Genomic DNA, 72,089 nt, shown 5'->3' with positions numbered 1-72,089 from the left:
TGACAGGCCCAATCAAGCCTTGGGAGTCTGCTTGGAGCTTTCAGTTCTTAAAACAATCCTATGAGGTAAGTAAGCAGAAAACAGATCTAACAAGGCTCAAGAATAAAAGAAATTAATGCAAGTCAGGGCTAGATGGGTCTTCCAGAAATAAGTCCAGTCTTCTTTTCCATATAAAGTGTGGCTCCTCAGTTTTCCAGGTAATGAAATCTGCTGCCTTGAAGTTGCTGAGGAACTGAGCCCAAACAGGCTTTCCTTGACCTTCCCCTAATCAGAAATCTTCAATGAGAAGTTGAATGGGGAGCATGGACTTCACTATGTGAGAGGCCCATATGACACAAAGCTAACCTTTTGTGTTTGAAGTAGATTCTGGGACTGTTACACTCAATATGGAACACTGAGCTTCTTTGTCCATGTTTACCTAAGCTTCTTCATGAGCGACTAAGTGAGGACTGGGTAGTGAATAAATCAGTCTGACTTCAGTGAGCTGGACCCTCCCACTTGAAGATCTATAACTGTAGCATCTACAACCCAAGGGACACATTGAAATATGGGGCGTTGGTGACTGTTAATGCATTTCAAGCCATGGGAAATCTTGTTAATTGCTTATGTGATTAAATTTTTTTGCTCTTCAGTCTGACATCAGGGAGTACACATGCACACCCCCCCAACACACAAACACTGACTCACTCATACTTAATTAAAGACCAGCACGAACTCCAAAGCTTCTGATATAGAAATTAATCTAAAGACAGAAGACAGAACATAAATAAAGGAAATAAACAGATGCAGAGTTGTCACATTTGTTTTCCTTCTTCTTGTTTACTCACTGTTTATGGCAGTCCTGTAAAATCTCTCATAATAAATCCTCCTATCCAAAGGCTATAGAGACAAACCCTTTTCATAGTGATTGCATTTTAAAGTTTCCTTTGAACAAAGGCCCTAGAGGATCCAATGTATGAGGTTAGCCTCCAGTTTTCCTATATGCAAAATTAAGTAGTAAAAAAAATGAGACAATTTTGGGACTTAGATCTTCAAGCTCGCATGCTTATTCAACCGTCTATTCATTCCCTCATTTACTTATTCAATAAAAATATACATGCATCAGTCACTAGACTAGGGCAGAGGGAAGTACAAAAGATTGATCCCTAAGTTACCTAGTGGTTTCTGATCTAGTACAATCCATAATACAGTTCACAGATAATCAGAACAGTTCACAGATAATCAGAACAGAATAATTAGAGAAGTACTACGATAGAAGTATAAGAAACATACTCTGAGAAGACAGAAAAAAGAGTAATACATTATGCCTATTTGAAGGAAAAGAACAAAGACTTTATGGAGAAAATGTCTTTGAACTGGGCATTGATTAGAAATTTCTGGTAGGTCAAAATCTGGGAGAAAGAAGAACAGAGGAAAATGAAAAAGACTGCAGATTGGAGAAAATGAGTGAAGAAAGACAACGAGCAGAGAAAAGGCATAAAGTCACCACCCACCTAAGAGCACAGAGACTAGGTTACAGACAATGCTTTAGGGGGGTTGAGGTGATGCACACATGAATAACCTGGTCAATCCTCAGCATTCATTCACTTAAGGGACTTTGTACATTTATGTTATCCTGAACTGTAGTCTATTCTACAAATGGTAGTTGCTTAATATTAACTCATAGCTTGCCCACCACAGACTCTGATATTCTACTGACAGTTTCAGATATTAAAAGTGAAGACAGAAAAATCGTAATCAACTGGATTCAACCAAAACAACACTCATTCTGAAAGGCAAGAAAAAGAGAAAAGATTGGAATTGACACAGAATAGAAATGAATGAGAGGCACTTGGGCACTATAATACCAAAGGGAGGTGATAAGCTAAATTTCACATGTAGAGGAGGGGTAATAAGCATTCTCAAAATACTTAATATTTAGCTTTGAGATTGGCGAAATATTTCCATTGGAGACTCAGAAGAAGGCATTCTTATTTAGAGAAATCAAGAGGTACCAAAAGAATGGTCTCTTATAAATTCCTATATATTCCTCTATACTGCCTCCAAAGAAGTATTTTTGTCAATAAGTTAAAGGTCAATAATTTAAATACTTATAAATAATATTCAGATTACAAGATATGATATGATTTTTGTTTCTTAAAAACCCTATAAATACATAAAATAAATATATACATAAAAGGTAAATTCTACAAGGGTATTTATAAAAATATTAATAGCAGGTAGAAGAATGACTGGGAATGTTTTTCTTATTGTTTGCTTGACTTTCTAATTTTCTAACAGGTACAGAAACATTTGATACCTTCCTTACTGATACCTCAGTATAGCTTCTAGTTATCACTATGGGCTCTGGAGCTTGAGTCCTAGCTTCATTAGTCACACTTGCTGTGTGACATGCACCTCAGCTTCCTTATCTGTAAAATGGGAGATGTTAATAGTGTAGAGTTGTTGTGCAGATTATGAATTAATACATACAGAGAGTACTTAGAATAGGGCCTGGTACACAGCAGGTACTATCCCTACTATTCCCTCTGTCTCAAAATAACAGGAATATACAACCTATGGAAATTTGTTTATATGACGGGTTGACTACGAAATGATTTCATCTGTGGATGTCAGTGAGCGTATGCTGACAGGACCTCAGCTGCCTCCTATTCCCATATCGCCCAGCCTTGTTGTCAGGCCCCCAAGTCCAGTGATCTAGAATCTCTAGAATGCCAGGAATTGTTCATGTTATGGAATTTCATACATATTGACAAAGTAGAAGTGAACATTTTAGTTTATATTCAGAAAAGGAGAACATGTTAACCAGTAATTTGGGTTAGATATGCCTTGAGAAACAGATAAGCTGGGTAGCTGGTCTCTGAATAACAAAGTCCAGGGGGGATGTCTGTACTAGCCTTAGACAGGTGAATGTCCACACCTCACTGGGAGCCAGCATGTAGAGTAGGGTGGTCTATGCCAGATGCCTCCCATACCACTCAGTGTGTTTCCACCAGTGTGAGGTGGCACAGAGCTAGGGGATTTTTTAAGTTCCCTGGGCAAATCTTTGCAGCCAGGGAGGAGAATCAGAGGTGCTGTGAAAGAACACAGGCTTGTGTGAATCTGAATTCACGGATAATTCATCACTAATTATGTAGGCTTCAGCCACTCATCTTACTTCTATGAGACTTAATTTCTCATTTGAAAAAGAGAAAAAAATGTAGAGAGAAGACATTTATGCATAGATTCCTTTGAAAATTAAGTGAAATAATAACAGAAGATGCCTAGTAAACTTTTTGCATTTACCAAGTGCTCAATAAATGCTCAGTACGAATATCAATAATATATTTTTATTCTTAACATTAAAGTCAACGTGTTATAGGAAGAGGGTTCCAATTTATAATTTTTTCTTCTACTTAAAAAAAATAAACATCAATTGAACAGAATAGAACAAGCAAAGTACATCTCAGAATGAAGCAAATACCCTACCATATGCTAAGAAGAATTAAAATTACAAGAACACATTTCTATTTGATTTTAAGGAAAATATATATTAATTGAACTTTTCAAAGTTTAGATTATAGACATTGAGCATTGTGACCAAAATAGATTCTGAATGTTTTTAATTAATTTATTTATTTATTAATTTTGAGAGAGAGAGAGCAGAAAGGGTCAGAGAAAGAGGGGGACAAAGAGAGTCTCAAGCAGGCTCCAGACCATCAGCACAGAGCCTGATGTGGGTCTTGAACTCACAAACCGTGAGATCATGACCTGAGCCGAAACCAAGAGTCAGGCCTTTAACCAACTGAGCCACCCAGGTGCCCCATAGATTCTGTTTCTTAATCAAAGATAGCTTCATTGATAATAGCCTCATTGGGATAGGAGTTTAAAATCTGCTTTTTGGTCAAGTAGACAATAAAGCCACCTCTGAAATTTCAGTCCTTACTGTGACTAACAGCAGGAGCTGTGCGCTAAAAGATCATAAAACTGCAGTTAGGTAACCCTATGACTACCCACACCCCACCTCTAGCATGTTCACGCCTTAGTAACAAGGGAGTCCAGGGGAAAAGCCCACCCTGACTGGAGATTCTCTGGCTTTACTTTGTAGGCAAAAATCTAAAGGGTTCTTTATTTTTTGGTGAGCAGTTCCCACTGTTTCCACCTGTACATCCCAGAGCTAACCCCTAGCTTGTTTCAGTTATAGGCTCAAATAATATACATAAACACATGAAGGCTAATTTGCGTGATTTGCTTCTCTGGATTTCCCAAAAAAAAATCCACTCAAAATTCTTCCACATTTAGAATGGGAAAAATAAATCTGTTCTTTGGGTTACCATGAAAAGTATGCTATTTAAGAAATTCATGTTCTGTAAAACCATGGTGATTCATGTCTGTGTTTAGATCACACTACCATCCACACTTGTGAGAGAACACTTGGAATGTTCATTAGTAAGGACTACACTGACCTTTCATAGCTAGCAGTAATCCTTTATGTGAGTAATGTGTCTTCGACTTTATTAGAAATTTTTGCACCTGTCTGTAAATAGTATATGTGAATTTCTACAAAACATGTCCATTTTTCAGTCCATAGCTAATATAGGTTGTATACCAAGATTTATAGTCAAAGAATTATGTTTAGTAACATTAACTGTTACCTCAAAATGCTGAAACAGGAAAAGGTTAACTAATTTCTTAGCATTCTTCCTTATTGTACACATGAGTACATGATTTTAAGCTTTCATAACATATACATATTATTTACTATCACAAGTCTTTATATCTGGAAAGGAACTCAGAGATTATTTAATTAAAGCATATAGTATTCACTTTACAAATGAAGAAATGGAATTGGGGTTCAAACATCTTCAGTAATTTACCCAATATTACTTTGTGTTTTGTAGAGTAAATTAAACTAATTTTTACTATCATCCGTTATTTTACTGAATAACTATTTGTTACACAGTTTCTACGTGCTAAGTGTCATGCTGTGCTCCAGGAATACAATGTGTAAGGCCCTGCTTCTGCCTTCCAAGAGACTTTAGTTAGTCTAGTGGGTAAGAAAATAAGTTAACAGGCAATTACATTGTAGTGGGATAAATGGTAAGCCAGGGAGCCCAGCTGTGCTCTAGAATCCTCAAAGAAAGGAAATGATTCTGACATTGAGTGTTCAGGGAATGCCTTATCTGATTTTCAATTCTTCATTATTAAAATGGTGAGCACTGGAAACATGCCTTGACTCAGGGAAATCCAAAAAACTACATTTTAATTTAATTTTGCTACATACTTGCTCTATGGACCTTGGACAACTTACTTATCCTTTCTGAGTTCCCTCATATTTCAATGAAGATAATATTAACCCTGGTTATTTGAAAGACTCTATAATGAATACAAAATTCTAAGTATTCACTAAATAGACACTGCTATCCAAATAATAATTTATTTATTTTTAAAATTTTGTTTTTGTTTTTGTTTTCAGAAAGAGAGAGAGAGAACATGAGTGAGGTGGAGGCAGAAAGAAAGGGGGACAGAGGACCCAAAGTGGGCTCCCTGCTAACATCAGAAAGCCCAACACTGGGCTCAAACTCATGAACTGCGAGATTATGTATAACCTGAGCTAAAATCAAGAGTTTACACTTAACCAACTGAGCCCCCTAGGCACCCCACCAATATATTAATTTAAAATGTAGCCTTTTGGGGATGATACAATATAATTCAGAGTATGTATTTCAGAGTGGAGGAGAAAATGCCAGAGATACTCAAGTAAAAGGCTTATGAGCCTCCCAGTACAATGTTCTCTCCTACCTAAACACACTGGGTAAAGCTACTGCAGGGGCAGAAGCTTTGGGGAGAAAAGGACACAAAAATTCAGGTTCACGAGTGATCACAGAAGCTGTGGCAATCTGGAGGGGCATACAGTAGAATGGGAGTGGGTGATACATGTTATGAACAGCTGCCAGAGGAGATCCTGGGAAGGAGACCTATCTTCCTGATTCAAACAGCCCATATCCCAAATTTTTTAACCTGTAAAATTCACTAATGAACTTAAGTTCTCCATTGCATTAGGAATTTGGGTGTGACCTGATTAAAGTTCTTATCACACAAATAAAATTTCCTTCCTTCTTTCCTTCCTCCTTCCTCCTCCCTCCCTTTCTCTCTCTTTCTTTCTTACTTTCTTCTAATTTTATTTAAATACAAGTTAGTTAAATATAGTGTAATAATTATTTCAAGAGTAGAATTTAGTGATTCATCACTTATATATAACACCCAGTGCTCATCCCAACAAGGGCCCTTCTAATGCCCATCACCCATTTAGCCCATCCCCCCACCCAACTACCCTCCAGCAACCCATAGTTTGCTCTCTGTATTTAAAAGTCTTTTATGGCCAACAGGCACATGAAAAGATGCTCAATGTCGCTCCTCATCAGAGAAATACAAGTCAAAAGCACACTCAGAACCACACCTCACGCCAGTCAGAGTGGCTAAAATGAACAAATCAGGAGACTATAGATGCTGGTGAAAATGTGGAGAAATGGGTACCCTCTTGCACTGTTGGTGGGAATGCAAACTGGTGCAGCCACTCTGGAAAACAATGTGGAGATTCCTCAAAAAATTAAAAATAGATCTACCCTATGACCCAGCAGTAGCATTGCTAGGAATTTACCCAAGGGATACAGGAGTGCTGATGCATAGGGGCCCTTGTACCCCAATGTTTATAGCAGCACTCTCAACAGTAGCCAAATTATGGAAAGAGCCTAAATGTCCATCAACTGATGAATGGATAAAGAAATTGTGGTTTATATACACAATGGAGTACTACGTGGCAATGAGAAAGAATGAAATATGGCCTTTTGTAGCAACACAAGTGGAACTGGAGAGTGTTATGCTAAGTGAAATAAGTCATACAGAGAAAGAAAGATACCATATGTTTTCACTCTTATGTGGATCCTGAGAAACTTAACAGAAGACCATTGGGGAGGGGAAGAAAAAAAATAAAGAGGTTAGAGAGGGAGAGAGCCAAAGCATAAGAGACTGAAAAACTGAGAACAATCTGAGGGTTGATGGGAGATGGGAGGGAGGGGTGGGTGAGTGATGGGTATTGAGGAGGGTACCTTTTGGGATGAGCACTGGGTGTTGTATGGAAACCAATTTGACAATAAATTTCATTTTTAATAAAAAATTTTAAAAAGTCTCTTATGGTTTGCCTCCCTCTCCATTTTTATCTTATTTTTCCTTCCCTTCCCCTATATTCATCTGTTGTGTTTCTTACTTTCCACATGAGTGAAATCATATATTTATCTTTCTCTGACTGACATAGTATTTTGCTTAGCATAATACTTTCTAGCTCCATCCACGTTGTTGCAAGTGAAAAGACTTAATTCTTTTTGACCATCAAGTAATATTCCATTGCATGTATACCACTTCTTCTTTATCCATTCGTCAGCTGATGGACATTTGGGCTTTTTCCATAATTTGGTTATTTTTAATAGTGCTTCTATAAACATTGGGGTGCATGTGCCCCTTCAAATCAGCATTTATGTATCATTTGGATAAATACCTAGTAGTGCAATTGTTGGATCGTCAGATAGGTCTATTTCTAATTTTTTCAGGAACCTCCATACTGTTTTCCAGAGTAGCTGCTCCAGTTGGCATTTCCACCAACAGTGCAAAAGGGTTCTCCTTTCTCTGCATTCTTGCCAACATCTGTTGTTTCCTGAGTTCTTAATTTTGGCCATTCTGACAGGTGCAAGGTGATATCTCGTGGTTTTACTTTGTACTTCTCTGATTATGAGTAATGGTGAACATCTTTTCATGTGTCTGTTAGCATTCTGGAGATCTTCTTTGGAAAAGTGTCTATTCATGTCTTTTGCCCATTTTTTCACTGGATTCTTTGTTTTTTGGGTGTTTAGTTTGATAAGTTCCTTATAGATTTTGGATACTCATCCTTTATCTGATATGTCATTTGAAAATATCTTCTCCCATTCTGTCAGTTGCCTTTTAGTTTTGTTCATGATTTCCTTCACTGTGCAGGAGCTTTTTATCTTGATAAGATCCCAATAGTTCATTTTTGCTTTCATTTCCCTTGCCTCCAGAGACATGTCTAGTAAGAAGTTGCTGTGGTCGAGGTCAAAGAGGTTGTTACCTGAATTTTCCTCTAGAATTTTGATGGTTTCCTGTATTATATCTAGGTCTTTCATTCATTTTGAGTTTATTTTTGTGTGTGGTGTAAGAAAGTGGTCCAGACTTTTACATGTTGGTGTCCAGTTTTCCCAACACCATTTGCTGAAGAGTCCATCTTTTTTCCACTGGATATTCTTTCCTGCTTTGTCAAAGATTAGTTGGCCATACATTTGTAGATCCATTTCTGGGTTCTCTATTCTGTTCCATTGATCTATGTGTCTGTTTTTGTGGAATTACCATACTGTTTTGATGATTACAGCTTTGTAATACAGCTTGAAGTCTGGAATGCATCCAGCTTTGGTTTTCTTTTTCAGAATTGCTGTAACTATTTGGAGTCTTTTCTGGTTCCATACAAATTTTAGAATTGTTTCTTCTAGTTCTGTGAAGAATGCTGGTGTTATTTTGATAGGGATTGCATTGAATGCATAGATTGCTTTGGGTAGTATTGACATTTTAACAATATTTATTCTTCCAACACATGAGCATGGACTGTTTTTCCATTTTTGTGTGCTTCTTCAATTTCTTTCATAAGCTTTCTATAGTTTTCAGCTTACAGATCTTTTACCTTTTTGGTTAGACTTATTCCTAGGCATTTTCTGGTTTTGCTGCAATTGTAAATGGGATTGATTCCTTGATTTCTATTTATGATGCTTCATTATTGATGTATAGAAATACAACCAATTTGTGTCATTGATTTTATATCTTTCAACTTTGCTGAATCAATTCTAGCAGTGTTTTGGTGGTCTTTTGGGTTTTTCACGTAGATTTTCATGTTGTCTGTGAAGAGTGAAAGTTTAACTTCTTCCTTGCTGATTTGGATGCCTTTTTGTTTTGTTGTATGATTGCTGGGCTAGGACTTCCAACACTATGTTGAACAATGTTGGTGAGATTGGACATCACTGTCATGCTTCTGACCTTAGGGGGAAAGCTTTGTTTTTCCCCACTGAAGACTATATTAGTTGTGGGTCTTTCATATATGGCTTTTATGATTTTGAGGTATTTTCCTTCTATTCCTACTTTCTTGAGGATTTTTATCAAGAAAGGATGCCATATTTTGTCATATACTTTTTCTGCATCTATTGAGAGGATCATGTGGTTCTTATCCTTTCTTTTGTTTATGTGATCTATTATGTTGATTGATTTCTGGGTATTGAACCACCCCTGCAGCCCAGGAATAAAGCTCAGTTGATTGTGGTAAATAATTCTTTTAATGTATTGTTGGATTTGGTTTGTTAGTATCTTGTTGAGAATTTTTGCATCCATGTTCATCGGAGAAATTGGTCTGTAGGTATCCTTTTTGTGGGGTCTTTGTCTGATTTTGGAATCAAGGTAATGTTGACCTCATAGAATGAGTTTGGAGGTTTGAATAAAATATTCTTAATAGTACCTTGGATTCTGAAATTCTAAATCTATAAATTTGTGTATGAGACCAAAATACAGAGAGGTAAACTGACTTGGCCACAGCCATTTAAAGTTTACCAATATGAGGCTGGATGTGCAAGAATGTTATACATCCCCATGTGAGAGAGAATGGACAGGGAATGGAGGAAGGTTGCAAAAACTATCAGACTGAGAGGCAAATGTGTGCTGGAGTGATAGAGTGGAGGCAGTGTGGTGAGGTGGGGTGGAAGGAATCATCCTACACTGCTATTAAGCCAGTCTGAGAGTCAGTCTTTTTTTTTTTTTTTTAATTTTTAACATTTATTTATTTTTGAGAGACAGAACATGAGCAGGAGAGGGGCAGAGACAGAGGGACACAGAATCGAAAGCAGGCTCCAGGCTCTGAGCTGTGAACACAGAGCCTGATTACAGGGCTTGAACTCATGAACTCTGAGATCATGAGTTGAAGTTGGACACTTAACTGATTGAGCAACCCAAGTGCCCTCAGAGAGTCAGTCTTTAAGCAAAAGTCAGAGAAGCCCATTTCTTCCAGGGCTGGCTTTGGGATCTCTGTTGCTCTGTTATTAGCCAGGAAGAGGGATGGCCATGGCACAAATATGGTGATAGACTTCAGAAGGCAGGTGCTGGGCCCCTCATTCAATTATTTCTCTATGGTTAAAGATCATACATTTGGGAGCAGTGCCTCCCTGGCTCCTGTGGGGCTTTCTCCAAAGGGAAAATGCAGAATAGGGAGATGATTAGGATGAACTGTATCCTCCTTTGCCATTATGAAAGTTGACTTGGGGGCACAACCGGTACTTATCCTCCCCCTACTCCACTCTCAGTTCTAAACGTCCCTTATGCTGAGAGAGCGCCTAAGCAGATCATGTGCATTTATTTTATGGGATGACCCAAACCTTCATTCATGGAGAGTCCAAAACTTGATAAGCATATTCTTCTCAGTCCAGGGTTGCTCAGAATGTCCATTCTTGCTCACAAAGGAGAAAGTCCCATTTGGGCCCCTGGCTTCCACAGGTGTTCGTTTATGTTCCAACCATGTAAAAGCAACCCCAGCTCGTCCCTTGATCAGGGTCAATTTCCCTGCCAGTATGGTAACACCCCTTTCTGCCTGCTGGTTCTTGAACACAGCAGTCCAGCATGCCCTGTGATCATTATAACTTTTATTCAATAGGACTCTTTTTGTACCATCTACAAGGGTATACTGCCCTATAAGACCTGGAACCTCTAACTCCTCTGAGGTAGATGAAAAGCATAGCAGTCTGTGGAAGTAATTGGGAGTGATATTAAGTGGGGCCCTGCCTACTTATACCTCTTGATTTCCAGACCCAAGTATCTTTCCTACTGGGGACACAGCACCACTGTGGGGTGACTGATTTAATAAGTATGCTATATTTTCAAGGATGGTAGCCTATCCTTTCAGAGAGGTTTCTCTAATCTAGTACCTCAGTTCAGCCTTCAGAAGGCTATGCCAATGTTCTACAAGACCAACTGTTTCTTTAGGGCAAGGTCATGATATACCTAGTGTATTCCATGGTCATGGACCCACTCCTGCGCTGCCTTTGCTCTGAAGTGGGTGTCCTGGTTAAATGCTATACTGTATAAGGTTCCATACTTGTGGATCAGGAATTCTTCAAACACCTGGACTGTGGTGCTGGCTGAGACTATGCAAGTAGGAAAGACAACCCTTCTTCCTTTCCAATATGGATGCATTTTATTTCTTTTTCTGGCATAATTGCTCTGGCTGGGACTTCCGATACTATGTTGAATAGAAGTGGCAAAAGTGGGCATCCTCATCTTATTACTGATTTTAGAGGAAAATATTTCAGCCTTTCTCCACTGAGTATAATGTGAGCTGTGGGCTCGTCATATACCGTCTTTATTATGGTAAGGTAGGTTCCCTCTTTACCACCTTATTGAGTACTTATCATACATAAATGTTGAATTTTATCAAATGCTTTATCTTTATCTATTGAGGTGATCATATGATTTTTATTCTTTATTTTGTTAATGAAGGGTATCACATTGATTGATTTGCAGATGTTGAACCGTCCTTGTATCTCTGAAATCCCACTTGATCAGAGTGTATGATCCTTCTAATGTTTTGTTGAATTAAATTTGTTAATATTTTGTTTGGGAGTTTTGAATCTATGTTTATCAGGGATGTTGGCCTGTAATTTTCTTTTATTTTGATTTCCTGTCTGGTTTTGGTATTAGGGTAATTTTGGCCTCCTGACATGAGCTTTAAGTATTCCCTCCTCTTTTATTTTTTGGAGGGTCTTAAGAAGGATTGATATTAATTCTCTTTTGAATTTTTGGTAAAGTTCACTAATAATGTCTGTTTAGTTTTGGATTTTTGTTTGCAGGGAGTTGTTTTTTTGTTTGCTTTTGTGTTTTTTGTGGGTTTTTGTTTTTGTTTTTGTTTTTTGTTTTGTTTTTAGACAGCACAAGCAGGGAAGGGGCAGAGAGAGGGGGGGAAAGAGGATTCAAAGCAGGCTCTGCACTGACAGCAGTGAGTCCAATGTGGGCCTTGAACTCATGAACCTCGAGATCCAACCTGAGCCAAAGTCAGATGCTCAACCGAGCCACCCATGTGGTTGGGAGTTTTTAAATTACTGATTCAATCTTCTTATTTGCAATCACTGTGTTTTATTTTCTATTTCTATGGGGACCTATTCTTACTGCAACACATTAACTTTGATGTTAAGAATAAAAATATATTATTGATAATAGTACTCTGCATTTATCAAGCACTTGGTATATACAAAAAGTTTACTAGGCATCTTCATCATTATTTCACTTAATTTTCAAAGGAATCTATGGGTAAATATGGGTAATGAGAAATTAAATCTCAGAGAAGTAAAATGAGTTGCTCAAGGTTACGCAGTTAGTAAACAATAATCCTGAGATTCAGATTCACACAAGCCTGTGTTCTTTCACACTACCTCTGATTGTTCTTCCTGGATGCACAGATTTGTCCAGGGAAGTTGAAAACAAATACCCTAGCCCTGAGCCACCTCACACTGGTGGACATACATTTCTGAGTGGTGTGTCATTCTGGTTCCCGGTGGACATTCACCTGTCTAAGTCTAGTCAGACCTCCATGCCCCCACCCTGCCCTGGATTTTGTTATTCAGAGACCAACTATCAAACTGATCTGTTTCTCAGGCATCTCAAACCTAAATTACTGGTTAACATATTCATGATTCAGTCTTGGTAGATTATGTTTCTAGGAATTTATCCATTTCTTCTAGATTATCCAATTTGTTAGCATATAACTGTTCATAGTAGTTTCTTATGATCCTTTGTATTTCTGTGGTATTCATTTTAACATCTCCTCTTTCACTTCTGATTTTATTTATTTGAGTCCTCTTTTTTTCTTTGTGAGCCTAACTAAAAGTTTGTCAATTTTGTTTGTCTTTTCAAAGAACCAGCTCTTGGTTTCATTGATCTTTTATATTGTCTATTTAGTTTCTATTTTATTTATTTCTGGTCTGATCTTTGTTATTTCCTTCCTTCCACTAAGCTCGGGCTTTATTTGTTCTTTTTCCTAGTTCCTTGAGATGGAAAGTTAGGTTGCTAGTTTGAGGGTTTTTTTTTTTTTTTTTTTTTGAGGTAGGCTTTTATTATCCCTTTGAACTTTCCTCTTAAAACTGATTTTTCTGTATCCCATAGGTTTTGGTGTGTTGTATTTCCATTTTTGTTTGATTGAATGTACTTTTTGATTTTACTTTTGATTCCTTTGTTGACCCTTTGTTTGTTTAATAGTGTGTTGTTTAGTCTACATATCTTTGTAAAATTTCCATTTTTATTCTTATAATTTATTCTAGTTTTATGCAGTTTTGGTCAAAGAAGATGCTTTGATATAATTTCAGTTTTCTTAAATTTGTTGAGCCACTTGTTTTGTGGCTTAATACATTATCTATCCTGAAGAATGTTTCATGTGCATTTAGGAAGTATGTATATTCTGCTGGTTTTGGATGGAATGCTCTGCATTTATCCATTAGGTCCATCTGACCTAATGTATTTTTTAAAGCCAGTGTTTCCTTATTGATGATCTCTCTGGATGATTTATCTATCATTGTAAGTGGTGTATTAAAGTGCTCTACTATTATTGTTTGCTGTCTATTTCTCCAGTTAGGTTGATTAATATATATATATATATATATATATGTATATATATATATATACTTCTATGTTGGGTGCATAAGTATTTATAAATGTTATATGCTCTCTTTGAAATGATCTTTTTATCAATATATAATATCCATTGTTGTTTCTTATGGCAATCTTTGTTTTAAAGTCTATATGGTTTGATATAACTACCCCAAATATATATATTTCCATATATATATATATATATATATATATATATATAAAACTACTATATATACATACACACAAACATATATATGTATATATATATACATACACACAGACATGTGTGTGTGTATATATATATATATATATATATATTTGTATGTTTCCATTTGCATGGAGTGTCTTTCCTCATCTCTTCACTTTTAGTGTGTGTGCTTCCTAACATTTGAAGTGAATCTTTTGTAGGCAGCATAGAGATGAATGTAGATTTTTAAAATCCATTTAGTTACCCTAAGTCTTTTGATTGGAGAATTTAGTTCATTTACACTTAATGTAATTATTGATAGATATAACTTATTGCCATTTTGTTATCTCCTGGCTGTTTTGTAGTTCATCTCTTTGTTTCTCTTTCTTCTGTTCTCCTCTCTTGTAGTTTGATAATTTTTTGAGTAGTATGCTTAGATTTTTTTCATTATCTTTTGAGTTTTTATGAGGTTATTTTCTAAGTAGTTTACATATAACAAATTATATTTATTACAGTCTATTTTAAGTTGATAGCAAGTGAAGTTTGAACACATTCTAAAGCTCTATATTTTATGTTTTTGATGTCATGTTTTACTTTTTTATCTTGTGTATCCCTTAACTATTATAGTTACAGTTATTTTCACTTTTAAACTTTATATTAGCTTTATAATTGATTAATCTACTACCTTTATCACAAATTTACCTTTACAAGTGAGATTTAGATTTTTATGTTTCCCTTTACTAATTAGCACTCTTTCTTTTCAGTTTCTTGTAAAGCTTGTTTGGTGGTGATGAATTCTTTTAGCTCTTTTCTCTCCCCACCCCACCTTCTTTTTTTTTTTTTTTTCATTTAGCTTCTTAAGTTTTTATTTTATCCAGTTGGTTAATATATAACATTATATTAGTTTTAGGTGTACAATACAGAAATTCAACAATTCCATACATCACTTGGTGCTCATCACAAGTGCACTCCTTTATCCCCATCACCTGTTTAACCTATCTCTTCACACTCCTGCCCTGTAACCATGAATTTGTTCTCTGTGGTTTGTTTCTTGATTTGTCTATCTCTCTCTTTTTTCCCTTTGCTCATTTGTTTTGTTTCTTAAATTCCACACATAAGTGAAATCATATGGTATTTGTCTTTCTCTGAATGGCTTATTTCACTGAGCATTACACTCTCTAGCTCCATCTGTTTCATTGCAAATGGCAAAATGTCATTTTTTTTTTATGGAGGAATACTATTCCATTGTAGATATATATTTGTTCTTTTATTAACCATTTATAAACTGATTGACACTTGGGCTGTTTCCATATCTTGGTGATTCTAAATAATGCTGCAATAAACATTGCGTACATGTATTCCTCTGAATTAGTGTTTTTGTATTCTTTGTGTAAATAACTAGTAGTGCAATTGCTGGATCATAAAGCAGTTCTATTTAATCCTTTTGAGGAACCTCCATATTGTTTTCCACAGAGACTGTACCAGTTTACATTCCCACCAAGAGTGCAAAATGGTTCCCCTTTCTCCAAATCCTCACCAGCACCTGTTGTTCCTTATGTTTTTGATTTTAGACATTCTGACAGGTGTGAGGTGGTATCTCATTCTGGTTTTGATTTGTATTTCTCTGATGACAAGCAATGTTGAGCATCTTTTCATGTGTCTGTTTTCCATCTGTATGTCTTCTTTGGAGAAATTTCTGTTCATGTCTTGTGTCCATTTATTAACTAGATTATTGGATTTTTGGGTGTTGAGTTTGATAACTTCTTTATATATCTTGGATACTAACCCTTTATCAGATAGGTTGTTTGCAAATATATTCTTCTATTCCATAGGCTACCTTTTAGTTTTGTTGATTGTTTTCTTTATTGTGCAGAAGATTTTTATCTTGAAGTCCCAATAGTTCATTTTTGCTTTTGTTTCCCTTGCCTCCAGAGACATGTCTTGTAAGAAGTCGCTGCAGCCAAGGTCAAAGAGGTGGCTGCCTGGGTTTTTATTCAAGGTTTTGATGGTTTCCTATATTACAGTTAGGTCTTTCATCCCTTTTGAATTTATTTCTGTGTATGGTGTAAGAAAGTGGTCTGGTTTCATTCTTTGGCATGTTCCTGTCTAGTTTTCCCAGCACCATTTTTGTAAGTTTTATTGATTTTATTTTTGAGAGAGACAGACAGCACAAATCGGGGAGTGAAAGAGTGAGACCCAACTGTATCTGTTTTTATGCCAGCACCATACTATCTTGATGACTACTGGTTTATGGTATGCTTCAAGTTGGAAACATGATGCCTCCAGCTTTGCTTTTCTTTTTCAGGATGCTTTGGTTATTCAGGGTCTTTTGTGGTTCCATACAAATTTTAGGATTGTTTGTTCTCGCTCTGTGAAAAATGCTCATGGAATTTTGATAGGGATTGAATTAAATGTGTAGATTGTTTTGGGTAGTATAGACATTTTAACAATATTTTTTCCTCCAACCCATGAGTATGAGGAGTATGAGATGTTTTTCCATTTCTTTGTGTCCTCTTCAATTTCCTTCATAAGTGTTCTATAGTTTTCAGAGTACAGATCTTTTACTACTTTAGTTAGGTTTACTCCTAGGTATCTCATGGGGTTTGGTGTAATTGTAAATGGGATCAATTCCTTGATTTCTATTTCTGCTGCTTCATTATTTGTATGTCAAAATGCAACAGACTTCTGTACATTCTTTTATATCCTGAGACTTTGCTGAATTCATGTATTAGTTCTAGCAATTTTTTTGGTGAAGTCTCATGTTTTTCACATTAGAGTATCATGTTGTCAGCAAATGGTGAAAGTTTGACTTCTTCTTTGATGATTTGGTTGCCTTTTATTTCTTTTTGTTGTCTAATTGCTGAGGCTAAGACTTTCAGTACTATATTAATTAGTAGTGGTGAGAATGGACAACCCTGTCTTATTCTTGACCATTGAGGAAAAGTTCTCAGTTTTCTCCATTGAGGATAAAATTAGCTGTGGATCGTTCATATATTGCTTTTTTTAAGTTGAGGTATATTCCATCTATCCCTACTTTCTTGAGGGTTTTTATAAAGAATGGATGATGTATTTCGTCAAATGTTTTTCATCTATTGAGAGGATAATATGGTTGTTATCCTTTTGTTTATTAATGTGATGTACCACATTGATTGATTTGTGAATATTGAGCCACCCCTGAAGCCCAAGATTAAATCCCAGTTGATCATGGTGAATAATTCTTTTTATATGCTGTTGACTTTGATTTGCTAGTATCTTGTTGAGAATTTTTGTGTCATGTTCAACAGGAATATTGATCTTTAATTCTTCTTTTCAGTGGGGTCTTTGTCTGGATTTGGAATCAGGGTAATGCTGGCCCCATAGAAGAAATCTGAAAGTTTTCTTTCCATTTGTAGTTTTTGGAACAATTTGAGAAGAATAAGTATTAACTCTTTTTTAAATGTCTGGTAGAATTCCTCTGGGAAGCCATCTGTCTCTGGACTTCTGTTTGTTGGGAGATTTTTGATTACTGATTCAATTTCTTTGCTGATTATGGCTCTGTTCACATTTTCGATTTCATCCTGTTTCAGTTTTGGTAGTTTGTTTGTTTCTAGGAATTTGTCCATTCTTCCAGATTTCCCAGTTTGTTGACATATTTTTCACATTATTCTCTTATGATTATTTGTATTTCTGCAGTGTTGGTTGTGATCTCTCCTCTTTCATTCATGATTTTATCTACTTGGGCCTTTTGTCTTCTTTATAATAAGTCTGACTAGAAATTTATCAATTTTGTTAATTCTTTCAAAGAACCACTTCTTAGTTTCGTTGATATGTTCTACTGGGTTTTTGTTCGTTTTTGTATCATTTATTTCTGCTCTAATCTTTATTATTTCCCTTCTTCTGCTGCTTTGAGCTTTGCTGCTACTTTTTTTTTTTTTTTTTAGCTCCTTTAGGTGTAAGGCTAAGTTGTGTTTTTGTGACTTTTCTTGCTTCTTGATGTAAGCTTGTATTGCAAAATACTTCCCTCTTAGGATTTCCTTTGCTGCATCCTAAAGGTTTTGGACTATTGTGTTTTCATTTTCATTTGCTTCCATGTACTTTTTTATTTCTTTTATTTTCCTGGTTAACCAAATCATTCTTTAATAGGATGTTCTTTAACCTCCAAGTATTTGTGGTCTTTCCAGTTTTTTTTCTGGTTTTTAAGTTTCCTAGTATTGTGGTCTGAAAATATGCATGGTATGATCTTGGTTTTTTGTACTTTTGGAGGGCTGATCTGTGACCTGCTATGTGATCTACTCTGGAGAATGTTCCATGTGTACTGGAGAAGAGTGTGTATTCTGCTGCTTTAGGATAAATTGTTCTGAATATGTCTGTTAAATCCATCTGTTCCAGGGTGTTTTTCAAAGCCATTGTTTCCTTGTTGATTTTCTGTTTAGATGATCTGGGGTAAGTGGGGTTTAAAGTCCCCTACTATTATTATATTATTGTCAAAGTGTTCCTTTATGTTGGTCATTCATTTTTTTTTTTTTTTACATATTTGTGTGCTTGGATTTGGGAGGCATAAATGCTTACAATTGTTTTATCTTCTTGTTGGATGGTCTTCTTTATTATGATATAGTGACCTTCTTTGTCTCTTGTTAGTCTTTGTTTTAAAGTCCATGTTGTCTGATATATTTATTGCTACTCCAGCTTTCTTTTGACATTCATTTATATGATAGATGTTTCTCCATCCCCTCACTTTCAATTTGCAGGTCTAAAATGAATTTCTCATAGGCAACATATAGATGAGTCTCTTTTTTTTTTTTTCAGATGAGTCTTATTTCAATCCATTCAGTCACCCTATGTCTTTTGAATAGAGTGTTTAGTTTATTTGCATTGAAGTAATTGTTGATAGATATGTATATGGTCATTTTATTATTTGTTTTGTGATTGTTCTGAAGATTTTCTCTGATTCTTGTCTTTCTCTCTTTCATGGTTTGCTTAGTTTCTTTAGTGATCTATTTAGATTTATTTCTCTTTATTCTTTGCATATTTATTTGTGTTTTTTGATATATGGTACCATCAGTTTTGTATATAAGCTCTTCTGAGTATAACTGTCTATATTAAGTTGATGGCCCTTTAAGTTTGATCTTATTTTTTACTCTTCTCCACATTTTAAGAGTATGTGGTCATATTTCATATCCTTTCATTTTGTGAATTCTTTGAATTTTACAGAAATATTCATTTTTACTGCTTTTGTGTTGTCTACCTTTATACTATCACTTTTGGTCTTTCCTTTTCATTCAAAGGGCCCCTTAATATTTCTTTTAGGGTTGGTTTAGTGGTCATGAATTCCTTTAGCTTTTATTTGTCTCAGAAACTATCTCTCCTTCTATTCTGAATGTTAGCCTTGCTGGATAGAGTATTCTTTGCTGCAGATTTTCCCATTCAGCACTTGGAAAATATCATGCCACTACCTTCTGTCTTGAAAAATTTCTACTGAAAAATCCCCTGCTAGCCTTATGAGTTTTCCATTTTCATCTTAATATCTTCTTTTGTCTTGCTGCTTTAAAAGTTTTTTCCTTATTATTATATTTTACCAATTTTAATTACAATATGTCTTTGTGTGGATCTTCTTTTTGTTGATTTGATGAGAGCTCTGTTCCTCCTGAATTTAGATACCTATTTCCTTACTCAGATTAGGGAAGTTTTCAGCTAGTTTTTCTTCAAATACATTTTCTGTCCGCTTTTTTTTTCTCTTCCTCCTCCTCTTCCTCCTCTGCTTCTGCTTCTGCTTCTGGATTCCTATAATATAAATATTATTATGCTTGATGTAGTCACTGAGTTCCTTAAGTCTATTCTCATGTTGCATATTTATTTTTGCTCTCTTTTGCTCAACTTGATGACTTTCCCTTACTCTGTCTTCTAGGTCATTAGTTCATTCCTCTGTTTCTTCCAGCCTGCTGTCCATTCCATCACACATGTTTCTCATTTTATTTATTGAGCCTTTTATCTCTACTATGTTATTCCTTATCTTTGTATTAAGAGTATCACTCATGTTTTCCACTATGCATCGAGTCCAGTGACTATCCTTATGATATTACTTTAAATTCTCTATCAGACATGTTACTTATATCTATTTTGCTTAGGTCGCTGGCCATGGCCTTGTACTTTTCTTTGTTTGGGATAACTTTCATTATCTTCTCATGTTTTCTAAGTCGCTATGCCTGTTTCTGTGTGTGATGAAAGTCAACTATATCTCCCATTCTTATGGATAATGGCCTTATGAAAAAGAGGTTCTGCAGTGCCCTGCCATGTAGTGTCCCCTGTTGCCCACAGCCTGACTCTTTCAGGAGTGTCTCCAGTGTGTGTTATATGTTCTCTGGTATTTTGTCCTGGCTGCTTTATTTTTCAGGTTAGTCATCTTCAAAGGCTCTCTTTGCTCAATGTGGGCAGTGTTTGGTCCTTAGCCTGAATGTGGCTCATTTTAACTAGGTGTGCTCTGGTCTATTTGTGAGCTGAAACCTGTTGTTACCACCATGGACACAGAAGCTCTGCAAAACTCCTACATCAGGAGGTAAGGTGTGAGCAGGGGTTTGGGCTGGTCTTCTGGGGGAGGGTGCCTACTCTAATGGGAGTGAGACAAGGGTGACTGGAAGGGTTGTTCTTTTGTAATCCAGGGCTGGGGTTTAGTGTAAGCAAATTAGGTAGGAACTATTTGTCTGTGCTAGTTCCAACAAATGTCTCTCTGTTAATGTTGAGGGGTAGGGGAAGGAAATGCCACAGGCTATTTCTTTTCTTCCTGGAGGGGGTTTCTCTGTGATGCTGCCTCTCTGGGATGTTCTAGTGATGATGTTTTTTTGAAGTGATGGTAAGGTTTGTTGCTAATGGTCAAAAATAATTCTTAAAGATGTCTTTGGTGCAAAAAAAAGAGGTGATTTTATGAAAGCACGGGGACAGGACCCATGGGCAGGAAGAGCTGCCCTGTACCTTGAGGAGAGACTGATTATATACTTGGGAGTTTGGGGAGGTGAAGTCAAGAGGAAGTTTCCAAAGAGATTTTCATATGCTAAAGAAGACTCACAAGATACTGGAGGCCTCAGTATTGTCAAACTAAGGTTGTTTTTCCCTCTAGCAAAACATTAACATTAAGACAGTAGGGCATTCTTGGAGAAATGTTTACCTGCCTCAAGTATTTGTTAATGGGCTGCAGGTTAAAGGAAATTTAATTCTATATGTCCTTTCCTTCTGCCTTTTTATCCCATATCACTAGGAGATGAGTGAATAACCTCCCTACTGTGTGCGTCAGCTACTTTTTAGATCTCAGTTTCTTCACTGTCTGTCAGGGGTTGTTTGTATGCCTTGACTCCAAAAGCAATGCACTGCCCTCTGGGCTCTATCTCAGCCATGGCTTTTGACCTTTAAAACTCCAGACTTTATGCCCTACTGGGGGATTTACTATGAGGATTTGTTTTCCCAGTGTGCTCTCCTCTGTGTCAGTCTGTCTCACACCCTTCTCTGCAACCATGGCTCCCTCCCCACTGCAGTAGCCATGATCCACTTCTCTCCCAAACCACATCTCCACACTTCCTACCTTCTTCAACATGGCCTCTTCTCTACCTTTAGTTGTGGAGTTTGTTCTGCCAGTCTTCAAGTCAATTTCTTGGGGCATTTGGGATCATTTGATAGTTATCCAGTTGTGTTCATGGAATGAGGTGAGCCTTGGGTCTTCTTACTCCACAGCCATCTTTCAACTCCTGTTTGTTTTGTTTCTTTTAGCACTTTGAATATATCATGCCAGTCCATTCTATTGTGCAGGGTTGCTGCTGAAGAAAATCTGCTAATAGTCTTGCAGGGGTTTCCTTGTATCTAGAAAATTGTATTTCTTTTCCTGTCTTTAAGATTCTCTTCTTGTCTTGGGGCGCCTGGGTGGCGCAGTCGGTTGAGCGTCCGACTTCAGCCAGGTCACGATCTCGCGGTCCGTGAGTTCGAGCCCCGCGTCAGGCTGTGGCCTGATGGCTCGGAGCCTGGAGCCTGTTTCCGATTCTGTGTCTCCCTCTCTCTCTTGCCCCTCCCCCGTTCATGCTCTGTCTCTCTCTGTCCCAAAAATAAATAAAAACGTTGAGAAAAAAAAATTTTAAAAAAAGATTCTCTTCTTGTCTTTAACTTTTAACATTTTAATTATGATTTGTCTTGATGTGTGTCTCTTTGGGTTCCTCTTATTTGGAACTCTCTGGGCCTCCTTGACTTGGATGTCTGTTCCTTTTCCTAGGTTAAAAAAGTTTTCAACCATTATTTCTTCAGATAAAAATTTTCTATTCATTTATATCTCCCTTCTTCTGGGATCCTTAAAATGCAAATGTTAATCTGTTTGATGTTGTTCCATAAGCCCCTTAAGCTATCTTCATTTTTTAAAATTCTTTTTTCTTTTTGTTTCTCCCATTGGTTGAGTCCCTCTGTCCTGTTTTTTAGTTCATTGATCCTTCCTTCTGCTTCATCTAGTCTGCTATTAAACCCCTTTGGTGTACTTTTCATTTCAGTTATTCTATTCTTTTGTTCTGTGACTTCTGTTTGCAATTCCCTATATTTTCTATCTCTTCATTGAAGTTCTCACTGTATTCATCCATTCTTCAGTTTGGTGAACATCTTTATGACCATTACTTTGAACATTTTATCTGGTAAACTCCTTATATCAATGACATTAAGGTTTTATCTGGGATTATATCATATTCTTTCACTGAGAATGTATTCCCCTGGTTCTTCATTTCGGTTGACATTCATATTTATTTCTATACATTGGAACAAACAGCCACCTCTCTGTCTCAAAGCACTGACCTTGTATAGGAGATGAAATTTATCATTCAATCCTGCTCTCTTTGGTTTTCTCTCAAACTTTTGTGATTTCCAAGTGGCTTATGTTATTTTTAACAGCTCCTTATAGTTGAGGGTGTGCCAAGATCTATCAGTGTCCCAAAAAGAAGTATCTCAGATACTAAAAGAAGTATCTGCATTTAGATTTAGGGTGATTGGAAGTGAGACCCTCAGGCAATAGCTTTATAAAAATGCAAAATATACAGTCCTGTCACATGTTTTAGCCCTATTGCCCCCAAGACCTGGTAATCTGGAGTTGTTCCCTGGGTAGCAGTTACAAAAAGTGGGGCTCCAGACAAACTTATAAGCTATTTTCTGGAAGATACAAGGCAGACAGAGAGAATAAAGATGGCATTCCTCAGCCTATACTCACTGAAAGCACTTCTATAGCCTCTACATGTGTGCCTAGCATGAAGACTGCCACTAAGGCCAAATCTCCAGGACTAACCCATTGGCCTCTTTCCTGAAAGGCTGGGAGTGTGTATTACTATGCTGTTTGTACAGTGCCCTGGAGGTGGCAGCCTATCAAGGGATGTTTCTTTGATTGTTATAGTCCAGGGGACCCAAGAATGCTAGCCCCTCTACCAGTTCCAGGATATCAAAGAGTACCCCCTTTGTGGCAGCTGCAAAAAACAGATCACAAGACATAAACTAGAATACCAAGCATGTATAAGAACTCCTCTTTAATGGATGAGCACTCTGGCACTCTGGATCATGGCAGAGGGAAAGCATGAAGGTGTGCTCTCCTTCTGAGGTCTCAGGAAAGGTTTACAGTCAGCCCTTAGATCTGCCCCTCAAGCTGAAGCTGTGATGATAAACAAATGGATCTCTTTTCAGAAATATTGAGCTTCTGGGTCAGTGCCTTTCACTGTGCCCTGGTGGTGGTAACTATTTAAGAACTCTTTCTCCATTGGTTATAGTTTTGTGGGATCCATCCATAAGCATAATCATCACTGGTCACGAGAGCCAGATGATGTACAGGTGTCCTCTGGTAGCAGATGAAAAATTAGGGCATCAGAAAAGGATGTAAGCTCCTTTCTGTATGATACTGATGAGCTGTAGTGAAGCAGAAGAAAGCACAAAATTGAATTTATCAGCCTCCATTCCCTGGAAGCTCCTCTGTAGGCTACTCTAAGTGTCCCTGACAACTCTGTGGGCTGTTTTAAGTGTACCAAACCAGAAAGCTGCCCCTCAAGCTAAAGCTCCTGGATAAGCAAATAGACTTCTTTCTCAGAAAGACTGGAAGTGTGTTTCAATCTGCTTTCAGTGCAGTACCCTGGGAGTAATAGTCTGTCCCAAACTGTCTCTCTCATTGTTACAGCTTTACGAGACCCAGAAATGAAAGCCCCTTCCTTGACCTCCAGATCCAGGCAATCAAGGAATGCCCCTGGATGGCAGCTGCAAAATCCATATAACTAGACATAAAAATCAGGCAACAGACATGTGTAGAAACTCTCCTTGGGGAGATGGGAGCATTCTGGAATACAGCAGTTGCTCTTCTCCCAACTTTTTTTTAATCCTAAGAACATTTTGCTCTATTAACAATCTCTAAAACTCCCTGTAGGTCAGGTATCTATGGCTATCTCTCCATTGATCATGGTAATTATGGCTTCCTGGATTCTACTCTCTATTACTTTGGGGCCCTGTCATTCCTAGGATGTTATTGAATCCAGTTTGGTGACCCAGTGTGCAGAGAAGGATTATCACCAAACTTCCTAGTGTTCATGCCCTTCTCACCTGTGCCTTCCTATGCCCTTGGTGCATGTATATCCACTGGTCCCTCTCATGAAAGATAGTCATTTTGTAGCCCTTCGGTTTCTTACCATGTGCCTATTTCTACACGTTCCATTCTCTTAGCCTCTTTGTTCCTTCCTCTACATCTACCTACTTTGCTGATATTTAGCCACCAGTTTTCTCTAGTCTTCTCAAAGTCACCTCAGTAGTGAGTTAGCTCCATTCTAGGACTCCTGACTAAGATGTTAAATCCCATATCCTAAACACACACACACACACACACACACACACACACAAACCAAAAGAAAACAAAAAACAAAAAACAAACCAAAAAACCCCACAAAACTTTAATTATTGCTTATCTGACTTTATAGTCTGAGCCCTTTGATCACACACCCTCAAAATCCATCCCAAGTATACTCCCTTTGCTCCTGGTTGGGAGCCTTTCAATTCTTTAGATGAATAGTCTTTTCCCTCCCTTATCAGGCCCAGCATATCCCTAATTGGGTTCTGTTAATATTTAATCTTAGTTGTTGTCTTGGCAGCTAGAAGAGGAAAGTGCCTATTGGCTTGTGTATGGGGGTGGGACCTTCTGAGCTCTAACTGGGAAAGGGGAGGGCACCTCTGTAGTCCTGAAAGACAATGGGATCTGTAGAATCACCATCCAAAGGGATCTCCACCCAGATACTCCTGTCATAGTTTTCAGGTTTCCAAGTTTCTCCCCACCAAGGTTCTGACTTGCATATCTCAGACCTGCCTTCACTGGACATTCACACCACTATAGAGATCTAAAACTCTCACAAAGACCCTCTGCTATATTGCAGCTTCCTGCCAACCACAGATGATGAAAATCTCTTTGGAAGCCCTGGCTGAAGCTCTCTGGCTCCTATGCTTACTCATACATGTAAGTAAATCTCACTCTCTCCTTTTTTTGCTTCAGGACATCAGCTCAACATAGCAATAACTGACCAACTCCACTATCTTTGTCAGCACTGTTCCCTCATGTTTTTCAAATGCTTGTATCATTGCACTTAGCTCAGCAACATTCCACATAGGGTCATTTTCCAAGGCCAACTCCAGTGAAATCTTTAGTAATTGAGCTCCCGTCTTGCATCAGGGTCTATATGTGCCCTTTCCATCAAGGATTGTGTCTTCTTTGTCTCATAGCCAGTGTGAGATCCAATCCCAAGCCCTCATTTTGTGTCCTTTTTAAATTTTAATATAATTTAATATAATTTAATATAATTTACTGTCAAGTTAGCTAACACACAGTGTACACAGTGTGTTCTTGGCTTGGGGAGTAGATTCCCATAACTCATGGCTTACATACAACACCCAGTGCTCATCCCAACAGGTGCCCTCCTCCCTGCCCATCACCCACACACCCCCCATCAACCCTCAGTTTATCCTCAGTTTTTAAGAGTCTCTTATGGTTTGCCTCCTTCCCTCTCTGTAACTTTTCCCCCCTTCTCCTCCCCCATGGTCTTCTGTTAAGTTTCTCAGGATCCACATAAGAGTGAAAACATATGGTATCTGTCTTTCTATGCCTGACTTATTTCACTTAGCATAACTCTCCCAGTTCCATCCACGTTGCTACAAAAGGCCATATTTCATTCTTTCTCATTGCCAAGTGGTACTCCATTGTATATATAAACCACATCTTCTTTATCCATTCATCAGTTGATGGAGATTGAGGCTCTTTCCACAATTTGGCTCTTGTTGAAAGTGCTGCTACAAACATTGGGGTACATGTGCTGCTGTGAATCAGCACTCCTGTATCCTTTGGATTAATTCCTAGTAGTGCTATTGCTAGGCCATAGGGTAGTTCTATTTTTAAATTTTTGAGGAACATCTGCACTGTTTTCCCGAATGGCTGCACCAGTTTGCATTCCCACCAACAGTGCAAGAGGGTTCTTATTTCTCCACATCCTCACCAGCATCTGTTGTTTCCTGAAGTTGTTAATTTCAGCCACTCTGACTGGTGTAAGGTAACACCTCAGTGTGGTTTTGATTTGTATTTCCCTGATGATGAGTGATATTCAGCATCTTTTCATGTGTCTGTTGGCCATCTGGATGTCTTCTTTAGAGAAGTGTCTACTCATGTCTTCTGCCCATGTCTTCACTGGATTATTTGTTTTTCAGGTGTGGAGTTTGGTGAGTTCTTTATAGATTTTGGATACTAGCCCTTTATCCCATATGTCATTTGTAAATATCTTTTCCCATTCCATCGGTTGCCTTTTAGTTTTGTTGATTGTTTCCTTTGCAGTGCAGAATCTTTTTATCTTGATAAGGTCCCAATAGTTCATTTTTGCTTTTAATTCCCTTGCCTTTGGAGACATGTCAAGCAAGAAATTGCTGTGGCTGAGGTCAAAGAAGTTGTTGCCTGTCTTTTCCTCCAGGGTTTTGGTTTCCTGTCTCATGTTTAGGTCTTTCATCCATTTTGAGTTTATTTTTGTGAATGGTGTAAGAAAGTGGTCTTGTGTCATTCTTCTGCATGTTGCTGTCCAGTTCTCCCAGCACCATTTGTTAAAGAGACTGCCTTTTTTCCATTGGATATTCTTTCCTGCTTTCTCAAAGATTAGTTGGACATACATTTCTGGGTGCAATTCTGGGTTCTTTATTCTATTCCATTGGTCCATGGGTCTGCTTTTGTGCCAACACCATACTGCTTGATGATTACAGCTTTGTAGTAGAAGCTAATGTCTGGGATTATGATGCCTCCTGCTTTGGTTTTCTTTTTCAAAATTACTTTGGGTATTTGGGGTCTTTTTGGCTCCATACAAATTTTAAGATCATTGTTCTAGCTTTGAGAAGAATGCTGGTGCAATTTGACTGGGATTGCATTGGATGTGTAGATTGCTTGGGGTGGTATTGACATTTTAACAGTGTTTATTCTTCCAATCCACGAGCATGGAATGTTTTTCCATTTCTTGGTGTCTTCTTCAATTTTCTTCATAAGTTTTCTATCGTTTTCAGCATACAGATATTTTACATCTTTGGTTAGGCTTATTCCTATGTATTTGTGGGTTTTGGTGCAATGGTAAATGGGATCGATGTCTTGATTTCACTTTCCATTGCTTCATTATTGGTGTGTAGAAATGCCACCGATTTTTGTACATTGATTCTGTATCCTAAGACTTTGATGAATTCATGGCTCAGTTCTAGAAACTTTTTGGTGGAGTCTTTCAGGTTTTCCATGGAGTATCGTGTCATTTGCAAAACGTGAACGTTTGACTTCTTCTACCAATTTCTTTTTGTTGTCTGATTGCTGAGGTTAGGACTACTCAGATTTCACTTGTTGTTTAATAATAACTAAGACATTACCTGGAAACCTTTTTTTTTTTTAATATAACCTACCAATCAGTGGTTTGCTGGTGAACTGTCCCTTCAATCAAAAAAGTCCTAATTGGTAGCATTTACTGATTTCTGTAATATGAATGTCTCATGATGGCTGGTTCTCAGCTCCTAACGTGATGTGTGGATGTGGAATGGAAGGAAGTGAGCAGCATCTGTCTTGTGAGTGGGTATAGGCCTGCTCCAGGAGAACACTTTTGCCAAACGTATCTGTTTAATTTTTTTAAATGTTTTTTTAAGTTTATTTATTTTTGAGAGAGAGAAAGCAACAAAGTATGAGTGGGGAAGGGGCAGAGACAGAGGGAGACACAGAATCTGAAGCAAGCTCCAGGTTCTGAGCTGTCAGCACAGAGCCCAATGTGGGGCTCGAACCCATGAACCATGAGATCATGACCTGAGCTGAATTCGGATGCTTAACTGACTGAGCCATCCAGGGGCCCCTTGCCAAACCCATCTTTGATTGATTGTTTAGTATCCATGTACTGCATTGTCTACCTTTCAGCTGAACAAAAACACAAGCTCACTAGCACAGACACAATACAAATGCACTACACCCTTTAAGTGCTCAGATACTAACACTAATGTTTGGAAAGAGTTATTGTTACCAAGTATCTCCATATATATTTCCCTGTTCAGTCATTACAACTGTCCTGTAAAGTCAGTATTATTTTTTCCTTTTTAGGTTTGGAAGCTGATGCTCAGAAGGGTTCAGTGACTCACCCAGTCAGCCCTGATGCCAAATCGGGGTAAAGCAGTCTCATCTCACTCCATTCGATCCAGTCCTCTTCCCACTTGGCCTCTCTTGATTTTCCTAATGACATGTTGGAGATCATAGCCAGAGTGGGATTGGAAGAATTAGAACATTGACTTGGATCTTTTTTAGGGATAAATTGGTAAACTTCCTGGAATACATTGTTTTTAATCTCCATTTTGTGGATGATAAAGGGATGCAGTAGCTCTTTGTGAGAAGGAACAATCATTACACACACCTGAGGTAGGGAAGGCAGCCAGTGAAAAAGCACAATAAGGCTTCATGCCTGGATCTAAGCCCCTTCCATTTCTTCCCTACTGGGCCCAGCACCATCAGATGGGGCAAGGATAGGCTTCTTCCTCTTTAGAATACCTGAGTATGGACAAAACACCAAGTCTCTTTTCTCTGTTCCTCTTTGCACAGCTGAAAAAGCATGGGATTTTCAAAAGAAATTTTACTTAAACATTACAGAAAAACAAACAATGAGTGAACAAAGGCAAAAACCATAAAGGCAAAAAGAGCCTTCAAAGTTTTGACATGGAGACCCACAAAAGCTTACCCTTTCATCAAGCATAGATGCTTATTTAGCAACACACCTTGTCTGACAAGCAGAGCCCTTCCCTTGCAATCCCTGTACCTCTTTACCCTGCCAATTTGTCAAGGAGAGTCCTGCTACCTAAGGGAGAAAGGGTACAAAATGAACGGGGTAGTGCTGTAGCTGGCAAATGCAGCCCTTCTCTCCAGAGGTTATGAGATGCAAAGGGAGTAAGTGGTGGATCACTTTTGTGCAGCACAATGTGTGGGTACCTGGGCTTGGGAGCCAGGTGGACATAGTATAATGCCCAGGTAAAGTGAAAGACTTGGATGAGTCCGTCCATCTTTGGTCAGTAAGATGGAAATAATTATCTTTTTTAAATTGTTATTCAAAAAAAATTTTTTAACGTTTATTTTTGAGGGAGAGAGATAGAGAAAGGGAAAGAGTGCAAGCAGGGGAGGGGCAGAGAGAAAGGGAGACAGAATCTGAAGCAGGCTTCAGGCTCTGAGCTGTCAGCACAGAGCCAGATGTGGAGCTCAAACTCACGGACCGTGAGATCATGATTTGAGCCTAAGTCAGATGCTTAACCCACTGAGCCACCCAGGTGCTTCTGGAAATAACTATTTCTTAACTCTTGCTGGGGGTTGTGAGGACAGAAGGAAATGACACATGTGATGGACTGAGCATAACTCCGGACTCATAATAAGTCCTCAGGATGGGCCATTAATGAATGTCACTAACAACAGCTGATTTGAGCCTGACCTTTCCAGGGGCCCTACCCTAGTTCTTTACAGGGGCAAATGACAACAGCATATCCATGTATGTGAATAGGACTTGCATTGGCAAAGGTCTATGAATTCTATGCCTGTAGACTAAAGATACTGGCCCCAGATTCTGTTCTCACTAGGTAGGTTTTCATGACCACCAAGGGAAACATGAGGAAGGAAAATGGAGAGAAGATGGACAAAAGAGGCAAGAAAAAAGAAGAGCAAACCATTCAAGACAGCAATACTGAGTTCCTGGCTTTGGGAATATGTTGCATAATGCCAAAATCTTGAAGAAATAGAGAAATTGTGCAACTGGAGTTTGCTTTGGGAATATTAAGAATCAAAAATCAAGAAAGCCCAGATATATGCAGCATCTATTGGGGAAGGCCTATATCACCTAGGACTTCCTTTACTATTACTGAAACTTTCCATTTCTTCATTCTGCTTTGTTGCTTTGTTCTTTATGCCCTACCTATAAATAAGGAAAAGGGAGTGTTACATGGAATACAGCAATGGTTTTATACTTTTTTGAAAAAAAAGTATTTTCCCCCAAATTATGTCTTATACCATAGACTATAAATGTCAAGAAAGCAAGAGAAATGTCTGTCTTAATTATTGTTGAAATTTCTGTCTTAGTTAGAACAATGCCTAGCAGATACTCAAAATACATTGGTTTAATGAACAAAGAAGAATCCAAATCATAAAGCTGAAAAAATTGCTAATTTGGGACTTTGAATTAAAAATTAGAAATGAAGAGGTTTACTCTCTTCCCATCTCTGGAAGTCATAAAAATGAACAACAACAAACAACAACAAAAAGAAAATGAAGTAGAAAACTTCATCTCTAACTAAATTAGGAAGGAGTTCAAGAATATTAAGAATTCCACCAGATAAAGTGACATTTTGATCAGCTGAGAATACTATGGTTGCCTCCACACCTTGTACCCATTCTCTCCTCATAACTGGACTCCGGTCTCCTGGCCATGTGGTTTCAGTGGAATTGAAGTTTCCTCCCAGCCCAAGCAAAGACTCTGATTATCTTGAGACCATCTCAAACCCCTGGGCTGAGATTATTTGTTCAATTCTGGACACAGAACCCAAGTTAGACCCATAAGGGCCTATTAGACTAATCTCCAATACTTTGGCTGACATACTGGAGAAGCAGTTCATTTCTTTTTCCTTTTGCAAGTAAATGAGAATTATATTGGCCCATATAGTCAGTCAGCCTCTTAAGACCTCCAAAAAAGACCTGCTTGAGAACTCCCAAGATGCAAAGACAAAAAACAGAGAGAAAGTGGTTCATGGTCACGTTGCTTAAGGCCTGGTTAAATCTCATTTGAAGCCAGATATGCCCTTGGATTCATCAGCTGTGGGAGACAATTGACTTTGTTTATTTAGAGCTCTTTCAGTTGGATTTTCTATAGCTTGCATATGCATCTGAAGTGGAGCTATCTCAAAGCTGATAATACACCTCTCAAGATTTTTAGATTGCTCTGAAGGTAAGTGGACCTTGAGGAATCTGATGAGGCTATACTTGAAAATCAAAAGGTGAGAGCATGAATATAGGAGAGGAGTAGTAGGAGACATACAATTTTCCATCTTGAAGACTGGTTAAGGGTGGAGGTCAACACTAGACATTCTTATTTTCTATAAACAGGTTTTAATCTGGAGAAGCAGCTGGAAGTAAGAAATTGTTAACCAGAGTCATGGGAGCAGAGAAAAATCAATGTTAAATTATTATCAATGTTAAACCTAATAACTTTTGAGCTATGAGGCATCTCTGGAAATCACTGTCCAGTTGCTGTTGGGAGATCATTTTACTTCAATAAAGTGAAGACTCCAAATATAAGGAAAGAACTATGTCCACCAAGTGGTAGATTTTGTGGAAAAAGCATTTAGTGACAATAGAACTAATTGGACGCTATTGACTGATTGGAAGCTAATACTCTCTGCCCTCCTCATCTTTTTTTTTTTTTTTTTGAGCAAATAGAAGGTACAGACAAACCCATCCCAATAAAAATGAGTAATATGCAGAAGGGATATGAAATAGACCATGTGCACAAACATCGCAAATTTTTAAGTGAAAGTAAATGATAATTACAAGCAAAGAGCAAAGAAGAATACACTTAAAAAGAAAACTCATTGAAGGTAAAAAAAGAAAATTTTAGGAAAATATTTCTCTGTACTCTCAAATTGAAAAGTGAATAGATTCTTTTGGCAGTTAGTTGGGAAATTGTTTGTTTGTTTGTTTTAAGTAAGCTCTAAGCCCCAACATGGGGCTCAAACTCACAATCCTGAGGTCAAGAGTTACATGCTCTACTGATTGAGCCAGCCAGGCGCCACCAGTTGGGAAGTACTTTAAAAAAGAGATTTAGAGGATATAAAATGAGATTGCAAAACTCCGAAAGGCAGTCAGTGATAACAATATAATTCTTACTGGGAAAAAAAATTTGTTAGTTTAGAAAAATATTAGAATATATATCACTGAACACAGTGTCCGTAATATGAGGAAATCACCCAGCAAAGTTAAATAAAAAGAGATTCCGATTCCTGGGTGGCTCAATAGGTCAAGCATCCGAGTTTTACTCAGATCATAATCTCTGGGTTCACCAGTTCAAATCCCACCTTAGCCTCTGTGCTGACAGCTCAGGGCCTGGATCTACTTCAGATTCTGTGTCTCTTCTCTCTGCCCTTCCCCCCACTCATGCTCTAGCTCGCTTTCCCTCAAAAATAAATAAACATTAAAAACATTAAGAAAAGGGATCGTGAATAGACAAAAATGAAAAATATCTAAAGCAAGAAGGAAAAAATTAAATTGAGTGAGTTAGTGTTCCCGAGGAAATGAAGAGAATAAACAGAAAAGTAAAAGTACTCAAATATAATAGAATGAAACATTTCTAAAATAAAAACAAGAACTGAAACTGCAGGCACACTTCGTACTGGGTAAAAATTGATACAGAATTATTAACACTGAGTCATACCTTAGTAAACTTATTGAGCTTTAAGGATAAAGAGCAAATGCTGTAGACATCCAGGAAAAAAGGAAGTCACTTATCAAGATGAGCCTCAAACTTCTCTAGAGGCAGACACAGTGCTTTAAGATAAAGTAAAAAAAAAATATTCAAGAATTCTGAAGGAGGAAAAGTTCGACCTGAGAATTTTCTACCCAGTCAAATGTTAATTCATTATCTAAAGACTTAGGCATATAATAGTCATGAAAGATTTTTGAAAAATTATTTGAAAATTGTATTTATTCTACTAAGAGAAGAATCAAAACAAAGAACTAAGAAAATTACATTACATATAAGTATAGGGGTAATAATATCTATTTAATAGGATCAAATCAATTCTTCCAAATTGTTAAAACCTTTAAGTTTTTAGAGTAGTTTTATGTTTATAATAAAATTAAGAGAAAGGCACAGAGATTTCCCATATATCCCTTGTTCCCACACATGCATGGCCTCCCCTATTATCAACATCACTAACCAGAATGGTACATTGTTTTCAACCAAGGGTAAGCCTACATTGACACAACATAACCACCCAAAACCCATAGTTTACCTAAAAGTTTACCCTGGACATTGTATATTCAATGTATTTAGACATGTATCCATCATAGGGTATTTTCACTGCCCTAGAAAAGCTTTACACTCTGCCTATTCTTCCCCACCCTCCCACCCTCTGGGAACCACTGATGTTTTTACTGTCTCCACAGTTTTGCCTTTTCCAGAATGTTTTATAGTTGGTGGAATCATACAGTATGTGGCATTCTCAGATTGACTCCTTTCACTTACTAATATGCATTTAAGTTTCTTTTATGTGTTTTCATGGCTTGGTAACTCATTTCATTTCAGTGCTGTATAATATTTCACTGTCTGCATGTGCCATTTATTTATCCATTCATTTACTGAAGGCCATCTTGGTTGCTACTAAGTTTGACAATTATGAATAAAGCTGCTTCAAATATCCGTGTGCAGGTTTCTGTGTAGATATAAATTTTCAACACTTTTGGGTAAATACCAAAGAGTGTAATTGCCAGATTGTATAGAGAAGTAGTTTTATAAGAAACCACTAAACTGTCTTACAAAGTGGCTGTACCATTTCACATTTCCATCAGCAAAGAATGAGAGTTCTTGTTGCTCCATATCCAAATGCTATTGTCAGATGTCCCAGATTTTGGATGTTCTAATAAGTGTGCAGTGGTATCTCATTGTTTTAACTAACTCTGTTTATATCAAAGAAGTTATCAAGAAATGAGAAATAATAAGCTTTAAAACTGAGATAAATTCATAGAATATAAATATTGTGATTCCTCATAGAATAAAATTAATCATAATGTAATTTAAATATCTGGAAAAACAGAGTGAAAAGAAAGCTAGGAGACAATTTAAGTGTTTTCATGTCCTCATATGTAATATCAGAGAATCAATGAAAATTATATTTAATTAATACAACTTTATTTTAAAATCCAAAGTTAAAAAATACTTAAAAGGTAAATGAATGATAATTAAGATTCTTTTGGTGACCATGGAATTTGAAATCAGGGCATATGGATTTTGTATAGTTCCAGTTTTCAGCATATTTCTGTATTTATTTTCATTACACAGACATGAGAAACTCATGATACTTACAGATAATTAGTTGTAATTGATTTTTTTAAAAATTTTAATGGCTAGTCTTGGAATCTCAAGGTACTCTAAATGTGTCAGGTTGAATAACTAAAAACAGACCACAATTGCTCTCATTTCTAAATAGACAAATACACAGTTGAGAAGGAATCAGTGAGCAGATTCCTCAGACAATTAACATCTGTATTATTTGACAGAAAAAAAAAAAAAAACGCCTTTCAAATATACATAGAGTGACTATGCGGGCTGCCATAAACAAAATACCATAGACCGGGTAGCTTAAGCAACAGGTATTTATTTTTTTCACAGTTCTGAAGATGAGAAGTCTAAGATCAAGGTGCCATCATGGTTTGTGTCTAGTGAGAGTTCTTTCCTTGGCTTGCTTCCATCTTGCTGTGTGCTCACAGGGCTTCTCTGTACTAGTGGGAAGACAGAAAGTTCTCTGGTGTCTCTCATTTTCTTGTAAGGACACCAGTCCTATAGGATCAGGGACTACCCTTGTGACCTTCTGTAGCCTTAGCTACCTTCCGATCTCTAAAGAGAGTCACCTTGTGGGTTAGGACATATGAATCTCAACACTTGAATGTTGAGAGAAGAAAATTTAGTCCATAGTACCTAGTAATAGTTTAATATGTTCCATGGTATCTTTTTCAGAAATCTCAAACACTTCAGATTAACCTCTGTCAAGTTTACTGAGAATTAAAAATTAATTTTATTTATGTTATGGACATTAACTCAAAATAGAAGAATTCACACAACAGGGAATTGTGAATGTATACTGAATTATGTCAGCTTATTAATTAGATCAGCAAAACACATAGAGCCAATTTATGATAATATTTTAGCTAGTAGAGATTCCTTATCCCTTAAAAGTAGTGATTTATTGTGCATTAAAATGTTTGGTTTAGAATCTTACTTTTTGACAACCAAAGAACTTGGTTCAGTTCTCATTAAATAAATAAAATCCTGAGAATAACTATCTATTTCATGTTATATAACTGAAAATTTTGTAATAGAAAACTGTACCTAATCGCTATTAGAAAAAGAAAGATGTTACATGCATAAAAATTGGATTAGAACAGGTAAAGTTATCATTGTTTACAGATCATATAATTATAAACATGAGTAAAGAAAGAGACCTACACTGGTGGTAGGAATACAAAATAGTGCAGCTGCTATAAAAAATGGTATGGTGGGTGCACCTGGGTGGTTCAGTTGGTTGAATGACTGACTCTTGATTTCAGGTCATGATCTCACGGTTTGTGACCCCACATCAGGCTCTGCACCGACAGCATGGGGCCTGCTTGGGATTCCCTCCCTCTCTGCCTGTCTCCCACTCTCACTCTCTCTCTCTCTTAAATAAATAAACCTTAAAAAATGGTATGGTGATTCCTTAAAAAAATCCTTACTATATTATCCTGCAATTTCACTTCTGGGAATATATCCAAAAGAATTGAAAGTGGGAAGTCACACAGATATTTGCACACTCATATTCATAGCAGCATTATTCACAATAGCCAAAGGTGGAAGAATCCCAACTGGTCATTGATAAATGAATACACAAAATGTGGTTTTGCATACAATAAAATATTATTTGGCATTGAAAAGGAATAAAATTCTGATACATGCTATAACTTGGATGAGTGTTAGGACATTATGTTCAGTGCAATAAGCCAGGCACAAATGGGCATATACTGTATGACTCTATTTACATGAGGTTTCACACTAGAGTAGTCAAATTCTTAGAGTCAGAAAGTAGAATTGTGGTTTCCAAGTCTAGCAGAAGAGAGTAATAGAGAGTTATTGGTAAATTGATATGAGTTTCAGTTTTGGAAACTCAGTTTGATAGTTGCAGAACTCTGTGAATTCCATGAAACTATACAGTTAAAAATGGTTAATATGCTAGGTTATGTGTGATTTATATTTTATTGCAGTTGAACAAAAAAAGAAAAGAAACTGTTATCAATACCACTCCATTCCCCAAAATTCAGAATAATAGTTGGGTATACAATTAATATGTAAAAGTCAATAGCCTTCATATATATAAAAGCAAACACACACACACACAAAAACAAAACAAAGCTCCCAAAACCAAAAAAAGAAAAAAAAAACAGAAATTATAATCAAGGGCCTATTTTTAAAATTTTGTTTTGTTGTCACTTAATATGCATTACATAAAATTTACCATTTTAATCACTTTTTTGTGTGTAATTCAGTGACATAAAGTATATTCACAATGTGTACAACCATCACTATTATCCTTCTATAGTACTTTTTCATCATCCCAAACAGAAATTCTATACTTATTCAATAATAATTACCCATTCCACCCTTCTCCTATTGCCTGGCAACCTCTATTCTACTTTATGTTTCTATGAATTTGCCTAGCCTGAGTACTTCATATAAGTGGAACCATAAAATACTTATCTTTTTTGTCTGCTTTATTTCATTTAGCATTTTCAATTTTCATCCATTTTGTAGCATGCATCAGATTTGTCTTCCCTCTTAGACTGAATAATATTTCATTCTCTATATACATATTTTGATTACCCCTTCATCCACTGATGGATATTTGGATTTTTCCACTTACTGGATACTGTGAATAAACTGCTATGAATATCACTACAATTGTCTTGGTCCCTGGTTTCAATTCTTTTGGGTATATTGCTAGGAGTGGAATTGCTGGATCATATGGTAATTCTATTTTTAATTTTTTAAGGAACCATCAAACTGTTTTCTACAGCAGTTGTACCATTTTACATCCCTATCAAAAACGTACACAAGTTCCAATTTCTTCACAAATTTGCCAGCTCTTGTTATTTTGTTTTTGTTTTGTTTTCTTTTGTTTTGTTTTGAATAGCTATCCTAGTGGGTGTGAGATAGTCTCCCATTGTTATTTTGATTCGTATTACCCTAATGATTACTGATATTGAGCATCTTTTCATGTACTTAGCCATTTGTGCATCTTCTTTAGAGAAATGTCTATTTAAGTGTTTGTCCATTTTCTAATTGAGTCGTTTGTTTTTATTTTTATGGAGTTGTAGGAGTCTTTTACATATTCCGCACAATAATCCCTTATCAGATATATGACATACAAATATTTTCTTCCATTTACTTGATTGTCTTTTCATTCTCTTAATAATAACCTTTGATGCATACATTTTAATTTGATTAAAAAATGCAATTTATTTATTTTCCTTGTTGCTTGTTTTGGTGTCACATCCAAGAAATCATTGTCAAATCTAGTATCATAAGGATTTATTCTGTGTTTTCTTCTATGATTTTTATAGTTTTAGCCTTTAAATTTTGGTCTTTGATCCTTTATGACTTAACTTGTTTTGCATTATGGCATAGGGTAAGGTTTAAATTTCATTCTTTTGCATGTGAGCATCCAGTTTTCCCACACTATCTATTGAAAAAAAAACTGTCCCTTCAATGAATGATCTTGGCAAGCTGGCTAAAAATCAATTGACTGTATGTTATTTCTGGTGTCTCTATTCTAATCCATTGGTATATATGCATGTTTTTGTGCCAGTAAAATACTGTTTTGCTTATGGTCACTTTATAATAAGTTTTGAAATCAGGAAGTGTGAGTTTTCCAACTTTATTCTTCTTTTTCAAGATTGTTTTGGCAATTCAGGGGCCCCTGAAATTCCATACACATTTGAGAATAGAATAAATTATGTTTCTGCCAAAACATCCTTGGAATTTTCATAAAGATTGCATTTAATCTGTAGATTGCTTGGGCAATCATCTAAACAACATTGAATTTATAATCCATGAACACAGGATGTCTTCCCACTTATATTTCTTCTTTAATTTTTTTTTTTCAGAAATGTTTTGTAATTTTCAGTATACAAGTTCTTCATCTTCCTGGTTACATTCATTCCTAAATATTAAAATTGGTGCTATTATAAATGGAATTTTTCTCATTTTCTCTTTGGATTTTTAATTTTTAGTGTATAGAAATGAAACTGATTTTTGTGTTGGTTTTGTGTCCTTCAACAATTTGTTTATTAGCTCTACCAGTATTTTTTGTATGTGTTTTTTAGGGTTGTTTACATATAAGATCATGTCATCTGCAAACAGATAATTTTACTTCTTCCTTTCCAATTTGGATGCTTTGTATTCCTTTTTCTTACCTAATTACCCTGGCTAGAACTTCATGTTGAAGAGAAATAGTGAATTCAGGCATCCCTTTCTTGTTCCTGATCTTTGGGGAAAAGCTTTCATTCTTTCATTATTGAGTATAATGTTAGCTGTGGCTTTTTCCTATTGGATTTGATCACAAGAAAGTTTCCTTCTATCCCTAGTTTATTGAGTGGCTTTATCATGCAATGAGTTGAATTTTGTCACTTTATTTATTTATTTACTTTTTGCATCAATTGATATGATCATGTTTTTCTTCTTTCTTCTTCATCTCCTTCTTCCTTTCTTCTTTCTCCTTCTCCTTCTTCTTCCTTTCTCCTTCTCCCTCTCCTTCTCCTTCTCCCTCTCCCCTTCCTCCTCCTCCCCTTCCTCCTTCTCCCCTTCCTCTTCTTCTTCTTCTTCTTCTTCTTCTTCTCTCCTTCTTTTTCTTCCTTTCTTCTTTCTCCTTCTTCTTCCTTTCTCTGTCTCCTTCTCCCTCTTCTTCACTTTCTCCCTTCTTCTTCTTCTTCTTCTTCTTCTTCTTCTTCTTCTTCTACTGGCTTTGGTATCAAGATAATTCTGGCCTCAGAGAATGAGGAGGTGCTCCATGCTCTCCAGTCTTTTGAAAGAGTTTGAGAAAGAAATGGTATTAACCACTTTTTAAATGTTTGGTGGATTTCACCAGTGATGCCTTCTGATCCAGGTCTTTTCTTTCTTGGGAGATTTTTGAGTAGTGATTCAATCTCCTTAATAATTAAAAGTAAAACACTATTTTTTAAGTTGATTTATGTTGAGAGAGAGAATGCATGAGCAGGAGGGGCAGAGAGAGAGAAGGAGAGAATCCCAAACAGGCTTTACACTGTCAGCACAAAACCCAATGTTGGGCTTGAACTCATGAACTGTGAGATCATGACCTGAGCCAAAACCAAGATACGAAACTTAACTGACTAAGCCACCCAGGAGCCCCTATTTTTAAAGCACCAAAATATGTATAAATTGCTTCAAATAAATTACAAGAACTGCATGATATATATAAGAATAATTGTAAAATCTATTGGTGTATACCTTTGTGATTTGAAAAATATTCTCACTCCATCTTCTTGAATAAGAAGATTCAGTGTCATTTTTAAAACTGACAATATTTCTGGGGTGCCTGGGTGGCTCAGTCGGTTGGGCGTCCGACTTCAGCTCGGGTCACGATCTCGCGGTCCGTGAGTTTGAGCCCCGCGTCAGGCTCTGGGCTGATGGCTCGGAGCCTGGAGCCTGCTTCCGATTCTGTGTCTCCCTCTCTCTCTGCCCCTCCCCCATTCATGCTCTGTCCCCAAAATAAATAAACATTAAAAAAAAATTTAAAAAAAACTGACAATATTTCTAAAGTAATTTATAAATGCAATGCAAAATCAATAACAGAAAAATATTTTGAGTGAAAATGTAGAGAAACCTTGATAGGGGATTTAAAAAATTTATATAGAAAATTAGGGGTGCCTGGGTGGCTCAGTCAGTTAAGGGTTCAACTTCAGCTCAGGTCATGATCTCATGGTTCATGAATTGGAGTCCCACATTAGGCTCTGTGCTGACAGCTCGGAGCCTGGAGCCTACTTCAGATTCTGTGTCTCTCTCTCTGCCCCTCTCCTGCTCCCACTCTGCCTCCCTCTCTCTATCTCTCAAAAAAATTGAAAAATTTAAAATTTATATAGAAAATTAAATATACTATTCGCAGAGAAATTCTGACAGAAAGGAGTAATGAGATGAGATTACCCTACAAACCATGAAAACATAACATAATTAAAACAGTGAGGTACTGATATACTAATAGGCTGACAAATTAATGCACAGGATGATGTAACATCAAGGAATAGGTTCATGTATCCCTGGAAATGTAATATTCAGCAAATATATATTATTTTCAAAATCACATAGTCAAATAGAAAATAATATGAACTTGGATTCAAATTATGTACCAAAACAAATCCCAGAAAGATCAAATATTTAAAATGGAAAACAAGAAACTTTTAATTTTTTTCTAATGTTTATTTATTTTTGAGAGAGAGAGAGAGAGACAGTCTCTCCTCTCAGGGGACACAGAATCTTAAGTAGGCTCCTGGCTCTGAGCTGTCAGTACAGAGTCTGATGCAGGACTCGAACCTATGAGATGTGAGATCATGACTTCATATATAAACAATAAATATATATATTTGTATACATAACCAAATATATATTTGTATATATTCATTTTATATATTATATATTTTATATATGTAATATATAAACAATATATGTATGTATGTGTGTGTGTATATATGTATATATATAAAATCAGTGAGAAAAAATACCAATAACCCAACAGAAAAATAAGCAAAATATATAAACAACAAAAAAGGAATTACAAAACTACAGATTATTTTTAATATATTAAAAGATGTTCAATCTCATTTATTATTAGAAAGATGCAAATTAAAATAACACTGAGATGCCATTTTTTCTCCTATCATATTGGCAAATGTCTAAAAGCTTGATAAATTTCCCTGTAAGTTTGAGTATAAGTGTACGAAACATGTCTGCTAATACATTGCAAGTGGGAGTGTAGACTGGTACATCTCAATGGTGAGCACTTGGCAGCATCTATCAAAATTATAAATGAACCTACCTTTTGACCCAGCAATTCCATTTCTGGAATTTACCTTACAGAAATACTTATACCTGTGCTACCTGATGTATGTACAAGGCTATTCATTGCATCATTGTTCTTGTAGCAAAGAGTTGGAGATAATCTAAATATACAATGTAAGACTGATTAAATAAATGATGGTACAATCATACAGTGGAATGCTATGTAGCTTAAATAAACAGTGAGAAAGCCTTGTATGTACAGATATGGAACAATGCTCCAAATCTATTGTAAAGATTTTTTTTTAAAGACCATGACTTAAAAGTATGAGTATTAGGTTTTTTTGTTTGTTTGTTTAAAGGGAAGAGAATATGCATAAAATATCTCTGAAGAGATAGGCAAGAATCTGATAACATTGATTTCTCTCAGAGAAGGGAACTTGGATGGTTGCAAGAATGAGTTTTTTCACTGAATTCACTTTTGTCCAATTTTATTGTCATAATTTTATTTTTTAATAATTTTCATTACCTATTTCAAGATTAGTAAATAAAACATAAGAAATAAAGCAAAATAAATATATTCCTTCATAAAATTGGCAATTTTTGTATGGGATTCTCCCACACTTTGGGAACCTGGCTATTGCGAAGCTTGGATTTGCCCACCAGCATGATGTGACAATATTCTTGTGTTTCTTTTGCATCATTGATTTAGTTGTCATGCCATGTTATTATAAACATATGTAAGTTATTGGATGCATGAAAAATTCTAATTAATACATGAAACAAATACACTAATATCAGTACATGAACTAATATGTGAAAAATGTTCCTCTTTTTTAAAAAAAAATAATAAAAATTCCTTTTATTCATTATGTGAGAATATTATTTGAAAATAAAAAGTTCATGTTCTGAGTCCTCATTATTTTGAGGACTAATTGAAATTTTGCTAAATCTGTAGTCTTATCCAGTTGAACCATAATGATTTGATATAATCTCATCATCTAAATGAGTGAAGGATATTGAATTTTTTTCTCTAGTTTGCATTATCATAATGTTTTCAAATGACACAGTGGGATCCTTTAGTGGGTTATGGAATTTGATGGGTCATAAGCAGATTTTTAAGAACATGAAATACAATAAAACAGAGTGAATAACAGAGTGAATCACATACAATAAAAAAATATGTTCTGGATTGTGATGAAAATTGTGTTTCTTTTTTATTTTATTTAAGTAAGCTTCATGACAGCACAGAGCCCAGTGAGGGGCTTGAACTCATGACCCTGAGATCAAGACCTGAGCTGAGGTCAAGAGTCAGACACTTAACCAACTGAGCCACCCAGATGCCCCTGAAAATTGTATTTCTTACATACCAGGTACTGAGGGTTCTGGTGCTGAGAATGCAATGGCAAACAGGACTTTGTTCTGGCCCTTATAAAGTTTGCACTCTATTGGAAAGAGTCAGGCAAGAAAGAAGCATCAAATAAGCCAGTGTGGATTATAAACAGTGCCAAGAAGGAATTAACAACATGCTGGAAGGAAGAATACCAGAGATAGTAATATCTTAAATGGAGAACATGAGGAAGGCCTCTAGGAGATGATGGTCAAGTTGCAGCTGAAAGATGAAAAGAAGCCAGCCATCTCATGGTCCAGAGAAGAGAGCTTGAGGGATAAGGGACAGCAAGTGTGGACCCCCAAGCAGAGAAAGAATAAGGTGTGTTCTAGGGATGGAAACAACAGGGAACGTAGCATGAGATAAGACTATGGAAAGAAACAGGAGTCAGACCATGCCAGGTCTCCCAGGCCAGGGGAAAGCAAATATGGATTTTGTTCTAAGTACAGTATGAGGTCACTAAAGGACTTTTATCAGGGCAGTTATAAGTTAGTGCTTGAATTTTAAAATAACATCCTGGTTTTCAGTGGAGGATGAATTGAAAATAGGGCAAAGGTGGGTGGTCGAGAATGCTTTGGAGGGACAGGAGGTGAGAAGGGAATGAGTTTGCCCTTGATTTGGAGGTAGAACTGACATGTCATCAATGTAGGGTTAAGCAGAAAGGAAATAACAAGAATGACCAGCCTCATGGCTTTAATAGCTGGGTGTATGACAATACCATTGGTTGCATTTTTGTGGCTACCTACTCATCTAACAGACTTAATACAATGTCCCTGGCATGGCATGTGATTAGCTTTGGCTTTATGGATTGTGCTTTCCTGCATATATAACATGGTAACTTAACTTTGAATGACGTTCAACTTTAATTTTTTTTTTTATTTTAGAGAGAGAGAGAGAGATCATGAGTGGGCAAGAGGGGCAGAGGGAGACAGACAGAGAGAGAGAGAAACAGAGACAGAGACAGAGAGAGAGGGAGAGAAAGAGAGAGAGAATCCCAAGCAGGCTCCATGCTCACAGTGTGGAGCCTGAGGCAGGGCTTGATCACATGACCTTAGGATCATGACCAGAGCCCAAATCAAGAGTCGGATGCTCAACCAACTGAGCCACTCAGGCCCCCCTCCAAGTGATATCTAAATGTATGCTCAGTGTTGAATTTAAATGTTATGTATATATACATTTGTTATAACTTTGAGCTATTCAGTTTATCATGAAAAATATTTAGAGCCTCATATCTATTCTCTAGAGAGTTTTCTATTGATCTGATAGGTTACAAATGATGTTTCTTATTGGCAGAATTCATAAAGCTATTTTCCAAAATTTCATAAAATGGTGAGGACTTGGGCAATTTGAACTTCTTGCAGAGTGAACCCACCCTCCTGAAAAATAAGTTGTATCACTTCCTTATTTTTCATCACATATGTCATGCTATTGGCAGTTTAGATGCAATTGAAACATCAGTTAGTGCTGTGTAATATGATTTGTTATTGATCTTGAGTCTGGTCAATCTGTTACATTTATTTTCAATTAAAAATATTTTTAATTTTTAACTAATAATCTATTTCTAATTTTAAGGAAAAAATAGAAAATAATTTAAAAAATAGAAAATGATGAAAGATTACTACTTAATAAATATTGAAATAGAAGTATTCCAATGTCCAAATTTATAATAATTCCATCTTGTATATCACAGACAAAAAAATTCCAACCTATGCTTAAAAGAACCTATGACTCTTGTCTCTTATTAGGAATACAGGCTGTTTTGGGTTCACTTATTATTAGGAAATGATTATGCATTGATAAATGCTTACCCCAGATGATGCTCTGTACTTTTCCTGGCCTTTAATTGAGGGAATGCCCGTGGGCCACGCAGGTGAGGTATGACTTTCTGGGGCCTGAGCATCCACAGGTCTCCACCTAAAGAAAGATCAATGTAGGATTATACTTATTAATCACTGATATATGAATAACAAGTTAAAATTTAAATACAGGTATTGGGAGAAAGAAATTTTTAAAAGTGTTTTAAGAGAAAAAACTTACACCCATACTCCAAACCATTGTATTATTAAATATGGCTGATGAATTTGAGGACACATGCTCTTTTCTATGGCTTTGAAACAGTTAAAAAATGTATTTTTCAAATTTGATTTGGAAAAGAATGTTTGCAGAACCACTAAAACATATCCCTGAAGCCCAAATGGTCCGGGGCATGGTTCAAAAACTATAATAACAGACAAGATTGATGACTTATGAGGACACTGAGAAGAAGTTAAATGCTTCTCTGCAGGTTCTACTCTGATGATCCTCTCCCAGCCATCCCATCACTTCTCTGGAGTGTTCAAGGCCATGGTTTTAGAAAAACCCCAAATATTTTTTACAATTTCTGTACAGTTTCAGAAGGGCAACCAAAAAAAAAGGGGGGGGGGGGAGAAGAAAGCCTAGACTTTGCTACTGTCTAGCTCTATGGCCCTTGGGCAAATAAACTAACCTAAGTTCTATTTCCTCATCTGCTAACATCTGGCATATAGGGCAGTTCTGAGCAATAAGTGAGGAACTATATGTATCTGATCTAGCACATTGCCTGATATATATTAAGAATTCACTAAACAGTAGACATATTAATTAGTCAACAAGGGTATATTATGTATCTACTACATGCAAATTTCAATTATAAGAGCTGTGAGAAAAAAAAAAAAAACGTAGACCACAGAACCCTGCCCTTCATGAATTTATATCAACAATGGGCGGAAGAAGGCAAACGAAAGGCTGATAGTCCTTGTACCAGGTTGTGCTAGGTTCAGAGTGATGGATTCTGTTCAAAGAACAAAGTGACTGAAACTCATGTTTAAATTAAATAAATCATGGTTAGGGGTACCTAGGTGGCTCAGTTGGTTAAGTGTCTGACTTTGGCTCAGGTCATAATCTCACCACTTGTGGGTTTGAGCCCTGCGTTGGGCTCTGTGCTGACACCTCAGAGCCTGAGGCTGCTTCGGATTCTGTGTCTCCCTCTCTCGATGCCCCTCCCCACTTATGCTCTCTCTTTCTCTCTCTCTCTCTTTCTCTCTCAAAAATAAATAAATGTTAAATAAGTCACTGTTAGTCTGCGACTTCATTTCTAAGCTGTTAATTTCTTTGTACAGTGATCAGCTGTTGCTGTTTCCAGTAATTGATCAGGGGTCAGAGTGCTGGATTTAAGGTGTAACATCTATAAACTGGGGAGAAAAACCTGATTTCTTTATATGTAAACCACTCTGTACAATGGGAATATGAAACTCAAGTCCAACATCTGCTGAGATTTTTAAAGAAGAGACCTTATTCAGTGACAAAGCAAAAGAGCATGGCCTTCTCATTTACATACAAGTGCCTGTTGCTAAGCAAGAGGCAGACATTTTTTTTTTTTTTTTTTTTTTTTTTTTGGGACAGAGAGAGACAGAGCACGAACGGGGGAGGGGCAGAGAGAGAGAGAGACACAGAATCGGAAACAGGCTCCAGGCTCTGAGCCATCAGCCCAGAGCCTGACGCGGGGCTCGAACTCCCGGACCGCGAGATCGTGACCTGGCTGAAGTCGGACGCTTAACCGACTGCGCCACCCAGGCGCCCCGAGGCAGACATTTCTAGAACTAAAGAACAGTCAGATTTGACTAGACCCCAGAATTCTCTGGTTTTACAATGTTTCTGATTCAGTTAAATCATAAGTGTGTTTAGCTTAAGTGCTTTTCACCCCTGATTTTCTTTTTTTTTTTTTTTTAATTTTTTTTTTCCAACGTTTATTTATTTTTGGGACAGAGAGAGACAGAGCATGAACGGGGGAGGGGCAGAGAGAGAGGGAGACACAGAATCGGAAGCAGGCTCCAGGCTCTGAGCCATCAGCCCAGAGCCCGACGCGGGGCTCGAACTCCCGGACCGAGAGATCGTGACCTGGCTGAAGTCGGACGCTTAACCGACTGCACCACTCAGGCGCCCCTCACCCCTGATTTTCAAATGTAAAATTTTCCAACGTTATTTAACCAACATTAAAAATTATTTTCTTGAATCTGAACAATTTTTAAGAACTATAAAAAACTCTTAGTGTCTACTCCTCTCTCTCTCTCTGTGTATATATATATATATATATACACATAGTGTGTGATATATATATATATATATATATATATATATATGAATGTATAATTTGCTGTTCAAACCTTCAGCACAGCCATTAACACCATGCTCCCTTCCTAGGAGGCTTAACATTTGTGGAAGAGGCTAAAATGCTTTCACACATATGTGAGGTAGGTAAAAGAGATGTCATTGTCTGAATGTTTCCAGTCAAGAAACAGAAGTTAAATATCTAAGGTCACATGGCCAATAAATGTTCAAACCCTGTCTAGTACTCAGGGCGATGGATTCCATGTCCTGTACCGTCCATGACAGGGATACATAACCTGGAGTCAATTTGTTGGCATTTGACCTACTGTATGTGTGTGTACATAACCCAAGCTCCAGGAAGAAAAAAAAAATTTCCCAGGGAAATCATGCCAATGGGTGGGGACAGAAACAAAGGAACAGAAGAGATTCTGCAAGTAGAACTCACTGACTGCCTTGATTAATTGCCACCCACACAACTAGGTGTTGTACCTGTTTACTTAGAATTCTGCCAGCAGTGAGGGTTCTGGATTCCTGAGGATTGCTCCATTTCTAGTCCCAACTGAAAGTCGTTATCAATTATATCTAATGGATGACCACCACCCCAGGCATCGACTCTCACCATGTTGGATCCAGGCAGCCAGCTGTGTGCACACACACCATTAAGGCTGTCCCTGCGTGTTCTTCCCTATGGCTGCACCTTCAGGCCCTCTCAGGAACTTCACCCCTCTGTTTCACCATGTCAAGTTTCTACTTGTGGCTTCATTTTGTATTTCTCAAGGCTTAGGGGAACTCTGTGGGATTTGTCCTGAAGACAGGGGCAATGATAAAAAGGACTGGACAAATAAAAGATGAGAACAGAGAGAAGTAGAATTCACCTCTAAAATGTGGACTTGATTGGCTCTCAACCCACCTGAGCGAAGACCTACACAGCCTTCAAGGGGAAATGGCCGGGAAAGGTGCAGAAGCTTCTCTTTCTAATCTCTCTGCTGCTCTGGTTTTCATTAGACTTCCAGAACTCAGGGAGGAATTGAAGTATGAGGAGACCCACCTAAGAATTGGAGGAGGGCCCTGGGCAGACACTGGTTCAGGGTACACTTATTCCTCCCAGAAGCTTTGGTGTGCTTACTGCGAAATTACTGATTCCTTGCCTAACCGAGCCAGGAGCCTCCATTCTCTCCCCTTGAGCCTCTCCCAGGCAAAATAGCAGTTTCCCAGAATTATCCCTCCTACCAACCCCACGTCCTGCCTCCATCACACACAGGGAGGCTTATTCACAGGGTATAAGATGGATAAGAGGGATGTCTGTAAACAACATTCCTGTCACAAATGGTTATTCTCTCTCACTGGCCTGTAATTTCATGACTAAATTTCTACCTCTAGTCTTCATTATTTTTGAGTTTCCTTCTTCTAATGGCCTCTCTGTCTCTTTAAATACTTTTTTTTTTAAATTTTTGGTTAAAAAAACCCACATAGCATAAAATTTAGTATCTAAACCATTTTAAGGGTACTTTTTAGTGGTGTTAAGTATATTCACATTGGTGTGCAAAAGGTCTGTGGCCCCTCTTTGAGAACACAATGTCCCTGGGAGGGATAGCGTATTATGAGTGGATGAGCTTTCTGAAGCCAGGATATCATGTCCCTTCAGTAACAGGAGAGACACAGGGGTCATAGCCAGGGAACATGGGACAGCTGGGACAAAGATGGGCTCAGGTGCCTTGGGAAGAAGGAAAGGGGGACAGAACTGTCACAACCCATGCCCCTGTGAGCTACACATACCCTAATGCCACATGACTCCCTCTCAACTAAAGACAAGGGGAGATGCTTAAAGAAAACCAGAATGATTACCAGAAGCCTCATTTCTTTTACTGATTATAGATGGCTAATGCTTACAATACATGGGCAAAAACCATTAAATAAAGAATTTTGTTAAACAAAGGTAAAGTAAAGAAGTGTTTTTTTTTTAAATTCTTAACCTTTCACTATTCACCTAAATATTTACCAGAATACAATTATTTTAAAGTACATTGCTAGTTTCTAAGAATAGAATTCTCTTATGTATATAGTCTAAGATATGGGCAATCAGTGCAGAGCCCAGAACAAAATAAAGGTTTGTTTTTTGCATACCAAAAATAGTTCTTCCATAATATACTACAGACACTATGGCCAGAAACAAATGATATAACCAACCTTTTCAGTGGAGGAACAGGGAAAGAAGTGCTTCTTGCATTTCTTTTTCACTTGTGGTAAAATATACACAACATAAAATGTACCATCTCATGTTTAAGTGTACAGTTCAGTGGCATTCAGTGTGCTTACATTGTTGTGCAACCATCACCACCATCCTTCCACAGAATCCTTTTCATCTTGCAAACTGAAATTATGTATTGTTTAATTTCATTAAACAATAACCCCCATTCCCACCTCCTCCAGCCCCTGGGAACCACCATTCCACTTTGTGTCTCTCTGAATTTGACCCTCTAGGAACCTCATATAAGTGAAATCATTCAATACTGGTTCTATTGTGGCTGACTTATTTTAGTATAATGTCTTCAAGATTAATCCATATTGTTGCATATGTCAGAATTTTCCCCTTCTTAAAGCCAAGAAATATTCTATTCCATTGTATGGTTATGTCACATTTTATTTATTCATGTACCTATTGTTGGATACTTGAGTTGCTTCCACATTTTTGACTACTGTGAATAATGCTGGTGTGAACATAAGTGTACAGATATCTTGCTTTTTAAATTCAATTGCCATCCAGAAAAAATCACGAGCCATCTCACTGCTATCTCATCAAGGACCTCAGAGTCATGGTTAGTTTTTGAGTCTGTTAGTCCCTCTTATAATAATGTTAGGCTTCAGAGTAGGCAGTCCTCAATCAAAATGGTTTTGATTATTCCCTCCACTTCTTTGGAAGTCAGGAAGGGTCATTAATTGGAGCTTTCTTGAGAGTTGTAACTTCTGATCTTGTCCCCTGTAAGGTTTGAATCAAAGTTCTGAATCATGTCAGGGATGAAAATCTTGGTTGAAAATGAGTTGAACTGGTGTGTAAAATAATAACAAAAAAATAATAATAGGGGCACCTTGGTGGCTCAGCGTCAGACTCTTGATTTTGGCTCAGGTCATGATTTCATGGTTTGTGAGTTTGAACCCTGTGTGAGGCTCTACATTGACAGCACAGAGACTTCCTAGGATTCTTGGTCTGCCTCTCTCTCTCTCAAAAATAAATAAATAAACATTTAAAATAATAATAATAATAGGCTGAATCTGGTGTAAAACAATGATGCTTTCATGGGTTAGCTACTCTGAGTATAGGTCTGAAAGCCTAAATAATCAAAGAGCTGGGCAAACAAATGTCAGAAGGTAGGCTTATATTGGGAAGTCATCAACAGCATGGGGACATTAAATGTACAGGAACTTACAACCCGCTAAAGAAAAATTAACAGGATATTTATATAATTTTTAAAAAGCACATTTTGCTTTAAAAAAACATGAAATACATATTGAAGTATCAAAGTGTAAGTAAACCATAGCAATTTTTGAGTTAATGTAGTTTTCCTTATGGTGATAAATAAAAGCTTTATTGACCCAAAATTTGCCTGATAATAGTAAAGCAGGTAATCATTGAGTCCTGGGTAGAGCATGGCTTGATTTGGATGTCAGGGGGTCAGGGTTTAAATCCTCTGCTGCCTGGCTAAACTACTTACCCTCCCTGATTCTGTTTCCTTTACTATATAATGGGAAAAATGATTTTAAAAAAAACCTCACAAGAATATTATCAGAATTAAATGGCACATATGTTAAAGTGTCTCATGCAAGACAGGCATTGAATGTTTGCTCATACTCATTTCCCTTCTCTTCCATCTGCCTAGTAGATAGATTTCACAGGTCAGGCAATGGTGTTTTTTCAAATACTTATGTCTGTGTTGCCATTATTGAAGAGTAACTTCATCTGAGCCAAACCAGTTCAGTCGCTAAGTTAGAATAAAGATCTCTTTTCAAAAAAAAAGATATTTGACCCAAATGGAGAGCTGAATACTCTAGGACAAATACCCCTAAGGTATTTTCTAACCTCTATTAATTACACTTGGTAAGATGTTGGAGGATCCAAATCAATGGGATGTTAAATTACCCCTGTGTGGGAATGTTATGCCTCAGAAGATGTGTCTTTGGTTTTACATTGAAGGTCTCATTCTCCACGGTCAAGTCAGCATGTCAAGGCTAACTGAACAAAGGGAATGGCATGTGATGATTCAGGGGTTTTTTTCTCTGAGTTCTTGGCATTTTTTTTACCAGAAAATTTACATGTATGGAGTGTTTTGGTACCAGCTGCATTTAAATATACCTCTTATATGTTGCTTTGTTCTTTTAGTGACATAACTGCCCTCCAATTATTGCTGCAATCAGCACTTTGCTTTCTTCTCCTTGTAGCTCTTTGTATAGTGTATACAGTGAGGGAAATGATGTATGCTGTTTAGAAATACTCTGGTCAATTCACTTCTCTTTCTTTCTTCATATGATCATCTGGAGACATGCTGTGTTTACCAGTGGTAAGCCATGAAACATGCACTTCCCTTGGAAGAGTACTGGAGAAGAATGGCATGTGGTGGAGATTAGCACAGAAAACCAGGGACAGGAATCCCAGAACCTAGATCTTAAATTCATCTCTACATCCAACCATTTGCTAAATTACAAAGAGCAACTGTGAGTATGCCATTCTCTGATCACTTCAGTAGTGTTTTTCAATCTTATTTATTCATTATTGAGTTGACTAAGCCGCAGAGACAGGGAATGCCATGTATCGACCAGGAGAAGGCTACTATTCCTTCTCTAAAATCCTTCTGGGAAGATAGATATTAAATAACCAATTCCAGGTGTTTTCAGGGTCTCAACAGAATAAAGTCAGAATGCTATTGGAATGTAATTTAAGCCTCAGTGCCTCAAAGGAGGCTTGAATTGGCAAATGCCATTAGAGACAAGTCATTGGAAACCCCAACCCTGCCTTAACTGAGAACTCCACATATCCTAAATTGTTTGTAGTCACAGGTCCTGGGTTGTGATAGGTCAGTGTGTTCTCCAATGCCACATCTTTCTGGAGTGGCCAGTGTACATCCATTCCACAGTCCCCAGGCTGTTAAGACCAAAATTTTCCTGTGAGTATGGTGGTGAAAGGCAACTTTCTTGGTTCATTGAACACCCACACTTCCTCCTCAGTAGGTGTGTTTACAGAAGAAGGTAGTTATCAGGTGCACCATAAGCATACTTTTCAGAACAATTGCCTGCAACCAATGTTTTTATCAGCTTGGCTTTCTTGTCCGGAATCCAGTCCTTGGCAGGAAGTCAGCTGTCTATTGACTTTACTAGTAGGATAAACAAGCCTCCTTTGACATACAGAATAGCAGAAACTGTGACTTCCTTCCCACCTCCCATAAAGGCAAAGCAGTTCAAGTTGGAGAAGGAGAGATTCCGGTTTAAATGGATTCAGAAGGAAAGTCATATTAAATATCTGGCAAAATGCTCCAGGCAAGGAGTGAAAGGCATAAGAATCACCCAGGAAGCCTCAAATAAGAAAGGAAGGGGAAAGAGTCCAGGAAGAAAGGGATAGACCCACTTCCCAAGAGGTATTTGTTTTGCAAACAATGATGTCTAAATGAGCTTTTTTAGCTTTGAGTTTGCACTCTGAATCTGCTGCATATTATTTAGTGATATGATTGTAAGTGAACTTGAACGATCAAGAAGCATTTTGGTAACTGTGGAATTAGTACATTGAAAAGCAAGATTTAGGAAATGTAATCACAAAAGCATCTTTCATTTTTGTGCTTCTGCTACCCATTTAAATTTGCTCATTACAGTTTAAAGGTTGTCTTCTGCTCCCGGCTGAAAAATCAAGCCATCTCCATGACACTCTACTCACTGTTTTGTAATAGAAAATCCTACCCATACTGTAACATTTAAGGGCAAATGTAATTAGGAAATTACAATGTTCAACCAAATGATAAATAGAACTCTAAGCAATACTGTTTTAAAGCTTCAACTCCCTGTACCAAGCTTGGGTGGGCTGGAGGCTGCTTATAGTGGTGGCATCAGTGTGAGGAAAGATGGGCTTGGTTCTTCTCTATTTCTCCACTTTGTGTACTAGGTTTCCAATCTGGGCATGGTCAAGGGTTGGTAAGAGAAGGAACAGATATAAGAAAGTTTTTACTTGAATGATGCTGTCATAAAATGGCTTCAGGGTCACTGAACCTGGTATATGTTTATAGCTGGCTTTCTATGGGCATTTTTATGGGTTCATTGGAGGTAGGTGGCATTGAAAATTTTGCTTACGCTTTCCAAAATGAAGACAGTATATTTTCTTCTGATTAATTCTAGAAAAATACTCAATGTTAGGAAATTTTTATTTGGTGGCAAAATTGATGCATGTCAATAAAGAGCATGTGGTATTGCATATGTAGAATTATTATAATGGAGACAAATTGGGACAGAGTTTGTTGTCTCCCTCCTATAATATGTAGCCAGTCCAGTTTTTGTACATGTGGCTGACCAATGTCTTTGTCTTTCCCCTTCTGATCCTGGACATCCATTCCTCTGAGGTCCTGTCCCATGGAAAGAATGCTCTCCTGGCCCTTCCTCCAGGTCACTGAGGAATAGGGAGGATTTAGCGCTGCTAAAGGAAGGAGAGGTGCTCTTGGCATTGCATCTTGGAACTCAGATCTCATTTTGCTGAGAAGTTTTAAGTCTCCCAATTTGAGAAATGAGAAATATTATTACCCACAGGATTTGGGAGAATTTATGGAATTAATCAGTGAAAGTACCCTTCCTAAAGCCAAAATGCAATAAAAATGAGTTCCTTCCCTATTTCTTCAAAAAAAAAATTACTGTGAATGAGTGGGGAAAAGAAAGACTGAAAGTATAATAATCATAAGTATCCATCATGTGACAAACAATGGTTAGGATAAATGGCGCTACCAATGTTCAAAATCAGTTCCTTTGTAGATTAATCAGGATTTTACGGATTAATCTGAAACTTCATAACCATTTTGGCAGGGTTTTTTGAGAAAAATGTGGTATAGATTCTGAACAAGTGTTTCAACATGAAATTTGGAACTAAAAAATGGCAAATGCTATATATATATTATAATATATATAATATATATTATTATATATATTATATTAAATATATTATATTATATTATATATAAATGCTATATATAATATATATGAAATCATCAAACATATATTGTGAAATATTCTCCATTTAAGATTAAGTGAATTTTAACCTGTTTTGCTAGAAAATTAAAATTTTTAATTTTTTGTTACCAAAATTGCCAAGATTTTCTGCTTAAAGCTTCAAGGAAATAAATTAGATTAATTAGAAAATAGATTGTACCACTCAACTATCTTTTCGGTCTTCAGATAAACAAATACCCAAAGGATATTTGGGAAAAATAAATTTCTCAAAGCAGCCTAAAGGAATATATGACACTCTGCTTCCAGGATTAATCTGGGCTAGAAAACAGGAAGATTGTGGCTTTCTCACCTGAAAGTAGGTATCTATTGTTCTCCTTCCTGGTAAATTGCCATATAGCTGTTAGGTCGGCTCATCCCTGTGTCCCCATGTCACAGGATTTAGATGATACAAAGGCATATCACCACTCTGAGAAACCCCAAGATACAAGGTCCAACAGCCTGTCATTGTCAAGTGGGGTGGACCATCTTGGTTCATGCAGGAGGGGAATCCCAGCAGGAGAGAGCTTCTGAGGAAGTCTGTGTCTGGAGAAAAGACACATTTGGCTTTCCCTGTGGTGCTAGCCTGTACACTCTAGGAGTATTCTTTGGATTAATCCTGATTATAGAGACCAAATCATTGAAGACTTAGGATGTGTTAAGCAATTTTCTGATGTCTAACCAGTGTATTATTTATTGAACTTCTTTTCCACTCTCTTCATTGAGTCACCCATCTGTCAGCATCAGATCTATTCTCTAAAATACTGTTCCATGTGCCATGCAGATCTCCCACCTATATCTTGAATCTTCATTTTCCTTCTTTCCTGTTGTCCAAATTCTTTCTAACTTTCTATTCAGCTCAAGTTCTACATTTGCTCTCAGTGATTCTCTTGAATCACTTGAGATTCACCTGGAAGGCTTTTGTCAACTATATATTCCCACCAGAATCTTGTAACCAGTGGAATGTTGGCTCTTAATACATATTGGCCTTAATTATTCAAAAATGGAGTTCATCTCTTCCACACCTAAGTTTGCAGACTGTGTTACTTGGTACTCATGCTGCATCTTTCTCCTATATTGAGAAAACCCTATAGAATTGGGAATATGTTGATAATTTTTTAATATCTTTTCTTGTAGCTAAATTAAAATGGTATCTGCACAGAATCTAAGGAATGTTGAAAGACTGAAAGAACATAAGCTAGAAAATAGAGTACTAACATGTTCTGTTTTTCAGTCTTTCCATCTGTTCAGTGGGAAACACTATGTCTAAAGTAGATCTCTCATACAAAGATAATTCCTGCTAAATCCTTGACAGATGTGAAGCTTCATGAACAGTTCCAGGTGGGTTGTGAATATCTTTCAGATATCACTTGAGTCATTCAATTTTCTTTTAAAACTTTCAACCTTTTCTCTTGGCAGAGTTTGTACTTGTTTAGCAACAATCATGCTGTTAATCATGCTGTTAAAAATGATCATTGCTTTCATGAGCAAATCATTACAATATTTTTAAAATTTCTGCCTTCTATTGGTACACACACACACACACACACCCTTGCATGAAACACATCACAGGTCATTTCTTGATTACACTAATGCTTTTGTACAGAGATCTCTTATCCTTGTTTGAACTTTTTGCCCTTGACCCCACCCACCCCATCTTCCACAGGGAAGAAGACCAAAGAAATTACTGGTGTGCTTTCCCCCTGGCACCATCACCTCAAGGCTTTCTTCCCAAGCAAAGCCTACCTTAAGCCACTCCCCATGGCTTCTGGCATGCCCTCTGACCGGCAGCTTTGAGGAAGGTCAGGATCCTTTGCGTGTCTCTGTTGCTTGCTGTCAGGCACCAAAATAGTATCTCCCCTTCTTTCCGTCTCCAAGCACACATACTTTTCTCTCTTGCTTGCTTGCCTTGTACAAAGGAAAGAAAACATCCTCATGTCCTGGACTTCTGCCAGTTTAAAAAAAAATAATTGAACTTCCCTTACTTTCAAAGAGACCAGTTCTCTGTGACTTCTAAGCTCAGATGTTCAATTCTGTGGGTGCTACTTAAGCTTTGACTGACCTTTCCTCAGGACCCTCTGATGATGTAACAGGCAACTCTATGGGCTGAGGAGCAAGTGTCTTGTTATCTTAGCCACTGAAACTGATGGGGACCATGGCTCCAGGTGTTGGAGGAGAGGTTGCTACTGAGGACAAAGGTGTGTCCATAGTCACCAGCATCTTCAAAATAAAAGACTCAGTGCATTTCTATGGCCAGCCTCTTTGTTCTGTTCTGCCAAGTGAGTTTTTAGTTCTGATAGTAAATTTCAGCTTTCTGATTTAGCTTCGTCTCCTCTAGTTTTTCCATCCTGAAGCCTCAAGCCTACTGACAAACATCACCAAACAGCATGCAACATGATGGCTGCTGTGGGAGCAATTCTTTCTCATCCATAGTTGTCAATTTGGAAAGCAGTGGGGTGTAGTGGGAAAAACAAGGTCTTTGCAGCCAGACTCACCTGGGCTAGTCCAAATTCAGCACTTATTACAATTTGACATTGGGCAGGAAATTGGCCTTTCTGAACCTCAGTTTCTCCACCTTTAAAACTGAGGAATGCCTTACAGGCATTTTTTTTATTTTTCTTTTTTTCAAATTAAACATCATCCATGCAAAATTCTTCGTGTTATTCTTGTTATGAAACAAGTCATCAGTACCTTATAGTGTTATTACTGTTAAAAATGTTTTCCATACTCTTTGAAACTTTGCTTGAGCTAGATCACAAAAGCAACTTAGGCCAGCTACAAAACAATAGACAAGAATTAATATTTTTCTTCCAAAACTTCAAATTTTTTTTTAAAAAAAGTTTATTTTGAGAGAGGGAGAGAAAGCCCACATGTGCATGCGAGTTGTGGAAGGGGAGGAGCAGAGGTGGAGAGAGAGACAGAATCCCAGGCAGGATCGTTGCTCTCAAGGCAGAGCCAAATTGGGGCTCAATCTCACCAACCGTGATACCATGACCTGGGCCAAAATTTAGAGTAGGATCATTAACCATCTGAGCTATCTAAGTGCCCCAAAACTTCAACTTTTTAAATTTAAAAACTCGAGAGACTTTAAAATTAATATTGTAAAAGAAAATGAATGTTCACTTCTCTTGGTGCTTGGAAACCTCCTGTATTTCCATCTACATTATGCTTGCTCTTGAGTATCTCCTGAAAATACACAGTTATTCTGGCAGGTTCCAAGGCTTCTTTCATGTGTACTCATGAAGAGGCTTATAATGCTCTTCTAACCCATTCCCTTATTATCAGGATCGGTATTAGTCTGCTTAGGCTTTTATAATAAAATGCCACAGACCGTGTAGCTTAAATAATAGAAATTTATTATCTTACCATTCTGGAGGCTGGATGTCTGAGATCAAGGTGTTGGCAGGGTTGCTTTCTTCTGAGGCCTCTCTCCTTGGTTTGCCTCCATATTGTATCCTCACATGGTCACCTTTTGGTCAGTATGTATGTCTATATTCACTCCTCTTAAAGGAAGAACAGTTGGATTAGGGTCTAACCATGTGACTTCATTTTACCTTAAATATTCTTATAAAGACCCAATCTCCAAACATACTCACATTCAAAAATACTAAGGGGTTAGAATTGCAACACATGAATTCTGCAGGTGAGTGCAGGGAGGAGACACAATTCAGCCCATAATAAAGTCTCTGGAAGAAAGACATTTGAAGGTGACACTTCACCAAGTTCTGCTCCCAGGGAAGACACTGATGTTTGAGCCAGAAGTATCATCTCCCTGTGTTCCTACAGCTGCCAGCCTTCAAAATGTAAAATCTTGTGTGTTTTTTGGTCCTTTTTGCCAAAGACAACCTAAGCTCTCTACTCCTCTACCACACTTGATCACTGAGGTGGACCCCACTGTATCTTCATGAAGACAGTGTCTTCACCTTCAGTCTCAATTTCTTGTTTCACAAGGCTCAGAGATGAGTCCTATGACTTCGCTGGTCCTGGACCTATGTGGCCTGCCCACCCAAAGTGGTACTCAGAGCCACTTCTATCCCAAGAAGGAGGCTTGGTTACTGGAATGCAACTAAAATTCCCAGCTCTGTCTCCCTCAAGGATAAGTTCATTACCAGATGATTCCACAGATTCACATCATTCTATTTCACTTGACATGCCCATAGGGATATAAACCTCTATTGTGGACCAAACTTAAGCTCAGGCTACCATTCATATTTCTACACTTTGCTGTGATATGTACCTTTTCATAAGTTTTTAAGCTAAAAGATTTTTTAAGAGAGAGATAGATACCCCATATGGTTTTAAAGGTGTCCTCTTGCAATATCTTTTTTTGTTTGTCTTCCATAGCTTTCTGTCATAAACTAGGATGGAACTTCATGGAAATTTTGAAAGAGAGATAAAGTAAGCAAACAAGTGATTACTTACTCTATGAGGATTAGGACAGGACATTGTCTGCTTTATCCACCCATGTATACTCTGTGCTTATCAAGGTGACCAACACATAGTTGGAACTCAAAAATGTTTGTGGACTGTTGAAAGGCATATGTGCTAGAGCAAGTTCTAGTAGAAGGCAGAGATCCAGTAACTTAACTACTATTCTGTATCTCAAGCCAGATTTTCTGGGTACTTTCTTAGACCAGGACATGTTGCAAGTTTTAGCCCTCTTAGCTCTTAGCTGAGACTTAGTTCTATCCATAGCCATACACACAGACACAAACATGCACATGCACATACTCATAGCAGTGGTCCTTTGCCTTATATAGATCACATGCAAGCAAAAAAAATATGCAAATGGAGTTCTGCTCACTAAGGGCATCTTTGTCACATTTCCAGCATCTTCACACTAGCATCATACAGTGTGCAAGTGTAACACAACATCATGGCATCCTGGATGCTAGCTGGAAAGTAGTAGCTATCTTCCTTCAGCATACAGACAGTCCAGTACACATTATCTTGGATTCTATAAGCCATTTTTTATTTTGTTACCATTTAATTGGTTCAAAGTTTAGAAATAATTCAAACATTTATGGAATTGTACTGAAGAAAGACTCAGACATTCTCCACATATAGGATGTTGGGTTGAGTTTCAGAACATTTTCTCATTGATGTATTATTTTGTATCTGAACAAGTCACTGATGTACAAGTCTATCCTTTTGCATACATAAATCTCAAACTTTTTCTGACTCATAAATCTCTTCAAATTGTCCAGTGTTGGTCTAATACCAAGATCTCCAACCTTTTGGAACTCATCACTGGGTTGAGCACTACAAAGGGTTCTTCACAATAACTTCATTGATAGCATTAATAAAATGTGGAATCCTCCAGCCTCACATAAATTTTTATGATACATTTTCTTGATATTTTTTAATTTTTTTAACTTTTATTTTTAGAGAGAGAGAGAGAGAGAGAGAGAGAGAGACAGAGCATGAGTGGGGAAGGGGCAGAGAGGTGGGGAGACGTAGAATCTGAAGCAGGTTCCAGGCTCTGAGCTGTCAGCACAGAGCCTGATATGGGGCTTGAGCTCATGAACCATGAGATCATGACCTGAGCTGAAGTTGGACGCTTAACTGACTAGCCACACAGGTGCCCCACATTTTCTTAGTATTTAATGTGTTACGTTTTCATCACCAATTTAAGTAATTATTCATAGTTACCTATGATGCATGATCCTGAAAAACCTCGCACCCACTCTTCCTTTCCCTCTCAAGAAATAAAGTTTCAACTGTAGCACAACATCCCTCTGTCCATGATAGCCTTACACACAAAATGATTTGATTGTCTATTTAACAGCAGCAACCGGAAGAGAAAAAAAATGTGTTTTATTACAACGAGACACAATGTGATGAATTATATGATTCTTTTTTTAAGTTTATTTCCTTTGAGAGAGACAGAGGGAGTGCGAGCAGCGGAAGGGCAGAGAGAGAGAGAGAGAGGAAGAATCTTAAGGAGCCTCTGTACTGTTATCACAGAGCCCCACAGTGGCTCAAACTGATGAACCATGAGATCATGACCTGAGCCAAAATCAAGAATTGGATGCTTAATCTACTAAGCCATCCATGTGCCCCAGATATTATTCTTAAATATCCTACTCCAGTAAAAACTTTGCCATCAACCCTGGTTCAGGAGCCTGGGGTTTCCTCTGCTCCTTATAAGGAAAGAAGCAAAAATAAATGCTAGAATTTACGGAGGGGAAAATGAGATAATATGGAAGAGAAAAACATAGATCATGAAGATAATAAATGGAGAATAATAACATAGGGAATGTGTGGATCCATCAGAAGGCTGTATATGAAACTTATGATGTAATTCTAAGGTGTTACAAAACCTTGAGGCAGCCTCCCTCAGTCTGACAATGGGGGTAAGTATGGGGGTGATGAATAAGAAGATAAAATTTCCCATAAATAACAATGAAACACTTCTCAGAAACCACATCAAAGTGCATAAATATTGCTCTTCAAATTCCACTCATGCCAGGAATAGATGCCTATAGAAGGAATTCTCAACCTTGGCACTTTTGATATTTTGGGCCAGATAAGTCTTTGTTGTGGAGGACTGTCCTGTGCATTGTATGATATTTAGTAGTACCCATTAGATACAGTACCCCCTTCCTCTTAGTCGTTACAACCAAAAATACCTCCAGACATTGCCAAATGTTGCCAACATTGTTCCCACCAGTTAACAACCATTGGATAAAGAGGGGGAGAAGGGAATAGATATGGTAAGGAAATTCATATTATTCTCCTTGGACTCACCACTGCATAAGGATGTCAGGCAGTAGAGGTAAGCAAATATGTAGAGAGGTTATCTTAATAAAACTTAATTTTAACTTGGCTTTCAACAACCCTCTTTCCCCATCTTCCTACCTTCCTCTACCTATGCACATTCTTTCCTTTTTCACTGGGCCTGTTCCAATAGCCGTGTGAGTCTTCCCAATCAAAATCATTGGCCTTTGACAATCACCTCTTTGATTCTACTGTAAAAGGTGGGGGAAGCCATTCTGTCCTGTTGTGAAAGGCTTCTTTGGTTTTCTGTGATCTCCCTGGGTGTGTAGATTGCAAAACCCAGGTATAGACAAGAAGCTTAGACAATAGGAAGACTCATTAGTAAATCCTTTGAACTGTGCAGACAATGCAATGGCAGACACCTCTTCTTTTTCTTTCTCCCTCCCTCTTTCTTCCCATCCTTCATTCCAGATGCCAATGGTGGGAACTGGCAAAGTAATGGAAGTAAAGAATGAGATCAGGGAAGAAAGGAGTCTTCAGAAGTGACATGGAGAAGACTGCCAATGCTTCCTTTCCCCACTGGGAAAGAACTCAGAAAACAGCATTCTGTACCCTAACCTGAGGCCAGGATCCTAAGGATAAGGGAGGCACTTTTGAGAACAGGTCTCATGTGATCATGGGTAGCTGTTATGGCTTGGTTTAGGGACTGCGAGTCATGCAAGCTTGACTGATCAGCCTTGGCTGCAATAAATTATGGCCTAAAATGTGCTAGAGGAGCACAACTCATATGTATTGCAACCTTCTTTTTAACACTTGGTTTAAAAAGTCAGTTTGAAGTATTCAACACCTTTCTTCTCTATCTTTGGTAAGCTATCCCTACTCTTGGCCAGCTGTACTTGCTTACCAGAAGATGATATGCTTATTCACCTCTGGGATTCCTGATTTCATGTCTTCACTCTTGGAAGGAGAAAAGTCTACAGGTACATTTTGATATTATAGGGGAGGAAAACTTTACCTTTCTTCTTTTCTAGGTCCTTTGGCTGATCTAATAATTAATTAGAAATAAGACATAAAGCTGATCTAATTAATAAATAGACAAAAAAAAAACAATTTTAATTCATCCGTACAAGAGCTCATAAAATATGAGATCCAGAAGTGAAAAAAAGCAGATAGATTTTATATATTTTAGACAAAGAAACAATAAATTTGCAAACAATTGAGGAGACAAAGGGGTTAAGTCTTAGGATAGAAAATTAGGAAAGAAGTAACAAGGTTTTTCATACAATTTTCTTAGCCTTGACTTTCTTATCTCTGATGGTAAAGATGCCTTCTACCTCCAGATGCAATGGAGGTACCCTTCACTTGAGAAATTTATTTTCTGCTTTCAGGAGGAAGGATGAGGGTCAGACTGTCCCTGCATTGGCTGTTTCTGAATAACTTTAATCAAATATAATCAATTTGTTGGGACTTCTGGGTGGCTTAGTTGGTTAAGCATCCAAATTCAGCTCAGGTCATGATCTCATGGTTCATGAATTCAAGTCCCTCATCGGGCTCTGTGCTGACAGCTCAGAGCCTGGAGCCTACTTCTGATTCTGTGTCTCCCTCTCTCTCTGCCTCTCCTCCACTCATGTTCTGTCTCTGTCTCTCAAAAATACATAAATGTTAAAAAAAAATTAAAAATAGTCAATTTGCCAAAGTGGCATATTTTGGGACAGCCTTCCGGTGCCCCATAAATTTCCTCCTCTGAAACTTTACATGTTAAGAGCTGAGCTGATTGCTGTGGAGAGCACATTTGGGTTAATAGTGAGTAGTAGATTGTTCCATATCTCATCAAACAAGTTTTTTAGTCCTGAGAACAGTTAAGGCAGTAATGCAGGTGGGCTTCCAAAGTTAGGCTATTGTATAAGCAATCAGGTATTTAATAAGAAGCATTTCTTTGGAAACAAAAGAAAAACAATAGTTAATGGTTAGAGCAAATTTCAAACCAGTTTCTGAGTTCTGAGTGTACCCAATCAAGAAGATTTTAGATGGCAGACTCGAAGCATTTTCAGACAGAGTGACAGAGGTGATGACCATCTGACAGATTTTTTCTGGTGTGCAGTCTGAATGTCTCTGATGATCTGTCTGAGTATTTCACATAGCAACAGGCAGGAAGATTATCTATACAGGAACTGTTGTGATGATTTACCTAAAGTTTATATAGAGTTGTCTAACTAGTTTCTAATAATTACAAGTCAGAAAAGTGGGAGAGGAATTATAAATGTTAGTTTGGAGAGTTGTAGCCAAATATTGAGGGAAACTAGAAAAATTCAGGATATGACCAGTTTATAGGTGGAAAACAAAACCTCAAAGACAATTAAGAGAATGAGAATCCAATCTCCACGAGTGTTTATTATGGTCGCTACTAACACATACTTTTTCTTATAATCATTCTCATTTTTAAATTAAAAAAAAAACTTTTTTAATGTTTATTTTTGAAAGAGAGAGGGTGTGAGTGAGGGAGGGGCAGAGAGAGAAGGAGACACAGAATCTGAAGCAGGCTTCAGGCTCTTGAGAATGCCAGCACAAGAGGAGGGGCCAACATAGTGGAGAAGTAGAGGGAACACATACTTCCTGTGTCTCTCAAACAAAGAAGTGTAGAAGCCAAAGGACTTTGAACACCAGATTCTGGGAGGAAAAGAGACTGAATCTACTAGGAAGAAAATGAGAAAGCTGTAAAGAAGATAGGTGAGTGACTGCGAACTGGGGGAGATATAAAAAAGGCCGCATAGGCACAGAGGGGAGGGATCCCCTTCTGCAGAGAGACAAAGGGAAGAGAAAGAGCAGCTAGGAAGTGTAGGACCATATCTGAACAAGAGAAAGACCTTGAACTGAGACTGAGAGGGATACAATCTCTAACTGCAGGGCTTTCTTCTGACTGGGACTGGCTCCCTGTTCACACACCTTGGGAGGAGGGGAGCCAGGGGTCTGGGTGCTGTGATAGGTTAGGGACTCAGTCCTCACTTGGAAAAAGTGGTTACCTCCTTGAAGGGCTGTGCAATAGTACAGAAGCTGCCTGCGTCCACTACCCCTGGGCACATTGGCTGGGCCGAGGGTACAGTCTTCAGGAGGAAACAGTGGCCATCTCCCTGGAGTGCTGTGGGAAAAGACAAAGGCTTCCTGCTGTCTGCCACCCCAGGGGCTCCAGGCGGTGAGGGCGGTGGCTCTTGGTCCACAGTAGGAGAAGGCTGTCCTCCCTGAAGTGCAGCGGCACAGACAAAGCCAGCCGGGATCACATATCTCTGCACTGAGAGGTGCTTCCTCAGTTCCAGAGCTCACAGAGTGGGACTTTGAATCCTAGCCAAGCACAGGGTCAGGGGAGTTGGCAGAAAGAGAAGGACTGCCCCGTCTGCACCTGTGGCACAGTGAGGATGACTCAAACTGAGTCCACCGGGTCTGGCTCCATGGAGAAGAGACTGGGGAATCACTATTCCCACCACCCCAACCACCACCAAGGTGGGCCTCAGGGATCACTCCCAGGGCCCATAGTGGAGGTGGGTCCAGATACAACAAACACGCTCCTTTGCACTGGGTAACTGCATATCCACCATAGCAGCACAGACCCTGCGGACAGCTACTCCTGTCAAGTGATGCATCATTGCCTGGATTAACTCTAGGTCAATTCTCCTCATCTCCCCCCCATTTCTCCTCATCTCTTCCTTCCCCTAGGCTGGTTACTCTGGTTATTGAGACATATTTAATCCAATGTCTTGATACAGGTTCTACACCTCCTGCTTTATACTCCTTTCTCTCTCTCTGGAATAATCAAGCCATATAGTTTCTCCATCTAGGTAACTTTATCTTCGTTTCATTTTCTCTGCCTCCTTCTTTATTTTCCTTTCTTTCTCTCTGGATTAAGCCTTTTAGTTTCTCTGACTAATCAATGTTTATTTTTTCTACCCACCCACTCCTCCCCCCGTCATTTCTCTCTTTGCATGTGCTTTTCCATCAGCACTGCCTCCACCCTCTTCTTTACTTGTAGTCAGTGTTTTGGGCTTTTTTGCTTTTAGTCTTTAGTTTTTTGTTGTTGTTTATTTGTTCGTTTGTGCTATTTGTGTGTTTGTGGGTTTTTAATCTCCTGTTTGTCTATCTGTTTTCATTTACAGGGCTACTCCAAGGAACAAATCAAAGCACATCTGGTTGAAGGTCCAAAATATCACTAGAAGTAGGGTAATAATATAGTCAAAGTCACAAGAAAAAAAAAGCAAGTAACAATCTTCGAAAAAACATCTCCTGAAGGGCCAGGCCCTGGACAGTGTATGACCTCCCTTTAATATAGCAGTGGTCCCAGGTACAGAGCACACAACAAGCTTTGAAAACACATAAGGGACAGGAAACTAGCCAAAATGATGAAACAGAAGAATTCTTCTCAAAAGAAATCCCAGGAAGTAGCAATAGCTAATGAATTGATCAAAACCAATTTTAAGCAATATAATGGGACAAGAATTTAGAATAATAGTAATAAAATTAATTTCTTGGCTTGAAGAAAGCACAGAGAACAGCAGAGAATCTATTGCTACAGAGATCGAGGAACTAAAAAACAGTAATGATGACTTGAAAAATGCTATAAATGAGGTGCAAAATAAAATGGAGGCAGACACAGCATGGATTGAAGAGGCAGAGGAGAGAATAGGTGAATTAGAAGATGAAACTATGGAAAAAGAGAAATAAAAAAAATCCAGGAGTACTGGGGGAAAATTAGAGAACTAAGTGATGCAATCAAACAGAACAACATCTGTACCATAGGAATTCCAGAAGAAGAAGAGAGAGAGGGGCTGAAGGTGTACTTGTAAAAATCATAGCTGAGAACTTTCCCAATTTGGGGAAGGAATCAGGTATTGAAATCCAAGAGACACAGAGAACTCCCTTCAGACATAACTTGAATCGATCTTCTGCATGACACATCATAGTGAAACTGTCAAAATACAAGCATAAAGAGAGAATTCTGAAAGCAGCTAGGGATAAACAGGACTTAACATATAAAGGTAGACACATAAGGGTAGTAGCAGACCTATCTACTCAAACTTGGCAGGCCAGAAAGGAAAGGCAGGAAATCTTCAATGTGATGAATAGAAAAACCTATGCAGCCAAGAATCCTTTACCCACAAAGTCTGTCATTCAGAACAGAAAGAGTAAAAGGTTTTCCCAAACAAAAACGTAAGGAATTCATCACCACTAAACCAGCCCTACAAGAGATCCTAAGGGGGATTCTGTGAGTGAAATGTTCCAACGACAACAAAATACCAGAGACACCACTACAAGCATGAAACCTACAGATATCACAATGGCTCTAAACCCATATCTTTCAATAACAACACTGAATGTAAATGCTACAATCAAAAAAACATAGGATATCAGAATGGATAAAAAAAAAAAAAAAAAAAAAAAAAAAAAGACCCAGGAGAGGAGCCAAGATGGTGGAACAGCATGGAAGTTTTTTGTGTGTCTCGCATCCATGAAATACAGCCAGACCAACACTAAACCATCCGGCACACCTGGAAAACTGAGTGGAGGATTAACACAATGATCTGCACAACCTGAACCACAAATTCAGCAGGAATTCACCCCAAAAGAAAGAGCACGAAGAAACGACAGCCAGGGATTTACAAAAACAGATGCAAGCAAGATTTCTGAACCAGAATTTAGAATCATGAAAATAAGAATACTAGCTGGAGTCAAAAATAGGTTAGAATCCCTTTCTGCGGAGATAAAAGAAGTAAAAACTAGTCAGAGTGAAATAAAAAATCCTATAACTGAGTTGCAATCGTGGATGGATGCCGTGGCAGCAAGAATGGATGAAGCAGAAGAGAGAATCAGTGAAAACCAGGACAAACTTCTAGAGAATAGTGAAGCAGAAAAAAAGAGGGAAATTAAGGCAAAAGAGCACGATTTAAGAATTAGAGAAATCAGTGACTCATTAAAAATAAACAACATAAGATTCACAAAGGTCCTAGAAGAGGAAGAGAGAGAAATAGAGGTAGAAGGGTTAAGTGAGCAAATCACAGTGGAAAAATTTCCTAGCCTGGGGAGAGACACAGACATCAAAACCCAGGAAGCACGGAGGACCCCCATTAGATTCAATGAAAACCGACCATCAATAAGGCATATCATAGTCAAGTTCACAAAATACTCAGCAAGGGAAAAAAGTCCTTAACTTACAAGGGAAGACATATCAGGTTTACAGTAGACCTATCCACAGAAACTTGGCAGGCAAGAAAGGAGTGGCAGGATATATTCAATGTGCTCAATCAGAAAAATAGACAGACAAGAATTCTTTATCCAGTAAGTCTATCATTCAAAACAGAAAGAGATAAAAAGTTTCCCAGACAAATAAAAATTAAAGGAATTTGTGACCACTAAACCAGCCCTGCAAGAAATTTTAAGGGTGACTCTCTGAAGGGAGAAAAGATGAAAAAATTAATGAATAAATGCAAAAATAAATAAATATATAAATACATAAATATCAAAAGCAACCAAGTTTAGAAAGGACCAGAGAACATCACCAGAAACTCCAACTCTACAAGCAACATAATGGCAATAAATTCCTGTCTTTCAGTACTCACTCTAAACATCAATGGACTCAATACTCCAATCAAAAGGCATAGGGTAACAGAATGGATAAGAAAATAAGATCCATCTATATGCTGTTTACAAGAGACCCACTTTAGACCTAAACACATCTTCAGATTGAAAATACGGGAAGGGAGAACCATCTATCATGCTAATGGTCAACAAAAGAAAGCCAGAGTAGCCATACTTATATCAGACAATCTACACTTTAAAATAAAGACTGTATAAAGAGATGCAGAAGGGCATTATATCATAACTAAAGGGTCTATCCACCAAGAAGACTTCACAATTGTAAACATTTATGCGTCAAATGTGAGAGCACCAAAATATATAAATCAATTAATCGCAAACATAAAGAAACTTATCAAAGGTAATACCATAATATTAGGAGACTTCAACACCACACTCACAGCAATGGACAGATCATCTCATCAAAAAATCAACAAGGAAACAATGGCTTTGAATGACATACTGGACCAGATGGACTTAACAGATATATTCAGCACATTTCATCCTAAAGCAGCAGAATATACATTTTTCTCCAGTGCACATGGAGCATTCTCCAGAATAGACCATATACTGGAACAAAAATCAGCCCTAAGTAAGTACAAAAAGATCGAGATCATACTGTGCATATTTTCAGACCACAACACTATGATACTCGAAATCAACCACAAGAAAAAAAATTTGGAAAGGTAACAAATACTTGAAGACTGAAGAACACTCTACTAAAGAATGAATGGGCTAACCAAGAAGTTAAAGAGTAAATTAAAAAGTATAAGGAAGGGGCGCCTGGGTGGCGCAGTCGTTAAGCACCCGACTTCAGCCAGGTCACGATCTCACGGTCCGTGAGTTCGAGCCTCGCGTCAGGCTCTGGGCTGATGGCTCAGAGCCTGGAGCCTGTTTCCGATTCTGTGTCTCCCTCTCTCTCTGCCCCTCCCCCGTTCATTCTCTGTCTCTCTCTGTCCCAAAAATAAACTTTGAAAAAAAAAAAGTATAAGGAAGTCAATGAAAATGATAGCAAAACCTCTGAGACACAACAAAGGCAGTCATATGAGGAAAGTGTATAGCAATCCAGGCCTTCCTAAAGAAGGAAGAATGATCTCAGATACACAACCTAACCTTATGCCTTACGGAGCGGGAAACAAACAGCGAATAAAACTGCAAACCAGCAGAAGACAGGAAATAATAAAGATTACAACAGAAATTAATGCTATTGAAACCCCCCCCCCAAAAAAAAAAAAAAAAAACAGTAGAAGAAATCAATAAAACCAGAAGCTGGTTCTTTGAAAGAATTAACAAAATTGATAAGACACTAGACAGTTTGATCAAAAAGAAAAAGACCCAAATAAATAAAATCAAGAATGAAAGAGGAGAGACCACAGCCAACACAACAGAAATAAAAACAATAATAAGATAATATTATGAGCAATTACATGCCAATAAAATGGGCAATCTGGAAGAAATGGACAAATTCCTAGAAACATATACACTACCAAAACCGAAACAGGAAGAAATAGAAATTTTGATCAGACACATAACCTTAAGGAAATCGAATTAGTAATCAAAATCTGCCAAAGAACAAGAGTCCAGGGCCAGATGGCTATCCAGGGAATTCTACCAAACATTTAAGGAAGTGTTAACACCTATTCTCTTGAGGTCTTCCAAAAAATAGGAATGGAAGGAAAACTTCCAAACTCTTTTTATGATGCCAGTATTACCTTGATTCCAAAACCAGACAGAGACCCCACTAAAAAGGAGAACTATAGACCAAATTCCCTGATGGACATGGATGCAAAAATCCTCAACAAGATATTAGCCAACTGGATCCAACAATACCTTATAAAAATTATTCACCACAACCAAGTGGGATTTGTACCTGAAATGCAGGGCTGGTTCAATATCCACAAAACAATTAATGTGATTCAACACATCAATAAAAGAAAGGACAAGAACCATATGATTGTCTTAATAGATGCAGAGAAAACATTTGACAAAATACAGCATCCTTTCTTGGTAAAGACCGTCAAGAAAGTAGGGATAGAAAGAGCATACCTCGAGATAATAAAAGCCATATATGAATGACCCAACCCTAATGTCATCCTCAATGGGGAAAACATGAGAGCTTTCCCCCTAAGGTCAGGAACAAGACAGGGATGTCCACTCTCACCACTGTTATTCAACATAGTATTGGAAGTCTTTCGTCCTCTGTAATCAGGAAAAAAACAAAGAAATAAAAGGCATCCAAATCAGCCAGGAGGAAGTCAAACTTCCTCTCTTCTCACATGACATGATACTCTATATGGAAAACCCAAAGGATTCCACCAAAAAACTGCTAGAATTGATTCATGAATTCAGCAAAGTTGCAGGATACAAAATCAACACACAGGAATCGGTTGCATGCCTATACACCAATAATAAAGCGACAGAAAGAGAAATCAAGGAATCGGTCCCATTTACAGTTGCACCAAAACCCACAAAATACTTAGGAATAAATATAACCAAACAGGTGAAAAATCTATAATCTGAAAAGTATAGAAAGCTTATGAAACAAATTGAAGAAGACACAAAAAAAATGGGAAAAGAGTCCATGCTCCTGGAGAGGAAGAACAAATATTGTTAAAATGTAAATACTACCCAAAGCATTCTACATATTCAATGCAATCTCTATCAAAATAACAACAGCATTCTTCATGGAGCTAGAACAAATAATCCTAAAATTTGTATGGAACCATAAAAGACCCCGAATAGCCAAAACATTCTTAAGAAAGAAAACCAAAGCAGGAGGCATCACAATCCCACACTTCAAGCTATACTACAAGCTGTAATCATCAAGACAGTATGGTACTGGCATAAGAACAGACACTCATATCAATGGAACAGAATAGATAACCCACAAATGGACCCACAAACTTATCGCCAACTATTCTTTGTCAAAGCAGGAAAGGATATCCAGTGGATTTAAGACAGTCTCTTCAGCAAGTAGTACTGAGGAAACTGGACACCAACATGCAGAAGAATGAACGTAGACCACTTTCTTACACCATACACAAAAATAAACTCAAAATTGATGAAAGACCTAAATGTAAGAAAAAAGCCATCAAACTCCTAAAGGAGAAAGCAGGCAAAAACCTCTTTGACCTTGGCCACAGCAACTTCTTGCTCAATACGTCTCTGGAGGCAAGGGAAACAAAAGCAAAAAGGAACTACTGGGACTTCATCAAAATAAACAGATTCTGCACAGCGAAGAAAACAATCAGCAAAACTAAAAGGCAACCGACAGAATGAGAGAAGATATTTGCAAATGACATATCAGATAAAGGGTTAGTACCCAAAATCTATAAAGAACTTATCCAACTCAACACCCAAAAAAACAAATAATCCAGTGAAGACATGGGCAAAAGACATGAATAGACACTTCTCCAAAGAAGACATCCAGATGGCTAACTGACATGAAAAAAAGCTGAACATCACTCATCATCAGGGAAATACAGTGAAAAGCACAATGGGATACCACCTTACATCTGTCAGAATGGCTACCATTAACAACTCAGGCAACAACAGATGTTGGCGAGGATGCAGAGAAAGAGGATCTCTTTTGCATTGTTGGTAGCAATGCAAGATGGTGCTGCCACTCTGGAAAACAGTATGGAGGTTCCTCCAAACACTAAAAATAGAACTACCCTATGACCCAGCAATTGCACTGTTAGGCTTTTATCCATGGGATACAGGTGTGCTGTTTTAAATGGACACATGCACCCCCATGTTTATAGGAGCGCTATCAACAATAGCCAAAGTATGGAAAGAGCCCAAATGTCCATTGATGGATGAATGGTATATAAAGATAACATGGATAAAGGAGATGTGGTATACACACACACACACACACACACACACACACACACACACACAATGGAGTATTACTCAGCAATCAAAAAGAATGAAACCTTGCCATTTGCAACTATGTGGATGGAACTGGGGTTATTATGTTAAGTAAAATTAGTCAGAGAAAGATAAAAATCATATGAATTCACTCATATGAGGTCTTTAGGAGACAAAACAGATGAACATAAGGGAAGGGAAACAAAAATAACACAAAAACACGGAGGGGGACAAAACAGAAGAGACTCATAAATATGAAGTACAAATTTAGGGTTACAGGAGGGGTTGTGGGAGGGAAAATGGGCTAAATGGGTAAGAAGCACTAGGGAATCTACTCCTGAAATCATTGTTACACTATATACTAACTAATTTGGATGTAAATTAAAAAGAAATAAATAAATTTAAAAACAAAAACAAAACAAAACAAAAAACAACACCCATCTATTTAATGCCTAAAACAGACACATTTTAGACCTGAGGACACCTTCAGATTGAAAGTGAAGTTAGAGAGAATTATCTATCATGCTACTGGAAGTCAAAAGAAAGCTGGAGTAGCCATACTTATATCAGACAAACTAGACTTTAAATTAAAGGCTGTAACAAGCGATAAGAAGGGCATTATATCATAATTACAGGGTCTATCCATCAAGAGGAGCTAACAGTTATAAATGTCTATGCACTGAATAGGGGAGCCCCCAAGTATATAAAACAATCACAAACATAAACAACCTTATTGATAAGAATGTGGTAACTGCAGGGGAATTTAATACTCCACTTACATCAATAGATAGAACATCTAGACACAGGATCAATAAAGAAACAAGGGCACTGAATAATACATTGGATCAGATGGACTTGACAGATATATTTAGAACTCTGCATCCCAAAGCAACAGAATATACTTTCT

Source organism: Leopardus geoffroyi, chromosome B2 (genome assembly GCF_018350155.1).
Source record: "Leopardus geoffroyi isolate Oge1 chromosome B2, O.geoffroyi_Oge1_pat1.0, whole genome shotgun sequence".
Lineage (NCBI taxonomy): Eukaryota > Metazoa > Chordata > Mammalia > Carnivora > Felidae > Leopardus > Leopardus geoffroyi.
The sequence above is the reverse complement of the archived record's forward strand: the minus strand, read 5'-3'. Positions refer to the sequence as shown.